Here is a 72,089-nt window from a genome sequence, read left to right as displayed (position 1 = left end):
GATCTCTACTTGGAACGCTAACGGCGTTTCGCGGCATAAACTTGAGTTAGCTCAATTCCTACTCGACAATCAAATCGACGTAATGCTGCTCTCAGAAACACACCTTACAAACAAATACAATTTTCAACTACGAGGATATACTTTGTACGGAACAAATCATCCAGACGGTAAAGCACATGGTAGGACTGGAATTCTAATCAGAAGCCGTTAAGCACCACCATCATAACAAATTTGTTAAAAACTACCTACAGGCCACATCTATAAATATAAAATTAAATACTGGCAACCAACTTACACTAGCCGCCGTATACTGCCCCCTCGCTTCACTATAGCTGAAGATGAGTTTATGCAGTTTTTCAACTCACTAGGAGACCACTTCATAGCAGCAGGAGACTACAATGCCAAGCACACACACTGGGGATCTCGTCTCGTGACTCCAAAAGGAAAGCAGCTCTACAATGCCATTATCAACGCCAAGAACAAGCTCGACTATTTTTCTCCTGGAACACCTACATACTGGCCGGCAGACCCAAAGAAACTGACCGATTTAATAGACTTTGCGATTACCAAAAACATTCCAAAAATCTGATAAGCGCCGAATGTCTTTCGGATCTTTCATCTGATCACTCGCATATACTGTTTATTCTACTCCGGCATCCAGGAACATTTGAACAATTATTAAAATTGACCTCACAGAAAACCAATTGATTAAGTACAGAAAGTATATTAGCTCACACATTGAGCTAAGTCCCCATCTCAACAATGAAGCCGACGTAGACAGCTTTAATTCACTGGAGTCTGTACTTGTCTCAAACCACAAATACACAAAGCAATCGAAAGAAGACAAATCTACAAATCGAGCAGCTCGTCCTCGAAAAGCGACGCTTACGTTGAGAGTGGTAATTCCACAGATCGCCATCTGCTAAGCAAAGTTTAAGATATGCCTCACGTGAACTTACTAAAGTTCTACAACAAGAAGAAGCATATGTCCAACGCCACTACATAGAGCAACTGTGTACTTCTAGTACAAAAACTCACTATGGAGAGCTCTCCCAACTCTAAGCTCACCGAAAGAAACCGAGATGCCTATTAGAAATCCCACAGGAGGCTGGGCGAGCAGTGATGCAGACAGAGCCAGCACGTTTGCCAACCACCTCAAAAATTTATTCCAACCAAATCCTGCCACAAGTGAGTTTACTTTGCCGACTATCCCATATGAGCCTCAGCTTCAACATGAGCACTTGAATTTCGCCCAAATGAAATCTTTAGCATCATCAAAAATCAACTGAATCCGAAAAATCTCCGGTCTGCGATCACATTACTTCCAAAATGATCATCGAACACCCATATTGCGCCATTTGCACTATCACCCAGCTTTTCAATGCCATCGCGAAACTTAGCTACTATCCAGTGAAATGGAAAAAGTCAATTATAATAATGATAGCAAAGCCGGGAAAAGACCACACAATCCCCACGTCGTATAGACCTATAAGCCTATTTTCATGCTTATCTAAACTCTTTGAAAAATGCGTTTTGACTCGGATAAACACATACCTAAGACTCCAGGAAGGAATCCCGTCATATCAATTTGGGTTTCGTGAAAAGCACGGAACAATTGAGCAGGTCAACCGGATAACATCAGAAATTCGGAACGCGTTCGAAAAACGAGAGTACTGTACTGCCGTATTTTTAGATGTCTCTCAAGCATTTGATAGAGTCTGGCTAGAAGGTCTAATGTACAAGATCAAGACAATGCTCCCCAGCAACACCCATAAGCTTTTAGAGTCTTACCTTTACGACAGAAAATTTGTTGTGAGTTGCAACAGTGGTATATCTGATGATTTCACTGTTGGAGCTGGAGTTTCTCAAGGTAGTGTGCTAGGGCCAACACTATACGTCCTCTACACAGCAGACCTCCCGACAAGCACACGAATAACAACATCTACGCTTGCTGACGATACAGCTATTCTTAGCCGCTCAAAATGCCCGAGGCAAGCAACTGCGCAGCTAGCTCTTCACATGGTCGATGTTGAAAAATGGCTATCAGATTGGCGAATTAGAGTGAACGAACAAAAATGCAAGCACGTTACATTCACCCTAAACAGGCAGAACTCCCGCAAGCAAACGAAGTGACATATCTAGGAGTACACCTCGACAGAAGACTCACATGGCACCGGCACATTGAAGCGAAAAGAACACACCTAAAGCTAAAAGCCAGCAGCCTCCATTGGCTTATCAACGCTCGGTCTCCCCTAGCCTTGAATATAAAGTCCTGCTGTATAACTCGGTACTAAAACCTATATGGATGTACGACTCCCAGTTATGGGGAATGCCAGCAACAGTAATATTGACATAGTCCAGCGAGCTCAGTCGAAGATCTTGAGAACCATCACCGGGGCACCGTGGTACGTTCGCAACGAAAACATACAACGCGACTTAAACATTCTACCAGTCAAAGAAGTGATCGTAGAACAGAAGAAAAAGTACTTTACCAAGATACTGTTGCACCCTAACCACCTGGCGAGAGGTCTAACAAGGTTGAGCAACCATTCACGTCTTCGTCGCAATGACTTACCTACCCAGCGACCGACTTGAGGGACGCGCAACCAGAATGCAGACTTAATACCTGTTAGATAAATTTTCATGTTAAGATTCGTAAACTTATTGTTAGTCTCAAAATTAAGAAGAAGTTCAATAAATAAAAGCAAAGTTCTCAAAAACAAAAAGTTTCGAACTTATGCGGAGGATATTTTGACTTCTATATATAATGAGGAATCCTAAAGGCTTATATTTAAACACTGCATACTCGAACACTGCGGAAGCTAAATTATTAGGGTCAGAATAATATCGTCCGCTTGAGCAGAGACTAACATTCTCAAAAATTTGATTTTTGGCGAATATAAGAATGCCTCTCTTTGGACGAGATCCACTAGAAGTCGACTGGCAATCAAGACGAATAGCACAACGGTAGCCAGGAATATCATACGATTCATTAGAATATGTAGAAGCCTCAACGAAAAATAGAAATTGAGACTGGAGCATTAACTGATCGGAGCAAATATCAGTAATGTGGCAATGTAAACTTTGTGTATTATGGAATACAGCATTGATTTTAGAATTGTCAAAGAGACAGCTGAAATGGGAATTCAACAATTTTGTGGATCTTAAACTGGCAAGCTCTTGCTCTACCACTGACTGACGGTCAGCTTTCGGAAGCACAAATTGTCCAACAATAAAATAAGGGTTGTGCAAAGCCCTTGAGTATGAGATGTTTTGAAATCCTTTACGGATTCCAAGCATCTGGACTTAGCTTCTGAATTAAGATGTGCAGCTTTTATTGAGTCAAGAGCAGTGGAAATGAACTGCTCCGTAGGTATCGAGTTTAATTTAGCAGTGTTAAAAATATTTGTATCCTCATTACGCAAAACAAATGAATGGCATCATTAGGAATTTGGTCTAAGACCGAAACTCTAGCTCTAAGTAAATTAATGTCATTTATTGTCATTTGACCGGATCCCATGTTATTAAACGCTAGCGCAAATGCTTGATCGTCTCGTTGTCGCATAATCTCTGTGAGCTCAAAAACTTAAAAATATCCCACAAAGCAGACCCAAATATAGCACTGTATGGATCATGCGACGATGCAGTGGATTGGAAAATCCATCGATCTCCTACGGGACGTAGTTGTCTGAGATCGCCAAAAACAATTAGTGAAATTCCTTCAAATGAGGTTTCCCTGTTAGCAAATATTTGCTTAAGACGAGCATCTAAGTGAGATAACATTTTGGCACCGACCATTGAGATTTCATCAATAATTAAAAGCTTAAGGTCTGTAAACCTTGAGCGAAGTGTATTCAGTAAATCTGCACCTAAATCTTTAAAGGAGGACCCGGACTGATTCACTGGAAGTGAAAACATGGAATGCAGGGTTGAACCTCCAATTCCAAAAGCTGCTTTACCCGTGGGAGCACACAAAAGTATTTTAGCAGAGGTGGGGTCACAACCTGGCCTACTATTATATAGTTGCGAAAGGGAATGGAAAATAGCTGAAATTAATCTACTCTTGCCAACACCTGCTCCGCCTCCTACAAACTCATAAAATATTTTCTTTCTTTAACATTATGCAATACATGCGTGAAATAAGTTTTTGCTTCAGATTCAAAGATTTAACTATGCTTGCTAAATCATCACGTGATATAATTGGCGGGAGCTTAATAAGTCGGATGACATTGTCCGATTCTTCTGGAACATTAACGGCATTTAAGTTCAAAACATTTACTTGAGAATTTATTTCAGGGATCGCCAAAGCCCTAAAATGAATATCTAAACTATCTGCCTGATCCCGTTCTTCAAAATTTCCCTCAGCTTCTATGACCCTTCTAAGCACGTCTTCTAAATCTTCTAAAACATTATATGTCCTATACCTAAATCCAATAGATTCTAAGTTCGCTGCATACACGCTTTCACAATTAACACTAAGCAAATCTACCTGTTCATCCCTCCACGGAAAATATAACATTAAAAGTTTCCTAAAATAGTTCTCTGTCGGCATTCAGATTGAACTTCCTAAACCTAATAATTGCTGGTTTGGTCCGTTCCCTAATGTAGCCACTACCATCGCGAAGAGCCCGAATTGAATTTCCTAGGACCTCGTTTTCTTCATCACCACAGTCATCTGCATCTTGACGTGTTGACCGACAGGATTTCGAAAAATTATAATTTGCAGAAAAATCGGCTAAACACAGGCCTTCGAGACTATCTGCCCGCTGAATATAATGATCCAGCATTCCCAAAACATAAATATCGGTGGAATCTTCATTCATATTTTAGAGCTGTTGTCTAGATTTGAGCATTCGAACTCTGTGCTCTGGTCGTGACGTATTTATATAAACTTCTGCGTTGCTAGTTTCAGACAAACGCATTCCTAGACAACAGTAGGCGGCTTCCTGAGCAGAAATCTCAGTGCCGGAGATAAATTTGTGGCCAATATGTTGCAGCTTTTGTTTAATGCTGAAGTTGCCTCTGTGAATCTCGTTCACTGCTTCACGCATTAATTTGGAGATTCCTCTTTGGGATTTGTTGATATAATTAATTATATAACTGCAACAGGCATAGGGATCCAATATGAACTGAATATCCATATTGGCCCTTTGCATTGAAAGAATATGTTTATTGTAAGCGTTAACTTTAATGGCTGAAAATGTTCTCTTCAGAAATATTTGGGGCTTTTTCAAGCCAGATCTCAATGCATATTTATAGTCCTCGTAGCTGAGGTTCAATTGTTGATGAGATAAGAAATTCTCAAATATGCTTAATTGACTTTTTTGTCAGAATCAAAAGGAAAATTTAGGAGAGATTGAACTTTTTCAAATTTTTGTGATGAAGAGAAATGTTTTCAGAGTCTTCAGCCAATGGCTAAAGAATTTCTGTTTGTGGCATGGGAAAATATGGAATACCGAAGCGACAAATAGAGTTACCCCTCATTTCACGCATACAAGAATGTCCGTGATTGTGCTTCTGATATTCAATATACTGAGCTAACTCAGTCTCAGTTACATCTGTGGTAATGAATTGGTCAATAAATGAAATGACTGAGCCTATAGACAATTCATTTTCAAAGTCCACAGAGGGGGCATCTTTCAGCCAAAACATGCCATGAATATGAGGCGAACCTCGCTGTTGGAATTCAACACGCCAATAATACTTGAGAACGGGATGATTTTCGAAAACCCCCTCCCTCTTCATAATTGTTAAAACCTGACGATATCTATAATCAAAATACCTTGCACAAGTTACAGGATCTGACCTAATCAAACGAGCCTTTTCACTAAAACTAAAATTCGAAGTTTCTTCATATGTAACTTGCTGCCTATCTATATTCCCCTTCAATGAAACTAATAATTCCGCCCACCGTGTCTCAGCAGCTGACAGAATGATGAAAAGGTTGGTAGACCGAATTGCCGAATCATCGCCATTACCTTTTTCTTTCTGCTTCCCAGTAAGCAGGAGACGTGCGAACACCCACATCGTGGCGAATAATGCTATCTATATGCTCATCGTTGAGAGCGTTAGAGGCTGTAATGTCGCGTGAGGCGCTTTGTTTTCTTAAGCAAATTGGTTGTATACACTGGAGTGTGTCAAAAAGCAGACAAACGCGAAACGACAGAAATGTAACAAAGTACATACAACAGCGGCCAAATCGTAAAATATAAGCGAACTCTTTTAAACTGTATAGATACTTACACATACATATATACATACTCAAAGTAGAAAAATAGCGGAAAGAAAGCCGGTAGAACGCTTATGTACTTATATATATGCTGCGTCACATATATACAAGGTACAAGGAAAAAGAATATGGCGCGAACACTTGCACAAAATGTATGGAGAGAAAAGTGTATTACTTATCTTGACAACCAATTGCTTGCTGGGGTCGAGCGATATCCAAAATCCGGCTCGAAGGACCAAAATGTGTAGGGGCGTCTTCCAGATAAATAATAACACTTGAACTTTCGAATTATTAGAATTTGTAACCTTACAATTACTTTATTGCACTCTTGAAAAATGCACTTGTTGTGCCGGTCAGAATAGAAACATATGTTGTAGGAAAAACATTAAAAGACGGCAGGGTGACCAACGTGAGGATAAACTAGATCAGTGTGACTGCACAGTATACTAGCTTTGTCACTATCGATATCAATTGATCGCGACCACTCTGTCAGCTGTTTTGAGTGGTCACACCTGCCATCATCTGGCATCGACAGTGGTAATCAAATATTAAGATTCCAATTTAAACTACGAAAAGCAAATAACAAGAATTGTTTCTGCACCGACTCAATCATATCTTGATAAACCCTCTACTGGGGATTCCAGACAGGAAATCCGTATTCAATGATAGGACGAACTAGTGAGACGTACAAAGTTTTGATAATGAAGGGATCATTGAACTCTTTCGACCAGCGCTTTATAAATCCCAGTACACCCATGGCCCTATTTACAACAGACAGAATATGTTTATTTAATTTTTGTTTTGCATCAAGTAGAACCCCTAAGTCATTCACAGACTCAATCCGTTCTAGAGGACCATCAAATAAAACATAGTTTTTACCTGGGAATAGCCCCTACAGAAGATCATAAGCTTACATTTATTTCAATTGAGATGTAACAAATTTACTCTGCACAAAGATTCTAGACAATTAAGGTCACATTGCAACAGATAGCAAAGCTTAACGTTGTCAGCGTACATAAGTACACGGGAATGCTCTATAACAGAAGAAAGATTATTTATGAACAAAGTGAACAATAGAGGACCCAAGTGACTACCCTGGGGCACACCAGAAGTAACTTGGACACATTTAGATACAAAGCCATCCACTTAATTAGGCTATGAGGAACCATAAAATATTAAGTTTATACAGTAAGAGGTGATGATTTACTGAGTCAAAAGCCTTAATAAATCGGTGTAAATGACATCCGTTTGCATTTTATTCACGAATCCTTTAATTACAGTAGAGGAGAACTCCAGTAAATTAGCGGATAACTAACTAGGTCCTAGGTCCAAAAGTGGACCTAGATTTCACAAACCCATGTTGGTAATTTGAAATTATAGATTTACACAGATGTTGCAGTTGAGAAGTTATGATTTTTTCAAATGCTTTCCGAATCGCAGACAATTTAGATATACCACGATAATTTTGAACTTTAGATTTGTTCTCTTTTTTAGGATAGGTATAATGTATGACTTTTCCAGATTTTTGGAAACGAGCACGGACAATTCAAACAATTTAAAAGCGGTTTACAAATACTACTAGCACAATACCTTAGCACACAACTAGGCACTCCATCCGGACCTCCCGAAAAACAGGTTTTATAGCCAATAGTTCCGTTAAAATAGAGCTTTCAGTAATTAAAGGACCAAAAATACAATTAGTTGAATTTAACTAAGAAGAGAAATTTTGAAAACTTGGAACAGAATATGTCGTTTGGAAAAGTCCGCAAATAAATCTGCAATACCAGGACCATTAGATACTGTCATATTCTGCAAAGACATAAGTGATGGCGATGACGCAGATCTGCGCTTAAAATCGTTTTGGATCACGCTAAAATCTTATTCTGCACCTACTCAAAAATTATTATAAGACTCATTGTTATGAGTGCGAAAAGCAGCTTGAGCAACAGAATAGCGGAGAAAATCAAGAGAAGAGCCAGTTTCCTTGAATTTTTTGTAAAGTCTCGACTTACGATTTTTAAATTCGATAATTTCTTAGAAAACCATAAGGGTTTATCGGACAAATGTGTAATTCTTGATGGAACACAAGCATCAAGTAGCGAGTTCAAAGTAGAATAAAACAAGTAAGAATGCTACAGTCAAGTGAGCTCGACTGTGAGATTCCCGCTACCCATAGTAAAAAGAAATCTGGAAAATGTGCCCATTTGATTGATACTGTAAATTAAAGTCTATTTAATTCTTGTGTATTATAAGTATACTTATTTTATGATATAATATTAATGTTATTGAATATAAAATTGGTTTTTGAAATATGTCGCCGCTCGAATCAGCTTCTGCTCCAATAAAATACATTTTATTTATTAAAGCAAGACCCAGGGAATACCACGAGGAGGCCATTAAATATAATGGGGTCTTTTCCTAAATCTAATTTCGGCAGACCTAAAAATCCCCAAAAATTGTTGTATATATAAAATCATAATTAATATAAATTGAATTTATAATAATAATTAACAAAAATTTTGATTACAAAGACTAAAATTAAAATATTTAAATTATTATACTTTATAATTATTATACTTTTCAATGCTAACTAAAATACCACTATGATAGCTATAAATTGTCTCATATGTGCGTGCTGTGGTCCTGTTATCCCTAATATTTGAGCACGCCCAATCAATATGTGTATCATAATTGTTTGTGGACGTGTTCAAATCTAACAAAGACCTAAAACTATTAGCTGTCAAAAATCGAAAACCCTTCTACAACTACCAGATAGGTCCCGTAAACAAAAATTAAAATGTCCTAGCACTACACTACTGCTATCCAAAAATGGAAATCCCTGAAATAAATTTTCAAATTCAGTTTCGAACTACGCAAGCGCTTTAAAATCAGGACCGACTACCCCTGCCCCAAAAGTTCATTTCTGCAATCAGCATACCAAGAACCGAACATGGCTCAGCAGCATCAATCGCGGAGAAGCCAAAAAGCAACTTTGAAGCTATGATATGCAGCTTACAACAAAGCCTAACAGAATTTATGCCATTTATGCGCACAACTATGCAAGATTTAATGCGAAATCAAAATCTATTGATTCAAATGCTGGTTACACAACAATCCAAATAATGACTCCCCTACGGATCTCTACTTGAACGCTAACGGCGTTTCGCGGCATAAACTTGAGTTAGCTCAATTCCTACTCGACAATCAAATCGACGTAATGCTGCTCTCAGAAACACACCTTACAAACAAATACAATTTTCAACTACGAGGATATACTTTGTACGGAACAAATCATCCAGACGGTAAAGCACATGGTAGGACTGGAATTCTAATCAGAAGCCGTTAAGCACCACCATCATAACAAATTTGTTAAAACTACCTACAGGCCACATCTATAAATATAAAATTAAATACTGGCAACCAACTTACACTAGCCGCCGTATACTGCCCCCTCGCTTCACTATAGCTGAAGATGAGTTTATGCAGTTTTTCAACTCACTAGAGACCACTTCATAGCAGCAGGAGACTACAATGCCAAGCACACACACTGGGATCTCGTCTCGTGACTCCAAAAGGAAAGCAGCTCTACAATGCCATTATCAACGCCAAGAACAAGCTCGACTATTTTTCTCCTGGAACACCTACATACTGGCCGGCAGACCCAAAGAAACTGACCGATTTAATAGACTTTGCGATTACCAAAAACATTCCAAAAATCTGATAAGCGCCGAATGTCTTTCGGATCTTTCATCTGATCACTCGCATATACTGTTTATTCTACTCCGGCATCCAGGAACATTTGAACAATTATTAAAATTGACCTCACAGAAAACCAATTGATTAAGTACAGAAAGTACATTAGCTCACACATTGAGCTAAGTCCCCATCTCAACAATGAAGCCGACGTAGACAGCTTTAATTCACTGGAGTCTGTACTTGTCTCTGCAGCCCAAGCTTCAACACCTCAAACCACAAATACACAAAGCAATCGAAAGAAGACAAATCTACAAATCGAGCAGCTCGTCCTCGAAAAGCGACGCTTACGTCGAGAGTGGTAATTCCACAGATCGCCATCTGCTAAGCAAAGTTTAAGACATGCCTCACGTGAACTTACTAAAGTTCTACAACAAGAAGAAGCATATGTCCAACGCCACTACATAGAGCAACTGTGTACTTCTAGTACAAAAACTCACTATGGAGAGCTCTCCCAACTCTAAGCTCACCGAAAGAAACCGAGATGCCTATTAGAAATCCCACAGGAGGCTGGGCGCGCAGTGATGCAGACAGAGCCAGCACGTTTGCCAACCACCTCAAAAATTTATTCCAACCAAATCCTGCCACAAGTGAGTTTACTTTGCCGACTATCCCATATGAGCCTCAGCTTCAACATGAGCACTTGAATTTCGCCCAAATGAAATCTTTAGCATCATCAAAAATCAACTGAATCCGAAAAATCTCCGGTCTGCGATCACATTACTTCCAAAATGATCATCGAACTCCCATATTGCGCCATTTGCACTATCACCCAGCTTTTCAATGCCATCGCGAAACTTAGCTACTATCCAGTGAGATGGAAAAAGTCAATTATAATAATGATAGCAAAGCCGGGAAAAGACCACACAATCCCCACGTCGTATAGACCTATAAGCCTATTTTCATGCTTATCTAAACTCTTTGAAAAATGCGTTTTGACTCGGATAAACACATACCTAAGACTCCAGGAAGGAATCCCGTCATATCAATTTGGGTTTCGTGAAAAGCACGGAACAATTGAGCAGGTCAACCGGATAACATCAGAAATTCGGAACGCGTTCGAAAAACGAGAGTACTGTACTGCCGTATTTTTAGATGTCTCTCAAGCATTTGATAGAGTCTAGCTAGAAGGTCTAATGTACAAGATCAAGACAATGCTCCCCAGCAACACCCATAAGCTTTTAGAGTCTTACCTTTACGACAGAAAATTTGTTGTGAGTTGCAACAGTGGTATATCTGATGATTTCACTGTTGGAGCTGGAGTTTCTCAAGGTAGTGTGCTAGGGCCAACACTATACGTCCTCTACACAGCAGACCTCCCGACAAGCACACGAATAACAACATCTACGTTTGCTGACGATACAGCTATTCTTAGCCGCTCAAAATGCCCGAGGCAAGCAACTGCGCAGCTAGCTCTTCACATGGTTGATGTTGAAAAATGGCTATCAGATTGGCGAATTAGAGTGAACGAACAAAAATGCAAGCACGTTACATTCACCCTAAACAGGCAGAACTCCCGCAAGCAAACGAAGTGACATATCTAGGAGTACACCTCGACAGAAGACTCACATGGCACCGGCACATTGAAGCGAAAAGAACACACCTAAAGCTAAAAGCCAGCAGCCTCCATTGGCTTATCAACGCTCGGTCTCCCCTAGCCTTGAATATAAAGTCCTGCTGTATAACTCGGTACTAAAACCTATATGGATGTACGACTCCCAGTTATGGGGAATGCCAGCAACAGTAATATTGACATAGTCCAGCGAGCTCAGTCGAAGATCTTGAGAACCATCACCGGGGCACCGTGGTACGTTCGCAACGAAAACATACAACGCGACTTAAACATTCTACCAGTCAAAGAAGTGATCGTAGAACAGAAGAAAAAGTACTTTACCAAGATACTGTTGCACCCTAACCACCTGGCGAGAGGTCTAACAAGGTTGAGCAACCATTCACGTCTTCGTCGCAATGACTTACCTACCCAGCGACCGACTTGAGGGACGCGCAACCAGAATGCAGACTTAACACCTGTTAGATAAATTTTCATGTTAAGATTCGTAAACTTATTGTTAGTCTCAAAATTAAGAAGAAGTTCAATAAATAAAAGCAAAGTTCTCAAAAAAAAAGTTTCGAACTTATGCGGAGGATATTTTGGACTTCTATATAGAATGAGGAATCCTAAAGGCTTATATTTAAACACTGCATACTCGAACACTGCGGAAGCTAAATTATTAGGGTCAGAATAATATCGTCCGCTTGAGCAGAGACTAACATTCTCAAAAATTTGATTTTTGGCGAATATAAGAATGCCTCTCTTTGGACGAGATCCACTAGAAGTCGACTGGCAATCAAGACGAATAGCACAACGGTAGCCAGGAATATCATACGATTCATTAGAATATGTAGAAGCCTCAACGAAAAATAGAAATTGAGACTGGAGCATTAACTGATCGGAGCAAATATCAGTAATGTGGCAATGTAAACTTTGTGTATTATGGAATACAGCATTGATTTTAGAATTGTCAAAGAGACAGCTGAAATGGGAATTCAACAATTTTGTGGATCTTAAACTGGCAAGCTCTTGCTCTACCACTGACTGACGGTCAGCTTTCGGAAGCACAAATTGTCCAACAATAAAATAAGGGTTGTGCAAAGCCCTTGAGTATGAGATGTTTTGAAATCCTTTACGGATTCCAAGCATCTGGACTTAGCTTCTGAATTAAGATGTGCAGCTTTTATTGAGTCAAGAGCAGTGGAAATGAACTGCTCCGTAGGTATCGAGTTTAATTTAGCAGTGTTAAAAATATTTGTATCCTCATTACGCAAAACAAATGAATGGCATCATTAGGAATTTGGTCTAAGACCGAAACTCTAGCTCTAAGTAAATTAATGTCATTTATTGTCATTTGACCGGATCCCATGTTATTAAACGCTAGCGCAAATGCTTGATCGTCTCGTTGTCGCATAATCTCTGTGAGCTCAAAAACTTAAAAATATCCCACAAAGCAGACCCAAATATAGCACTGTATGGATCATGCGACGATGCAGTGGATTGGAAAATCCATCGATCTCCTACGGGACGTAGTTGTCTGAGATCGCCAAAACAATTAGTGAAATTCCTTCAAATGAGGTTTCCCTGTTAGCAAATATTTGCTTAAGACGAGCATCTAAGTGAGATAACATTTTGGCACCGACCATTGAGATTTCATCAATAATTAAAAGCTTAAGGTCTGTAAACCTTGAGCGAAGTGTATTCAGTAAATCTGCACCTAAATCTTTAAAGGAGGACCCGGACTGATTCACTGGAAGTGAAAACATGGAATGCAGGGTTGAACCTCCAATTCCAAAAGCTGCTTTACCCGTGGAGCACACAAAAGTATTTTAGCAGAGGTGGGGTCACAACCTGGCCTACTATTATATAGTTGCGAAAGGGAATGGAAAATAGCTGAAATTAATCTACTCTTGCCAACACCTGCTCCGCCTCCTACAAACTCATAAAATATTTTCTTTTCTTTAACATTATGCAATACATGCGTGAAATAAGTTTTTGCTTCAGATTCAAAGATTTAACTATGCTTGCTAAATCATCACGTGATATAATTGGCGGGAGCTTAATAAGTCGGATGACATTGTCCGATTCTTCTGGAACATTAACGGCATTTAAGTTCAAAACATTTACTTGAGAATTTATTTCAGGGATCGCCAAAGCCCTAAAATGAATATCTAAACTATCTGCCTGATCCCGTTCTTCAAAATTTCCCTCAGCTTCTATGACCCTTCTAAGCACGTCTTCTAAATCTTCTAAAACATTATATGTCCTATACCTAAATCCAATAGATTCTAAGTTCGCTGCATACACGCTTTCACAATTAACACTAAGCAAATCTACCTGTTCATCCCTCCTCGGAAAATATAACATTAAAAGTTTCCTAAAATAGTTCTCTCTGTCGGCATTCAGATTGAACTTCCTAAACCTAATAATTGCTGGTTTGGTCCGTTCCCTAATGTAGCCACTACCATCGCGAAGAGCCCGAATTGAATTTCCTAGGACCTCGTTTTCTTCATCACCACAGTCATCTGCATCTTGACGTGTTGACCGACAGGATTTCGAAAAATTATAATTTGCAGAAAAATCGGCTAAACACAGGCCTTCGAGACTATCTGCCCGCTGAATATAATGATCCAGCATTCCCAAAACATAAATATCGGTGGAATCTTCATTCATATTTTAGAGCTGTTGTCTAGATTTGAGCATTCGAACTCTGTGCTCTGGTCGTGACGTATTTATATAAACTTCTGCGTTGCTAGTTTCAGACAAACGCATTCCTAGACAACAGTAGGCGGCTTCCTGAGCAGAAATCTCAGTGCCGGAGATAAATTTGTGGCCAATATGTTGCAGCTTTTGTTTAATGCTGAAGTTGCCTCTGTGAATCTCGTTCACTGCTTCACGCATTAATTTGGAGATTCCTCTTTGGGATTTGTTGATATAATTAATTATATAACTGCAACAGGCATAGGGATCCAATATGAACTGAATATCCATATTGGCCCTTTGCATTGAAAGAATATGTTTATTGTAAGCGTTAACTTTAATGGCTGAAAATGTTCTCTTCAGAAATATTTGGGGCTTTTTCAAGCCAGATCTCAATGCATATTTATAGTCCTCGTAGCTGAGGTTCAATTGTTGATGAGATAAGAAATTCTCAAATATGCTTAATTGACTTTTTGTCAGAATCAAAAGGAAAATTTAGGAGAGATTGAACTTTTTCAAATTTTTGTGATGAAGAGAAATGTTTTCAGAGTCTTCAGCCAATGGCTAAAGAATTTCTGTTTGTGGCATGGGAAAATATGAAATACCGAAGCGACAAATAGAGTTACCCCTCACTTCACGCATACAAGAATGTCCGTGATTGTGCTTCTGATATTCAATATACTGAGCTAACTCAGTCTCAGTTACATCTGTGGTAATGAATTGGTCAATAAATGAAATGACTGAGGCTATAGACAATTCATTTTCAAAGTCCACAGAGGGGCATCTTTCAGCCAAAACATGCCATGAATATGAGGCGAACCTCGCTGTTGGAATTCAACACGCCAATAATACTTGAGAACGGGATGATTTTCGAAAACCCTCCCTCTTCATAATTGTTAAGACCTGACGATATCTATAATCAAAATACCTTGCACAAGTTACAGGATCTGACCTAATCAAACGAGCCTTTTCACTAAAACTAAAATTCGAAGTTTCTTCATATGTAACTTGCTGCCTATCTATATTCCCCTTCAATGAAACTAATAATTCCGCCCACCGTGTCTCAGCAGCTGTAAGCAGGAGACGTGCGAACACCACATCGTGGCGAATAATGCTATCTATATGCTCATCGTTGAGAGCGTTAGAGGCTGTAATGTCGCGTGAGGCGCTTTGTTTTCTTAAGCAAATTGTAATATTACTGCGAATTTGGATCAGCTCTAACTTTTTATAATTGAATAATAATTTGTCAATTCGACAACCCGTTCTATCTACGTTTCGAAGCTCAGATTTTATAATTGCGGAAAAGCTAAGGGGACAAGTTCTTTTATGCTAGCATAAATTGTAGGAATTCCAACTCTTCCGAGTCAGCATCGAGAATCATATATAGGGGTCGTTGGCCTTCGCCTGGAGCCAGGGTGATTCTCTGCATGGCAGCGGTGTCTATTTGGTTATTCTCAAGCAGTGTTTCTTGACCCCAGGATTGAGCTCCCTATCTCAGCATCATCCTGATGTGCTGGATTTTCAATTCTTTGCTCTAATCCTCCACAAATTCTGCGTCTGCTTGAGATGCTGCGAATGGAAAAGTTTCAGTTGTATAAGTTCATTTAAAACTACACTATGTTTTCTATAAAGTTCTGTATTAACTAAATACCTAATGGCGTCAGCTATTCTTAAGGGTCTTATGGTATCGGCCATGAAATCATGGCTATATTCCATTCTACGCTTGAGGTGGAGCTGTACGACCTCGGCTTCATGAAAAGCCCGAGGGAGGGATGTAACGATGTTACCTATTGTTATGGGAACATTAACTACAGCTCCTAAAGACTTTTATAATCATAAAAGGAAGTCGAGGAGAAATTAGGCGTTCCTCTAATGGAGTGAGGCCTTTAAGGCAATCAGGTAATTGGGGAAATCTAGTCCAATTGAAATGGAAGTTTTTGGTTTGCGGCAACATGTTTTGAAAAAGTTAAGCAACCGTCAGATGAAGGGAACTGACGCTCAACATCGAAAATCTCCGCAGAAAACTCATAATTGTCTTCAATTATGGTTCTAGGTATCCTACTTACTTGATGAGGAAACCAGAGACCTTTACAAGAAAGGCAAATTTTGTTGGGGCCCAGCTTGACAAGTCTATTAAAATTCTCAATAAGAGCTTCGATTCTAGTGGGTCTGGGTGGATTCTCTTCCTGAAGACTATTCGCACGTTCCTCTCTATTATGGGCAGCATTTCGACGGTTTTCTGCTAATCTATTTTCAATATTTTCTCTATATTGGCTAACTCTTTGACTAAGTCGTCTTGAGGCGTCAAATGCTGCTTGTCGCGCTAATAACCGGCACTTCGACGCGCACCGGTATTGCGCATCTGTAATAATCCTCCTAGTAAGATTATTTCTAGCCTGTGACCTATTAACCCGATCTAGTTCATTGTTCGTTGGTCCTGTACATTGTATCCTGTCTACGTATACGTCTTCGTAATCTGTAACTGTACGTTACGCCTACGTATCGATCTTCGTAAAGTGTCAGCCTGCTGTTCAGGCTCTCTAAAAGCTACGTCCGCCCGTCGCTCTCTTCTAGATTCAGAGTTGTGAATCTGCTCTACTGTCCTGTATTGTATGTTCTGCCTACGTCTCGATCTTCGTAAAGTGTCAGCTTGCTGTTCAGGCTCTCTAAAAGTTACGTCCGCCCGTCGCTCTCTCTAGATTCAGAGTTCTAAATCTGCTCTACTGTCCTGTATTGTACGTTCTGCCTACGTCTGAATCTGCTCAAAGTATCAGCCTGCTGTTCAGGCTCTCTAAAAGCTACGTCCGCCCGTCGCTCTCTCATAGATTCAGAGTTTTGAATCCGTTCTACTGTCCTGTACTCTACATTCTGCCTACGTCTCGATCTTCGTAAAGTGTCAGCCTGCTGTTCAGGCTCTCTAAAAGCAACTGTTGTCCGTCGTTGTCTTCTATTTTCTGTATTGTCTGATTGTCTGTTTTGTCGATAGTCGGCGTCTGTGCGTCTCAATCTTCTATGGTCTGTATCTGTCGTTTGCTCATGCTGCCTAATTCGCGCTGATCGTCTCCTTACTAAACGTCGCTGACTATTTATAATTTTTTCGCTTTCCTATACTCCTGATCAGCTCTACGATTCCTCTGCGAACTTGCATTACTTTCCCTCTCTTCTACAACATAATCGTTATTTTCCCTATTTCTTCTATTTCTTAACTGCCTAGAGCGTGCTCTTTGTGATGCAGACTGTCTACTAACGCGTGGCATTTCTACAAAATATCTGCACTTAAATATTATAATTAATAACTATTAGTAATTGTTATATGCTAATTATATATATCAATTAAATCAAATTAGACAAAAATTGAAAATTTTACAAATTATTAATTATGAATTTTACATACGGTGTTTCTCCTAGGGAGGGCACGATGCACAAGAGATAGCATCGATACACGATACACAATGAACGATTATTTCCCTAAAATTATCGATTTTATGTATATCGGTATTTGCAAAATAAAACATCGATGTATTCCTTAGCATCGGTGTCAATAAGATTATCAGAAAATGTCGCCCAAAAAATCAATGCTGGGTGCATCATTGAGTTTTGTAATAAATTGTAATAAATTTAAAAATGGAATAAAACGTTTCTAGTTACTATATTTTCAAACAAAGAGATAATTATTTATTTTCATATCCGATATATATTCTTGGTTTGACATTCCAATACAATCTGTATAATATAACACAAATAATACTAAATACACATACAATATTGCAGTATTGTAAAATTATGTGACTGATCAAGCATCGATATATCGCGCAAAATCGATATCGATAAGACCATCGTAAAATATACCTACAAAAATCGATGTATCGGTGCCCAATCTATCGATGCTTTCAGCAGCATTATTGCGTGCACAGTGGCGACACAAAACAAGTAAGAAAGCTACAGTCGAGTGTACTCGACTGTGAGATACCCGCTACCCAGTTTGAATAAAAGAAATATATTTTGCGGTATTTTTCCAAAATATACCAAATATACTGCAAAATACTAAAAGTATACCAAATGGTATATGTGGTATATCGATATAGTACCGTGTTCAAAATATACCATAGACGGCACAATATACCAGATTGTCAGCCAAAGCAACTAAGACCCCTAGTAAGTAGGCGTTTTTGCCCATACAAAAGTATTTCTTTAATAACTTCGACAATTTTATCTGATCCCAACCAAATTTTTAGGAATCATAACTACTATAGTTATTATTATATATACCAAAATTCGCAACTCTAGGTTTAAAATTACGCTTGTTATTCGATTTTTTGATTTGCGAGGGCGGAAACTTGATCTCCGTGCAAACATAACAAATGCTGTCGAAAAAATTATAGCTCTATCTCTTATAGTCTCTGAGATCTAGGTGTTCATACGGACAGACACACAGACGGACAGACGGACACGCCTAGAACGACTCGGCTGTTGACGCTGATCAAGAATATATATACTTTTATAGGGTCGGAGATGCCTCCTTCTACCTGTTACATACATTTCCTGCCGGCACAAAGTTATAATACCCTTCTACCCTATGGGTAGCGGGTATAAAAGCACGCGGCGAAGCCGTCGATGCCGGCAGCGAAGCTGCTGCATAGCTATGTATGTATTACGTTTTACATTACATACTTTAAGAATATGCGACAAAGCATATTAGCGAGAGAGAGATTCTTATGTGCATATATGCATGCACTCGAGTCGGAATATAAATCGACAAAGTATTGCAGTTTAACTGTAACGAAGTGCCGCTGCTTAACTGTTTATATTTGGAACAGTGTTCCTCGAGATGTGCATATACTATATAAAGCAACAAAGTGTTGTTGTTTGCATTGCAGCAACGAAGTGTTGCTGCTTAACTGTTTATGTTCGGTATAATGTTCTCTCAATATATGCACATCCTTTGAAAATAGCGTAAAAATGTGGAGCTATTTTACTTAAATTTATTGATTTACCTTTCTATTTTAAAGTATATATATATTTATATTTACACATCTTGTATAATGTCTTCAAAAATGGTTTTATTTTTTTTATATTAGTTTTTTTTCTTTTTATGAATTAAAAATTGTTAGCCTATCTTTATGGACTATTTATTTTTACTAGCTTTCCCGGGAATTACTATATTATTATTATTTTCTATATTTTCTCTTTTATAGGGTCCTAAATAAGTTGGATTTAACTTATGTCCTGTTTCATTCTTAAGTAGGACTATCTCCTACCAATATATCTACTTTTATTACTTTTTATCATATAATTCCTTATTTTTTCTCTTAGTTTCTTCTAACATAATTCTAGCTCTTTTATATGCTATTTCTAATCTATATTTACTTTCCTTAGCATTATCATCTATATTATATGAAGGTTCTATATTGTCTGTGCTGTGTGTTTTAGTAAACTGTTGTTTTACCGAAAACAAGGTCATATGGACAATAGTTATGTGCCATAGATGGGATTGTGTTGAAACAGTAAACGAAATATTGGATCCATACGTCCCAATCAGTTATATCAATCGAGGTTATGTTATTTATTTTAAAATACTTGCACAAATCATTTATTATAGAATTTTTGTATTCTGTTCCCATGTCCGTAATGAACGTCTTCATTAGACCGTACTTTAAAATAAAATTCTCAAAATTGCTTTTGCTACTGCGTTAGCATTTTTGTTTAGAATTGGAATCGCGACTAGATATTTAGTCAGATCACAAATTAATGTGACTGCGAATTCATTTCCATTTTCAGACCCGGGTAGTGGACCGATCGTATCCACTATCACTCTGTGGAAAGCATGTATTGGCGTATCAGTTATTGTTAAAGGAGTTTTATTTTTCTTGTCACTTTTGATTGTTGGCATTTTGGACATTTTCGTATGTACTCAGTAATATCTCGAGTGTTCAAAGATATTTTCCCACGGTGCCAATTTGAGTTGGCTGATTTTATTTATACCGGCTTGCGTTTCAAGCCTTTGGAAAAATTGACATAAGTCAAGAGTTCCATTGGTATATAAATCGCTAACATCATATCTTGCAGTTATTTTCTTACCATGTTTAAAAAACATAGCATATTTTTTACATGCAAGGTCACTACTTTACGTACTTCGTCATTGTTAATGACTTCATATACTTTGGGCTTTAAAGTTTTTCCTATAGATTGCCTTGGCAATTCTATTTTTCCTGTCCTGCGCAGGAATTTTGTCTACTTTTGTTGCCTGGATTTTATTTTGTTTGTTTTTAGTTCTGTTATTGTTATCCGTGACAATGCATCGGCTACAAAATTACCTTTGCCTCTTACTCGTACTGTTATATTCCTCTAATTCAAGTCTCATACGCGTTAATTTAGAACTTGGATTTGTCATTGAAAACAAAATGTTAATGGTCTATGGTCTGTTTTACTATGAAATGATTTCCGTAGATATAGGGTCTAAATATGGTGATTGCCCAATGAATAGCTGTTAACTCTTGTTCCGTCATGCTCTTGTTACTTTCTCCTTTGGTAAATGCTTTCGATGCGTATGCTACTGGAAGTTGAGTTCCATTGTGGGCTTGTGCTAGCACTAGCATCTGTGATTATACAAAATTCTTTTGTAAAATCTGGATATTGTAACAGAGTTGGCTTTATTAATTGAGCTTTAAGATATTTTTTTTCGCTCGCTCTCGCAGTCGCAGTCAGACCTGTTTTTTCCCTCTTAAACATTGTGATTTTTATACAATTTCATATATACTTATATTACTTGTGCTTAACCATTTACTTCTGTTTAATATAACAACAAACTGTGTGGTCAAGCCTAGCTTTGCTTTGTTAGCAAAACAATTCTGTTTTCGTTGCCGCTGCACTTTGTTTTTGTATTTTTAGTTGCTTTCGCGCTCTTTGTTTTCATTTGATATTCTTTGCGCTCAACGCTGTTACAATAGTTAACTCTCCCTCTCTTGGTGTTGTTGTTGACTATCGTCTATCTTGCGTCTCGCTCGACCCGCGCTTTACTCTCTGTGTTTGTGCTTTGTGCTCTCAATATCGTGCTCTCAACCAGTGTTGCCAGAATCTCTGTAGCTAAAATTGCAGGATTTCAGAAAAAAATTGCTAAAATTGCTAAAATTATACAAAAAATAGCCAACAAAATTGCTAAATATTTTAAATAACATTATTCATCAAGTTTGTACATTTTAATTCATTTAAGAATAAAATCTTGAAATTAAAAATAAAAAACAGGATTTCGTATTTTTATGATTTTGTTAACACTTAGGGGCAAATATTACTCTTTAAATGCAGTTAACTTTTCAAGTCAGTGAACTCAAGTAGCTCATATAATCGAACCACATGGTTAAATATCGTACAAGCCCCGATTTTATTGCAAACTATTAATCGTAATTTTTGCAGTGAATGACAGAAGGAATATATAATAAAAGGACTTAAGTAAAATAGCTAAAATTGCCAAATTTTTAGCTAAAGCATTTTTAAAAAAGTTGCAAATTAACTAAAGCAACTAAATTGCTAAACTGGCAGCACTGCTTCACAGTTTCACAATTTCACATTTGTATTTAGCTAATGAGCCAACGAACTAAGTTCGCACATGAACTATAAACAGAATCGAACTATAATGCATATTTTATGAGTAAGCCTCAAAATACATCCTATCGGTAAAAGAGCTATCGGAACTTTTTAAAAGTGCCAAAAGTAGCCGAAGCATTAAAAAGAATTGCTAGATTTCTAGCTAATAGCATTTCACAAAATCTTATAGCTTTTGCAGTTTCAAAATAGCTAGATCTAGCAATAAATTAGCTAAAATGGCAACACTGCTCTCAACGCTCTTTAGAATACTAACTCTCCCTCTCTTGGTGTCGTAGTTGGCTTAGCGAGACGCAAGATAGAATGATAGCCAACTTGGCTATCATTCTATCTTGCGTCTCGCTCGACCTGTGCATACTCTCTGTGTTTTGTGCTCTTCGTTAGTACAGATCATATTAGTTTGCAATTAATTTATCTATTTTGATTATATATATTTTTTTTAATTTTTTGATTGGTTTAATAATCTTTGTTTTAGCAAATGCACATGAGAAATGCGCTGGCTTTAACGGCCGTATTATTGATTTAATTTCAGCCAAGTCAGGATTGAGATGGACTTGTGAACACTGTAGGGACTCTGAACGTGATATTGCTGGGTTTATACGGCAGACGCGAAATGGTTTTAAAGATGTATTGGCGGGCTTTAAAAACACTCCGATAGCTTCTGCGCCTTGGATTCTGGGTTTAAGAGTATGAAGCGCCTGACGGAGTCTCCGAAGCGCAAAAAGGCCAATACGCGTCTGTCGATTGCCCCGATTGAGCCCCTGTTGATGTCCCAAGCTTATCCGTACCACCTGCTGGCGAATTAATGTCATTAAGCTCTCCGTCCGCTCAACCCTCGGTAGCTCTGGAAGTTCCACACCATGACATTACGTCATTAAGTATGGAATCTATTGCTACTACGTCGATTTTGGTGTCGGCTGAGGTGGAGATGGTTGAAGAAATTCCACCACTACAATCTTCAGTCGATATCAGCAGCGCTGTAACGATTGAAGAATCGCCTCCAGTTCCTGCATTAATTGTCCGCAACACGTTAGTTGCAGTGCCACCGCTTAAACAGATTTTTGTCTCAAGGCTTGCCCCTGATACGGCATCTGATGATGTCCGGCTTATATTAAGTCCAAATCTCAAGCCAGTATTAAGGTGGACAAATTTAATTTTTCGTACGAACGGGAGATTTCATATTTTAAAATAAGTGTTACCGCTGAACAACTTAGCATGATGTGCAGTAAAGAGTTTTGGCCGGAACACCTATTAGTCAAAGAATTTGTTGCTAAAAAGAAAAATCGGTCTCCGATTTCGCTTCCTAATAATAGCAAGAATTCTACTTCAAAGCCTTCTTCAATGCCTGTCAGTTCAAAAACTAACATCCTCTTTACTTCTTTGCTATCAGAATGTAAGATGCATTTGCAGTAAACTTATATTTATATATATATATTTCCCTTTCAGTTTCATTGCCTTTACTGAAACATGGTTAAGGAATGACATTCTTGATACGGAAATCTTTTCTAGTAGATTTCCTTATACAGACGTGATCGCAAGGTTTGTCGTGGTGGTGAAGTTTTAATTGCAGTAGATGCTCAATTTGCTTCAGAATTGATTGACCACACTTCTTATATTGAGCTAGTGGCTGTAAAATTATCCTTTGGTAGTTTTAACATTTTTATTTCTTGCTTGTATATCCCCTGCTTCAGATGATGCTTTGTATTTAGCACATTTTTCTATAATTAATAACATTTCTAACATGCTTTCGGATCGTGATCACTTTATAGCCCTTGGTGATTCAATATTGCTGGTATATCATGGCATTCTGCCAAGAATCTAAATGGACTTAGCCCCTCTGTATCCCATGTTTTTATTGATAGTCTTTTCGGGGTATCATTGTCTCAGATCAATGGTATTCCAAATTGTTTAAACAGGTCTCTAGACCTTATTTTTGTTTTAGACCCAGATTTGTGTTCTCTATCGAGAACATCTTTCATATCTTCGCCCGAAGACCCTTACCATCCCACTTTAGAAATTTCGTTGGAGCTCCCATATATTGCGTCAGAGTCTAGTGTACGTTGTGGTGAGCGTTCTCGTTGTTTTCGAAAACCGATTTTGAAAAACTTGCCTTGCTTATATCTCAAACTGACTGGTCGCAACTTTCTTTGTCTACGAACTTGGATATAGGGGTTGAATTTTTTATTCTACTTTGAACTCGCTACTTGATGCTTGTGTTCAAGTATTCCACATTTGTCTGATAAACCCTTATGGTTTACTAAGAAATTATCGAAACTGGCTTGAATCACTTTTTTCTCCGCTATTCTGTTGCTCAAGCTGCTTTTCGCACATGAGTGTGAAACAATGAGTATAATAATTATTTGAGTAGGTGCAGAATAAGATTTCACCGTGATCCAAAACGATTTTAAGCGCAGATCCGCGTCATCGCCATCACTTATGTCTTTGGAGAATATGACAGTATCTAATGGTCCTGGTATTGCAGATTTATTTGCGGACTTTTTTCAAACGACATATTCTGTTCCAATTCAACTAATTGTATTTTTGGTCCTTTAATTACTGAAAGCTCTATTTTAACGGAACTATTGGCTATAAAACCTGTTTTTCGGGAGGTCCGGATGGAGTGCCTAGTTGTGTGCTAAGGTATTGTGCTAGTAGTATCTGTAAACCGCTTTTAAATTGTTTGAATTGTCCGTAAACTCGTGCTCTTTCCAAAAATCTGGAAAAAGTCATACATTATACCTATCCTAAAAAAAAGAGAACAAATCTAAAGTTCAAAATAATCGCGGTATATGTAAATTGTCTGTGATTCCGAAAGTATTTGAAATAATCATAACTTCTCAACTGCAACACCTATGTAAATCTATAATTTCACCTTACCAGCATGGGTTTTGTAAAATCTAGGTCCACTTCTACTAACTTATTGGAGTTCTCTTCTATCATAATTAAAGGATTTGAGAATAAAATGAAAACAGATGTCATTTACACCGATTTTAGTAAGGCTTTCGACTCACCTCTTATTGTATAAACTTAATCTTTTAGGGTTTCCTCATAGCCTAATTGAGTGTATCTCCTCATACCTTCCAACAGAATTCAGAATGTTTATTATAATGGCTTTGTATCTAAATGTGTCCAAGTTACTTCTGGTGTGCCCCAGGGTAGTCATTTGGGTCCTCTATTGTTCACTTTATTTATAAATGTTCTTCCTTCTGTTATTGAGCATTCCGTGTACTTATGTACACTGATGACATCAAGCTTTGCCTGACATTTACTGATAGTCTTGCGAGCTCACTGTTGCAATATGACCTTAATCGTCTTGAATCTTGGTGCAGAGTAAATATGTTACATCTCAATTGCAATAAATGTAAGTTTATGACCTTTTGTAGGGGTTCCTCCCAGGTAAATAACTATGTTTTATATGATACTTCTTTAGAGCGAATTGAAGTTGTGAATGACTTGGGGTTCTGCTTGATGCAAAGCTAAAATTTGATAAGCATATTCTGTCTGCTGTAAATAGTGTCATGGGTGTTCTAGGATTTATAAAACGCTGGTCGATAGAGTTCAACGATCCCTTCTTTACCAAAACTTTGTACGTCTCACTGGTTCGTCCTTTCCTTGAGTACGGATCTCTTGTCTTGAATCCCAGTATAGGGTTTATCAAGATATGATTGAGTCGGTGCAGAAACAATTCTTGTTATTTGCTTTTCGTAGTTTAAATTGGAATCTTAATATTTGATTACCACCTTATCGTAGTAGACTTTTTTATTACTAAACCTTCCTTCTCTTTCTGATCGTAAAACTATGCAAGGTGCTGTTTTCATACAGAGACTAATTAATGGTGAAATAGACTCCTTTGGAGCTGTTAAGTCAAATTAGTTTTGCAGATCAGGACAGGATCACTAGGAATTTTCTTCCTCTTCTCATCTCTTTAGAACTACTAACTTTTCATGCCATAATCCCTTCCGTATTCTTTTGTGTGAATTATAATAATCTTAATAAGGTAGTTTGCTCTAGTAAATCTATTCCTCTGCTCAAAACCTTATTATTAGCATATTTATCGAGTAATTAATTGTTTTTCATCTTCTTATACATATATCCTAACATATTTTAAGTTAACTTAATTAGCTGTCCAGCGTCTTTTAATTATTCGCGGTTTTTGATTAATGCATGCTGTTTACAAATTTATTTTGTTTTGTCCGCGCGTCGACATGTCCGTGCTTGGTATCGCTGGGTCACTTGATGGTAGTGCCGTTAGTACGTCAACGTCCAAATAACTAAATTTTATGTCCTTTCTTCACGTGAAGCTGTAGGCTTAAGCTCACAAGCTTATAATTTCGATTTTATTGTGGCAGTGTACTCTGATTTTGTAGGGGCGCTGAAAATCCAAAAAGAAAGTAAAATGAAACACTCGCGTTTTTCACTAATAAATAATAAATTTTCGAATTGTACAAAATCGCACAGTTGGGGGTGATTAGACCGTGACTTAAGAGGCCATAAGTAAAATGCCGACGGCATTTCACCAATCTAGTGCCGAGCCGCGCTCAGCGGTGGAGAGTTGTGGGATAGAGAGATGTTGAGAGCACTGGAGCTTGAGTGCTTTCTTACGCGTGAGCGCATTTTGGTGAGCGAAAAGCATTGAGTGCTTTTCGGTCGACGGAGAGGCGGATGCGCTCGCATCAACATTCTCCCCTTGCAATATTGGGATTGCAAAACCAATCAGTAGCACGTGCCTGACAGAATCCAGCCCAGGGTAGAGTTCTGTGCCATAGGCAGTCCGCCTTGGCTGGGGAGGATACCCGGAAGCACTACATCCGGGTACACGTCAGCCCCAAGACTGCAGAGACCGATGCCGAGCGGGCCCAGTTTTTCAGCAACTTGTGTTGGCTGACAAGGACTGGTGTGACAGTCCTGGTGGGCATCGTTGTTTGCAGCTGCGGATCCGTTTTGAAGACGACCTCCCTGCGTCTACGTCTTGGTGCGCAACGTCGCCTTGCAAACTCCTTCTGCGCCCACGCGAGTGATCGAGAGGCCCATGGCCGCTGCCATCGACTCGCTGATGCGGCTTACTGGACAGCACGGATCCAAGAGCACTCGCGCTTCGAAGGCCGTCTTCCCGTGTCTAGCCAGACCGCCGCGGTGGGGAGAATGCTCACCCCTTGCACTGGAGTAGTGCCGTCAACGTCAAAGCGGGGTAGGCACTGGCCTGGTGTGTGGGGCAGTGAGCCAGTTAATCCAGGATGAGCCTGATGGTCCTCCTCTCCCTCAGTTGTCGCGCCAACCGCTGCTTGAAACTCAGCTCCCGAATGTGCAGCATGGTGTGGTGGTCCTCGCCACAATGCCTGCACCGTCCACCGCTGCGGCAAGTGCCCCGGAGTGCTGATGAGCCAAGCAGTTGGGACAGTACTTATTGACAAGTACTGCCCGGAGCCGCTTTTCTGGCGTCAGCTGGGCAAAACGCGAACACTTGCGCAGTGCGTGGACACCGCGGCACACCCTACAGCGGAACGAGTTTGTGCCGGGACGCACATACCCACCCCGCTGGGGGTGACCCGGCGAGGCACGGAAACCCCACGCGGAGTAACCGGTGCCACCGGTACAGGAGAGGCTCCGTCTCCATCGGGGCGACTTGTCTCGGCGGTGAGAAGAGCCTTCTCAAGCACACCTCGTCAGAGAGGGAGCAGGACCAGCTTCTGGAGGACGCCATGGTGAACTGTAAAGGACTGAAAAGAAGAACAAGAAAAAAAACAAATGGAAGAGAAAAACAAAAGAAACAATGGATTAAATGAAAAATGACGCGATATGAATTGCATAAGCTGGATGAGAAACCACAGGATAGTGGATGGCAGTAGAGAGAAGAGTGGGAGATTCAGAGCGTGGGTCTCGTTGGAAGCAGCACCAGCTTTGCAACTGGTCGGCGGAAAACACCACGGCACGTCTGGATGTCCACCACGCGGACCCTTTCATCTGCGCCCGGGCAAGTGGTCAGCACACGCCCAAGGCGCCATTCTTGTGGTGGGATATTCTCCTCTCTGATCCGATCTGGATGTCGCGTGAGGGTGACTGCCACCGGGAGTAAGGGCCACCAAGTCGCTCACATCCTCTGACATAGGAGACAGAGGCCGCGAATTGAGGCACGCTTCGATCTTCGCCAGAAGGGTGGAAAGTTCCTCGTACGTATATTTAACGGAGGAAACCGGTTTGTAGAAATGCGTCTTGAAATTCTTGACGCCTGCTTCCCAGAGACCCTCCATGTGAGGGCCACCAGGTGGGTTGAAATGCCATGCAAGGCCTTGATGGCTGTGAGTGGTGAGGATCAGATTGCGGGTGCTCTCCACAAGATCTTTGGACAGAATTGAGGAGGCTTCGACGAACGTTTTCCCGTTGTCAGAGTACATGTGAAGAGGGCACCCACGCAGGTCTTGCATGCACCGATTACTGTCTTCACCAAGTTCCTTAGCTTGGGAATCTAGACCTTAGTTCGGACCAGCCGCATCACCAATTGATTGCCTCCATGGAGGGAGACTTGATGCGTGAACGAAACCAGGAGGTGTGAAAACACGCAGTTGAACGGGAGTATTACTGGATGCCGTTTGTCGTAAGATAAGAAGGTGGACGCTCTTACGCATCCACAGGAACGCAGGACCCTTGCTTGTCAAGAAACGGATTCAAGCTTAGAATATCACTTCACCCGTTTAAACGGTTATGGCACCGGAGGGAAGCACACTCTTTCGTGTATACCCGATTCTGAGCCTGTACTATCAGCTTTTCCTGAGCTTCTGCAAGCTCTTGAGACCTGAGCGTCTCTGGAAACGAGACCTTGGGATGGCGGCAACGCTGGTAATCCTCCGCACGTACGCAAGCACTCTGAGCGCTCGATCGAACCTGGAGAAAGGTCGAGGAAGTCCTCACACAGGACTTGTGCTGCATGAACCTTCACGGCTCGACACTCCAATTTAGTATCCAGCCCAATGACTGGTGAAGGCCACTGCGCTGGTAAGTGTGTTAGCCATTCAGGCCCCTGCCACCAAAGGCGACTGGCCAATAGCTCTTGCGGCTCGCCAGAACGGCTGGATTATGTTCTGCTTTGAGAGGTGTCGCAAAAACCGTGGAATTGGATTTTGCGCCGGGTGTGAAACTTGGTCCATCTAGGAATGTGGATGTCCTGCAAGGATGCATAATTTTGCAAGAAACTGGTCCGCTGCTCTGTGAGATCCGCCGGTAAGCAGTTGTCCCAGCCGATTTCTTACTTCCAGATTTCCTGCATGAAAATCTTGGCCCAAATGACCACGGGAGCAAGCCAACCTGCTGGGTCAAACAACTTGGCGATCTGCGACAGCACTCTGTTGGTGAAACATGGTTTGGACACCATCTCGGCGGTGACGAAAAGAACTCGTCGGACGTGGCCGCCATCGAATACCTAGCGTATTCGACACTAGTTTCGTCGATCTCGAGGAAGTCTGCACAGAGCAAGTGTTCCTTAGGGATTCTCTTCAGCACAGTTCGAGGTCCACTTACGCAAAGGGAACCCAGCACTCTCGAGCGCTGTTCGAAGCTCATCTATAGCAGACACCGCCGCCTGCTTAGTGTGAGCTCCTGCTAGAATGTCATTGGCGATGATGTCACTAGCTAGGGGCACCGGTCTCAAACATCACTCGCAAGCTGATGCAGAACGCGGATAGCCAGGTACGGAGCACAGTTCACTCCAAAGGTGACTGTGTTGAGTTCAAAGTCGCACAACTTCTCGTCTCGAGTACGGAAGAGCAACCTTTGAAACTGGGTGTGTTTGGGATCCACAAGGATTTGCCGATACTTCTTGGTGATGTCGGCGTTGAAAACGAATTGGAAAAACCTCCATTTCAGGATTTGAATGGTTAGGTGAGATTGAAGGATCGGCCCAGTGTGGAGGATGTCGTTCAGACTCTTCCCGTTTGAAGTCGGGCTGGAGGCGTTGAATACAACGCGAAGCTTTGTGGTGGAGCTGTCGGTCTTGAGAACAACGTGATGCGGCAAATAATAGTTGCCGGAACTAGATGGGGACTTGAGTCATATGACCCAAATCCAGATACTCCTGAATAACGGAGTCATATTCTCTTTAAATGGCTATCGTTTCTCAGGAACTGAGCGAGAGCGGTAGCCCTCGAGTGACCCAGGTCGACGTGACCAGGATCGCGGAATGGGAGCGTGACCATGTAGCGACCAGTTGAGGTTCGCACGGTCGTGGCGTTGAAATTAGACTCACAGACAAGGTCAGACTCTTTCGCTGGGCTAGCTGGAAGGTCCTCCACCTCCCAAAATTTGGAGAGGAGTTCCTCCAATGGTAGAGTTCGCTCGACGGACAGTCGAGCCGAAATGGACTTAGATGTGGATCCCGACACAGGGCCAGTCAGGATCCAACCGAAAATGGTCTCTTGACCAAGGAGGGTCCCACAAATGTTAGGGTGAGAGCCGCCGAGCAGAATTTACGGGAGGATATCAGCGCCTAGTAGCACAACAATCTGGAACTCTCAAAGAACTTGGGGTCTGCCAACTGGATGCTTGGCAGATTTTCGAGGAGTGTTTGTGGGACTGTGCATGAGGGCAGATTCCCCGCTAACTGGGAAGGACGTACGCCGACGCCTCAAACTGCAAATCTGGTGTGACAGGGAGCCAATTAAGAATTGGCAGTCCTTTTGGGGCTGGGCTGCCACAGCTTGAGTCAGCCCAGAGACGTGGGCTTGCACGGATGTATATGGCATCCTCAAGCGTTTGAACAATTTCTCTCAAAGGAAGGTGGCTTCTGATCCGGAATCGATCAGAGCCCGAGCTGTATAGCGGACGCCGAGATGGCAGAGGTGAATAACAGCTGTGCGCAGCAAAACATCTTGTGTGTTAACTGCCAGGAATGACTGGACGTTGCAAAAGTGTATGATGACGACCCTTGCAAGCAAAGCAGCTGTGCACTTTTCCGTCGGAGCTTCTAGGGTGCGATGGCGCTCTAGAAGAAAAGCGTTCATGTCAACCCACGTTGGAATGTCGCTCTTATTCTGTATCGACTGTTCCCAAAGAGAAAGGGTCAACTTGAGGAGCCTCGAAGAACACAAGATAACCAGGACGCAATCCCAATTCTCTGTGTTGATTTTTGAGTGCTCTAAGGCCGTCAGGCACCCTTGAATGGTGCTCTGCAACTCCTGAATAGCTGCACCCGACTCTTGCCCAATGACGGGCAAATTGAACAGATTCAGCTGACTGTTTACGAGCAACCGTATATTCTCGAATCGCTCAGTCAAGCTGGAACACGCCGACTGAAACCTGAAACATTGGTCAAAGGAGACTTTGACACAATGGCATGGGCTTCACCGCTGGTCTTGGAGTTGAGATGGAAAAGTTTCTCAACTTCCGACAGTCTCGGGTTTCTGATATAGATAGCCGTGAACAAGTCCCGGAAGGTGGGCCAGCGAGTGTAATCGCCTCCGAAAACTTCGGTGTCGCACGGAGGTAAGCGACACCCTGTGGACATGAACTGTACGGCTTGCGGTTGTACGGGTGGGGAGTGAGTGCCTGGGATGCATCAGCTATCTGCTCACTTAATTGAGCTGAACACTGCGCGTAGAGAACATAGCAGTAATCGCACTTTACCTGAATAGTAGGCAACTCTTCTGTCGTCATCTCATCCGAGGCAAGAGCAAGCCTCGTACTCCTTCTCGACCTTTTCCCACAAGGCACGCATCTGGTCCCTTCGGACCTGGTACGTGTACAGCGATGGGCTGTCAGTAGAAGTCTTGTTGACTCGCGCCGCAAAGTACGATCAGTCGCGGTGATGAACTTTGTCAACGCTGAGTCTACTACATTGAGTGCCATTTTTCTTTGCGAACGATTTACAATTGGCAGCCGAGGGATTGGGACGGAAGCAACCTTGGTCTTAGGATCAGACGGAGGTTTCATAACTAGGATCAGAGGCTTGGTACCGGAAGTCGGCGAAACACTAGCTGACCGTGCGGGGACCTCCCTTTTCGTGTGAACCGGCGATGTGCTGGATGCACGAAGAGCCGACTTCTTCTTGGATCTAGGCAAAGGGTGGTTAATTGAAGTTCTAGCGGCGCTAGTAGAGCACGGACAATTTAGCTTTAGTCATATGGGGTGTGCCTTATGACATGCTACGCACTGAAGCTGGGAAAGTAACTGGCCGTTCTCACAGTCCAAAAAGGACACGGACTGAACCAGAAAATCACAAAAAATATACCAAAAATACCAAATGGAACTTGGTTTTTAGCAGGAAAACGACCTAGATGGTAGAAACGAGACGGAAGGAACGTAGCAACCAATAAATAAAAATACCAAAAATACTAGAAAAATAATAGAAAAATACCACAGGCAGTGCTGAGGTAACTTACACCCAAATGGGTACGGGTAACAGACGACGAAAGCAAATGAACGGGGCGGGGAAATTTCCTGCGACAATCAAAACAAATGTTCGTTGAAAAAGGCAAGAACAAAAAAAGAGTGCACAGAAAAAATACCAAAAACAAGATGCTGGAAAAACACAAATGTAGGTAAATGTGCTAGATAGAAAAACAATAAATAAATTATCACAATAACAATTACTTATATTATATATTTATAATTTATGGATGTATAAAAGCGTGTGTGTATGTCTGTGTATGTGGAACACTGGCTGGAGTAAAACCCATACACAGACAATTGAGCTGAGCGTTGCTATTAAATACACACACAGAATATATCACTTGGAGAAAAAATCAAAATGGGTAGGGTATGTCGAGTGCGACTACCGCTGCCCTGCCAATCTGTTACTTAACTCTCAGAAGTACTTATAGTATGCACGCTGCATAACAGTGTGTACAGTGGCGTGCAAGTCTGAGTACATGTTTGCAACTACTGTTTTGGGCTCGCATAAAAAGTTATTAGTAAAGTAAATGAACCAACATTTTTGTGTTTATTCTATGAATATTTATTAACAAAATCGTATTCAAAATATAACAAAAAACTAATTTGTTTATTTAAGAAATAAAAAAAAAACTCGCATGTACTCAGTTATGCTCATTTTGAATTTTTTAATAAACTCTTATTTTTTTGTACTTGGTCTATAGACCCTTATTTCTAATTACGCTGTCTATGCGATCTGGCATACTTTGTACCAAATTTTCAATGATTTCTTTGGAGATAGCTCTCCATTCCTGCTGGACTCGTTGAAACAACTCGTGCTGGTTTGCTGGTACCGATTCGTAGAGTCCCAATCGTTTTTCACTATCAACCGCAAATTTTCGATAGGATTGAGATCAGGACTCTGTGCTGGCCACTCCATTAGCCTGAAACGCTGTTTTGCGATCCATTCTTTAACGATTTTGGACGTATGCTTTGGGTCCCCATCTTGTTGAAATCTGATTTCACTCTCCCTATATGCACATTTGTCAACAAAATCGCAAAGATGGGTCTGCAGAATATCGCTCCACCAAGTATAACAGCTCCAGACCATCACATTTCCTCCTCCATGTTTCACTGTTTCTTGTACGTGGCGTCTCTGCAGCGACTCTTTAGGCTTCTTCCAACAATATTGCTTTCCATCCGACTGGATTCATCAGACCATATAACTTTCTTCCAGTCGTCCAGATTCCAATTTTTGATGTGCCCTCGCAAATTTTAATCGCGCTTTTATATTTTTGTCGGACAAGGCCGGTTTCTTCTTTTTACTTCTGAGATGTATCCAATGCGCCTAAGTGCTCGACACGCTGTCCACTGGCTGACGGGCTTACCTATGGCTGCAGATGCATCCTTAAGTCTAATTTTTCTCTTTTTTAATTTTTTGCATCATAAGCCTTGCATCTGCATCAGTCAAAATTCGACGTGGTCCACTTCTTTGCACCTTGGGTACAGCGTTACGCCTTTTTGCACACGAATGACAACTGATTCATATTTTCGGAGATCATTCGTGTCGAACATCCATTTTCAGTTAAGTTAACAACTGAATGTTCAACGACTCTAGGCAATTTCTTCATTTTTAGTTTTCATACAAAAGAGCAAAAACACGTGAGATTTCGTATGTTTTAGTTAAAAGCTATCATAAAGCACTTCAAAACGAAATCTTCTTAAAACAAACGGTAAAATTCTTTAATTAAGCTTTCAATTGCATCAGCTGTGCAAAATTTGTTAAAAATTCAAAATGAGCATAACTGAGTACATGCGAGTTTTTTTGTTTTTATTTCTTAAATAAACAAATTAGTTTTTGGAAAAAATTGCAACAAATGAGTCGAAACCTCAGCAGCATTTATTGTGTATGCATGTATGTGCGTCACATATATGTGTAGCGTGCACATCATAATAACAGTGTTTATTAATCTCAACTACATACATAGATAAATGTTTCATATTTTTGCTTAATTTCAGGTCCAGTCTTTGGAATATTATCAAACTGCTAAATTCTTTTAGGTGAGCTTGCAATAACCAATCGTAGAGTCTTGAAGTAGTACTCAAATGGTTGTTTGACGCATTGTCAGCGTATGTAAAACGGACCGAGCCGTTTTAACAACATTGTGAGATTTTCGTTATGCGACCTTCACCAACAAATTTATCAACACAAACGGAAATTTCAAGAAACATGCAGCCCCAAAATATGGTAAGTGAATTCTTAATAATGCTTGGCAATGTATCAAAAGTAAGTTATATATATATCGTAAGCCCGCAACCCAGTGGGGTAATTGTATGTAGTAGAAATGTACATATATTACAATTCAGCGTTTTCATTCGAGATGATACACCATATACATATGTCTGAGTAGTTGGAATATCACGTTTCCATACAAATCAAGTTTCTGTGCAAGGAAGTGCTAATTAGGTCACATCTCATTAATGTCAATTTAGGAGTAATAAAGATGCAATTTAATTAGGGTCACCTATTGAAATGTCAAGTGTGAGGTAATAAAGATGCAATTTAATTAGGGTTAGCTGTGGAAATGACAAGTGTGGGATTTGTGTGACGAATCGTACGCGACCCGAGACGAGCGATGAAAGATCCCGATGGGGTCGGGGGCGTTTCGTCAACAAGTCCTTCGAGTCGACTGTCGGGGTCGAGGTCGCTTGTCCCGAGACGCCCTCGGGGAATCGGGGTCGAGATCGCTTGTCCCGACACGCTCTCGAGGTCGGGGTCGCATTCGGTCTCGCACTCGGGGTCGCAATCGAAAACGATTCGTAGATCGAGGGCGAAAACGTATGACGAACACGTGCTACGATACGCTCTCGAGGTCGTGTGTCCCGAGACGAGACGGTGAGGGGTCGGGGTCGCAGTCGAAAACGATTCGTAGATCGAAGGCGCCTTGCATGACACATCGCTAGCTGTAAAACGATCGTAGGCGCCACGCTACCTATAAAACGAACGAAGGCACTGACGCCCACTTGTCTCGTCAATTCGAATGTATTCGAAATCGGAACGGAGGAAGGAAGATGTGATGAACATTAAAAGGATGGGAACGTGATGTAATTCAGACGAGAGTACAACACCATTTCTCGACACTTGAAGATAAAATAGAAAATCTAAAAGAAAAGCCGAATATTATAACCAAGATGCAATGAGGGTAGCACACCACGAATACCCATAGATATTCGCCCACTATTCAATTTTCCTCGGTTTTCATCCAAAACCTAAAATCCTTATAATCCCTTCTAGTTTGTGACTCGAAGATACACATCGACTCCGCGATTCTCCAAAGTTAACAATATTTAAAATTGTTAAGTGAATAATTGTGCAGTGAAAATTGTTTAAACCTTCAATATTAACAATAAAACCCTCTGTTCGTGGGGGCGCTGAAAAGTTCCAAGAGTTTTTCCTTCCCGAAATAAAAACACTCGCGGTTTTTCTTATAATATATATATAGATTTATTATGAACTTTTCGGGTTGTTGAAAACGCACAATTGGGGGTAATTATACCGATTTAAGTGAGGCGAGGTTTAGAACTAACAATAGAGAAAATGCCGACGGCATTTCGTCGATCTATTGCGCTGAGCCGCGCTCAGCGGTGGTGAGTTGTGGGAGAGAGAAGCTGAGAGCACTGGAGCTTGAGTGCATTCTTACGCATTGAGCGCATTGCTAGTGAGTGAAAAAGCTTTGAGTGCTTTTCGGTCGGCGGAGCGGAGGTGTGCCTCTCACTTAGCAATGCGCTCGCATCAACATTCTCCCCCCCTTGCAATATTGGGATTGCAAAAATAACAAATTTGGGAGGATACCCGGCAGGACAATATCAGGATAGATAGAGTGGGTGTGTCTTGGAGCGCAACGACGCCGTGCAGACTCCTTTAGCGCCCATGCGAGTGATGGAGAGGCCCAAGGCCCCTGGCAACGACTCGCTGATGCGGCTTACTGGACAGCACGGATCCAACTCGCCGCGGTGGGGAGTATGCTCACTCCTTTGCACTGGAAAGTGCCGTCTGCGGGAGCTAGGCACGGGCCGGGTGCGTGGGTGAGTGGGCCTGTGGATGCCGGCCGGGTGGATGCCGGCCTGGGAAACGTGGACACGGGACGTCCTTGGTGGTTCTTCTCTGAGGGTGCCGGGTGGTCGCGTCGGCTCCTGGGCTGGCGCGAGGTTGTGACGGAGGCACGGAGACCCCACGCGAGTGACCGGTGCCATCGGTGCAGAGGAAGACTGCGTCTCCGTCCGGGATCGTTCGACGGACAGTCGAGCTGAAAAAGGTTCTAAGGGAGGTCCTGTCACAGGATCAAGCGTATAGGTTCGGGCGACGGACAGTCGAGCCGTAGGTGTTGGAACCGATTTTGAATGGGGGCCTAACAAAGGCTTGCGTTTAGAGGATCGTTCGACAGACAGTCGAACCGAAGAAGGATCAGAGTGGGGTCCTATCACAGGACCAATCTTAGGGTTCGTTCGACGGACAGTCGAGCCGAAAAACTGAAATAGATTTGGAGGGGGGTCCTGTCACAGGACCGATCGTAGGAGTTCGATCGACGGACAGTCGAGTCGAAAGGGACGAGATGGAGTTAGAAGTGGATCCCGACACTGGGCCGGTCAGGATCCAACCGAAAATGGTCTCTTGACCAATGAGGGTCCCACAAACGTTCGGGCGAGAGCCGCCGAGAAGAACGGATGGGAGGATATCCGCGCCTAAAAGCACGTCTATCTGCGAACTCTCATAGAACTTGGGGTCGGCCAGCGGGATGCTTGGCAGATTGTCGAGGATGGTTTGTGGGACAGAGCTAGAGGGCAGTTTTCCTGCTAATTGAGGAAGGACGAAAGCCGATGCCTCAATCTGCAGATCTGGTCGCAACGGGGAGCCAATTAGGAATTGGCAATGCTTTCGGGGCTGGGCTGCTACAACTTGAGTCAGCCCAGAGACGTAGGCTTGAACGGATGTGTATGGCATCCTCAAGCGCTTGAACAATCGTTCAGAAATGAAGGTAGCCTCTGATCCGGAATCGATCAGAGCCCGTGCTGTGTGCCGAACGCCGTGATGGCAAATGTGTACAACAGCTGTACTCAGCAGAACACCTTGTGTGTTAACTGCCAGGAATGATTGCACATTAGCTGACTGGGAAGGAGTGGACTGTATATTAGGAGTGGGATTAGTGACTGTCGGCGTCGGGTTGACTCGATGCAAGAGTGTATGATGACGACCCTTGCACGTAAAACAGCTGTGCGCACTTGTGCAGTCGGCCAGGACATGGCCTCGTGCGAAACAGTTCAAGCAAAGCTTCTGTCGCTTGATATGGTTGACCCTTTCATTGACACCCATCTGGAGAAATCGAGGGCACAATCGAATCGGATGGTTCTCCCGGGAACAGAAATTGCAGGTCTGGGTCTTAATGGTGTCCCTACTCTCAAAAGAGTTGACCTGCCTGGAGACGGGGGCCTTCTTGGGTGAGGCTCTTGGAACCGTCGGAGCGTTCGTGCCGGATGACACCTCCGCTATCGCTTCTAGGGTGCGATACCGCTCTAGAAGAAAAGCGTTCATATCAACCCACGTTGGAATATCGCTCTTGTTTTGGATTGACTGTTCCCAAAGAGAAAGGGTCAACTTGGGGAGCCTCGAAGAACACAAGAAAACCAGGATGCAATCCCAATTCTCTGTGTCGATTTTCGAGTGCTCTACGGCTGTCAGGCACTCTTGAATGGTGCTCTGCATCTCCTGAATAGAGAAACCCGACTCTTGCCCAATGGCGGGCAAATTTAACAAGATTCTCAGCTGACTGTTTACGAGCAACCGTTTGTTCTCGAAACGCTGTGTCAAGCTGGACCACGCTGACTGAAACCCTTCATTTGTTAAAGGAGACTTTGAAACAATTGAATGGGCTTCTCCGCTGGTCTTGGAGTTGAGATAGAAAAGTTTCTCAACTGCCGACAGTCTCGGGTTCTTGATGTAGAGGGCTGTGAATAAATCCCGGAAGGTGGGCCAGCGAGTGTAATCGCCTCCGAACACTTCGGTGTCGCACGGAGGTAATCGACACCCTGTGGGCATGGATTGCACAGCTTGTGGTTGTACGGGTGTACGGGGGGTGAGCGCCTGGGATGCGTTGGCTATTTGCTCACCTAACAGAGCTGCACACTGCTCGTAGGCAGCATAGCAGTACTCGTACTTGGCCTGAACAGTAGGGAGCTCTTCTGTGGTCATCTCCTCAGACATGACGCAAGAGCAAGCCTCATACTCATTCTCGACCTTTTCCCATAAGGAACGCATCTGGTCCCTTCGGACTTGGCACGTATATAGGGATGGGCTATCAGCCGAAAGATTGTTGACTCTCGTCGCAAAGTGACTGATACGATCAGTCGCGGCGATGAATTTCGTCAACGCTGTGTCTACTTTGTTTTGTGCCATCTTGTGGATCGGGACGGAAGGAATCGTAGCAACTAGTAGAAAATATACCAAAATATACTAGAAAAAATACCACAGACTGCGCTGAGGTATTTTACACCCAAATGGGTACGGACTGCGGACACAGGCAACGAACGCAAAGGGGGCGGGGGAAGTTTCCCGCGACAATCAAGCAAATGATTGTCGAAAACAAGAACAAAAAAGGCACGTAAAAATACCAAAAAACACAATATGCTGGAAAAAACACAAATGTGGTTAAAGATGCGCTGGATGGAACAAATAATAAATAAATTGTCACGAAAAAACAAAAGATTATTTATATATTTGTATATGGATATGTGTTGGAAGGAGAAGTGTATTTATACGTAGGTGTGTATATGTGTGTGTGTATGTCTACACTGGCTGGAAGTAAAGCCTATACACCGACACTTGAGCTGGGAGTTGCTCTCAAATACACACACACCAAATATATCACTTGGCAAAAAAATCAAGGAAAGGGTAGGGTATGTCGAGTGCGACTACCGCTGCCCTGCCAATCTATTACTTCACTCGCAGAAGTACTTGCAGTATGTACATATGTATGTATGTATGTATGTATGCTTGCACTGCGCTGTCAAACGTTTGAGCAGACGAAGTGCACGTATGTTTGTATTCGGAGAGAGAGCAAGTGCTGCTGCAAGCCGGTGCGCTTGCGAACAAGAGCGCAGTGTACAAGAGAATGTGCGCGTGTGAAGAGAGAGCGAGAGCAAGCGCGGCTGCAAGCCGGAGCGCCTGCGGACAAGAGAGAGTGCACAAAGTATGTATGTATGTATGTATGTCGGCGATTATCGCGACATACAAAACATAAAACGGACAAGAATTAAAAGCAATACGAAATGCTGGTACACACAGCTTGAATTTTAGTTATTATGTATGTTTATATATGTATGGAATATACAATATATAATATTTGCACTTTAGTAGCTCTCTTAATAATTTACACTTTTCACTAATATGCACTTGCATTTACAAAAAATAAACACACATGCATACTTACGCGATTGGCGGAACAAAAAGATAATAATATTTTATTATAAATGAATGTATATAGGATAAACGCAGGAAAAGGTCGTCCGAAGCAAAAAGGAAAGCAACTTGGCAAAAGATGTTGGAATTTTTGCACAATATCTCGGAAATGAGGGCGGACGACCGTGGGAGAAGGATAGGACAAATAGAAAAAACTTGTGATACTTATCAGCGTAGTATGCTGGAATGCCGATGATAATGAGATCCGGCTCGAAGGACCAAATGTTCGTGGGGGCGCTGAAAAGTTCCAAGAGTTTTTCCTTTTCGAAATGAAAAACACTCGCGGTTTTTCTTATAATATATATAGATTTATTATGAACTTTTCGGGTTGTTGAAAACGCACAATTGGGGGTAATTATACCGATTTAAGTGAGGCGTTGGTTTAGAACTAACAATAGAGAAAATGCCGACGGCATTTCGTCGATCTATTGCGCTGAGCCGCGCTCAGCGGTGGTGAGTTGTGGGAGAGAGAAGCTGAGAGCACTGGAGCTTGAGTGCATTCTTACGCATTGAGCGCATTGCTAGTGAGTGAAAAGCTTTGAGTGCTTTTCGGTCGGCGGAGCGGAGGTGTGCCCCTCACCTAAATGCGCTCGCATCAACACCCTCATCGAAAACAAATTATAATTGTGCAGTGAAAATTGATAATAACTTTCGAAAGTTTGTTTAAACAAATTGTAAAATTCAAAATTATTGTTAATCAACATTATAAAAATCAATTATACAATACATAATCAAATACTTTAAAACAATACTACAAATAAAATAAACTTTTTAAATTCAACCAATAAAATAAAAAATAAACAAAAACATCAACATGAATCCCGAGAACACCAACAACTTCAACAACACCACCAACACCATCAATGGGGAGTATTGCTATTCCTGCCAGCATTACCTACCTGCAGGTATGCAATGGCATTTCCACGCTCGCACCGAGATACATAAATACAAGTCTATCCGTCCGGTGGACGGAAGAATCAAGCAGATTGTGAATGGATACAAGGGACGTATTCTCCAATACATGTTTGAGAACGAGGGAGCGGATGTAAGGATGCCTATTGAATTCTAAATGAGGCTGGATTAGCACTGATCCCTCTTTGGAATGCGTGAGTTGTTTGCTGAGTACATGCTAATAAAAAGAGTATGATATTCAACAAGAAATAAAATCGTTCCAGAGCACAATGTCTCAGGTTACGACTGATCCGACTTCACCCGCTTCTTTGAATCGCATAAAAATGTGATAGACGCAAAAATGAGTGAGTTTCAGGAAAAGGATAGTGGATGGAACTTGACACGAATTATTAGGCTGGAGCTTAATGTTTACAAATGTGATCCGACAAAAGGATCTAATCATTTTGAGCTTCCGCTTAAATTAAAAATAGAAAGGCAGTTGTTAATGTACATAACAAAGATGCCTTCTGTTTTAAGTGGGCAATTATATCGGCCCTCAAACCAATAAGTAGATCATACCATTGTAATAGTTATGGTGTTGACATCACGTCCCCAATAATTGAGGTGAACAATATAAAGATTGACTTCAATGGATTAGCATTCCCGATGGAAATTCGAAAAATAAAAGAGTTCACTCAACGAAACCCTCACATAAGTTTAAATGTTTTCGGGTATGATGAGGAATCTGACAAAATAATTGACCGCTTTACTGCGATGGAGTGGAAATGAGAATCCACATTAATTTATTATTCGTCGACGGACCAACGGGGGTATTCATGGGCACTATGTGTGGATTAAAAATATTTCATCGTAAGTACATTCATTAAATTTGAAAATATCACAATCACCTTACAATTTCAATTTTCATACACAGTCTACTTGCCAAACAACTGGGTAAACATCGAGTTAAGCGTTGGTTCTGTAATCAATGCTTACAATACTCAACGAGTGAGGAGAGGGTGGCTCAACATACATTGAGATGTAGTCGGGTGGTTACCGAGGGACCAAGGAAGGATCAGAAGATTACCTTTAAAACCATCACCGTCAGTTGGAGGTTCCGTTCGTCGTGTATGCAGACTTTGAATGCATATTGGAACCAGTAACATTAGATGTAAGTGCAAACACAAAAATTATTAATAAGCATGTGCCAGTAGCATTTGCATACTACATAAAGTGTGCATTTGACTCTGGCTTAGATAAGTTTGTTTCGAAAACAGGAGGTGATGTCGCTCGCACTTTCATTAAAAATTTAACGTCAGATTTGTCCGATTTGTATGAGAACCATATGAAAATAGTGGTTCCAATGCACATGAGTCATAATGAGTTAGATAATTTTAGGAAAGCAACCATTTGCAACATATGTAAGGGTATTTTAAATAATGATAGAGTGAAAGATCACTGTCATTTTACAGGTAGGTTGTTAAAGAACTTGGAGAAATTGAGGGGAAATAAAAGTTATTCCTTTGAATAAGGAATTATATATTTCAATTTCTAAATAACTCCCTCTAAGGAAAAATACGCTAGAAATCAGGTTTTTGGATACTATCAGATTCATGCCCTCTAGTCTAGACACACACTCGCGGGGAATTTGAGTGAGGAGAATTTCAATGTGCTGAAATCACAGTACAAAAACAAGTCAGATTTTGAACTACTTCGCAGGAAAGGTGTTTTCCCTACGAATATTTAGATTCTGTTGAAAAACTAGATGAAACTTCTCTCCCACCAAGATCCAAGTTCTATAGTAATTTAACAGAGTCAGAATGTTCAGAAGAGGATTACGCTCATGCCATCCAAGTATGGTATCATTTTAATTGTCGTTCATTGAAAGAATACTTAGAATTGTATTTGAAAACTTGTTTTATTGTTAACAGACGTTTTCAAAATTTTAGGGCAATTTGTTCTTCAATTTACAATCTTGACCCCGCCCTTTATTACACTACACCAGGATTGTCGTGGGATGCTATGTTAAAACCACAGAGATTGAACTCGATTTACTCACTGACATTGAAATGATTACATATTTTAAGAGTGGAATTCGGGGTGGGTTGGTGCAACGTAGTCATAGGCATACAAAAGCAAACCACAAATACTTAAAAAGATTTCGATCCTACTAAAGAATCGGAATTTTTAATGTATGTAGATGCAAACAATTTGTATGGATGGGCTATGTCTGAACCACTACCTTACGGGAATTCAAATGGTTAGACACGAATCAGGTTAAGAGTTTTAATCTAGAAAATATTCATGAAAATAGTGAGTATGGGTATATTCTAGAGGTTGATCTAGATTACCCTTACTCAATCCATGATGAACATAATGATCTACCATTCTGTCCGGATAACAAGCTACCATCAAGCAGTTGTAAAACTCCAAAGTTAATAGCCGATCTCGCTGAAAAGAAGAATTATATCATATACTATAAGACTTTAAAACAGTGTATGAGACATGGCTTGGAATTAAAAAATTCACTCCATCCTTCAATTTAGGCAGAAAGCCTGGCTCAAGAAATATATTGATATAAACACTGAGCATAGGACCAGAGCCAAAAATAATTTTGAAAAAGATTTTTTCAAATTATTGAACAATGCTTTTATGGAAAACCATGGAAAACAGTGAAAAAAGGGTGGATGTACGGATAATAACGAGTGGGAGTATCCAATTGAAAATAGGAAGTCAGGACGACCCAAATTATGTGCCAGGGATTTAATATCAAAATCTAATTTTCATAGTGCATCAAGGTTCAGTGAAACTATGTATGCAATTCAAATGAAGAGGTTACACAACATTTGTGATAAACCAATTTATTTAGGATTTGTAGTGTTGGAGATGTCAAAATACAAAATGTATGACTTCCATTATGACTGCCTAAGTTTGTAAACCTAAGTTTGGGAAAGCATTCAATTTAAATTATATGGATACGGATTCATTTATTTACAGCATAAAACAAATGATTTTTATGCAGATATTCGGGATGATGTGGAGTTAAAGTTTGATACGTCCGAATATCCAGATGAATTGGCCGAGTTGTATAAGTTTAAGAAATGTAATAAGAAACGATTAGGTTTCTTTAAGGATGAGTTGCATGGTAAACCAATGACTGAGTTTGTTGGTTTACGCTCAAAAATGTATGCGTACACTTATGAAAATTTCGATAACTCTGGTGAAATATGCATAAAAAAAATAAGGGGTAAAGGCATGTTGTTTGATGAGCATTTCATTATCAAATTATTCAAATACTTTGTATACAGGAAAGCAAGAATGTTCTAGTATGCAGATGTTTAGGTCTAGAGGGCATGAAATCACTACAGTCGAAGTAACAAAACTACATTAGATAGTGAGGATGATAAGCGAATAATAGAAGAAGATAAGATTTCAACTATAGCAAGAGCACATTATTTAGTAATTCCCTTTGAAATTGAGAGTTCCATATCAATTCTAGAAGCGGAGTCAAAGAGTTTGGCGCAGCCAAATGTTTGCGCTAGAGAACTCACACAGTAATCAAACTAGAGTGAACAAAATAAATAATCTTAAAAGAAAGTTGGATAATAATGAAAGTGCGATCAACATTTACGAAGGACAATTAGTATTACATTTCATGTTAATGGATAGATTGAAAACAAGTAAAGAAAGCTACAGTCGAGTGTACTCGACTGTGAGATACCGCTACCCATTTGGAATAAAAAGAAATATATTTTGCCGTATTTTCTCTAAATATACCAAATATACTGCAAAATACTAAAAAAATATACCGAATGGTATATTTGGTATATAGACATAGTACCGTATTCAAAATATACCATAGACGGCACAATATACCAGATTGTCAGCCAAAGCAACTCAGACCCCTAGTAAGTAGGCGCTTTTGCCCATACAAAAGTATTTCTTTAATAACTTCGACAATTTTTATCTGATTGCAACCAAATTTTCAGAAATCATAACTACTATAGTTATTATTGTATATACCAAAATTCGGAACTCTAGCTTTAAAATTACGGCGGTTTTTTTGATTTGCGGGGGCGGAAGTGGGCGTGGCAAAATTTGAAACAAACTTGATCTGCGTGCAAACATAACAAATGCTGTCGAAAAAATTATAGCTCTATCTCTTATAGTCTCTGAGATCCAGTGTTTCATACGGACAGACGGACAGACGGACAGACACACAGACGGACAGACGGACATGGCTATATCGTCTCGGCTGTTGACGCTGATCAAGAATATATATACTTTATAGGGTCGGAGATGCCTCCTTCTACCTGTTACATACATTTCCTGCCGGCACAAAGTTATAATACCCTTCTAACCTATGGGTAGCGGGTATAAAAAGAAAACTAGATGTTTAGATTAATAAAACAATACTTTATTGAAAATTAAAATGTATAAATTAAAAAATAAAAATGTTTAAAATTAAGTGTACATATTAGTAAATTAAGAAAAATAAAGAATTATAAATAACTTGAAGATAAAATAAAAAAAAAAAAAAAATACAAAGCACAAAATTGTTTTCAATCTTATATTATTACAAAATTTCATTCTTATGAATCCAGCTGTCTTCGGTTTTGGGGAAACCCAACCAGCGCACTAGAGCTCTATTGCCTTTCTTTTTAACACTTTTCAACCAGATATGTGTTAGGAAAACTTGTTTTTCAGTTCCTCTTTGTAGAAACCACCTTGAATTGGATTCCCATTAAAGTCTTGTAGTAAGTATGTTGTTGGGTAAGTATTTTTGTACTTTGCTTATTTTAAAATTTCAGTTGTCCAATTAGAGTATAGCCTTTTTCAAATACGTTTTTGTACTTGCTGATGCGTACATAATCACCCATTTTTAATTTGCTACCCGCAAACATTTTAATGTTGTTGTAGACAGTTTTCAAAATATGTTTCTCATTTTTAGTGTTTACATTAACGGGTGGCATTCGTATAGTTCTATGATGTCTATTGTTGTACACGGAAATTAGTGATTTGAATATATCAACCCACTTGTATGTCCCATTGAAACTGAATTCACGCCACATTAGGTCTTTTAATGATCTATTAAATCGTTCAACAATTGACGCCTTTAGACTACTAAATGTTGAATAGTGGTTGATTCCATATCGTTTCATTAATATCTTAAATTGGGTGTTAAAGAACTCTTTTCCATCGACTGTTTGAAGATTTTTGGGGAATCCTCTCCCTGATTGAAATATTTTCTCCATGGCCTCAGCAACGTCTTTTGCATTTTAGACTTTATTGCTTCCCTTCATCCAAATTTTGAGAATGTGTCTATCACTGTTAGCATGTAACGATACCCATTGTTTGAGTGTGCATACTTCCCCATTTCAACCAAGTCAGCTTGCCATAATTCGTTTATCCCTTTTGTTATGACTCTACGTCTAAGAAAATGCTTACTTGAAGGAGCATGTATTTCATTAATTATTCCCCGTCTAGACATATTTATTACTTTCGAATATGAGAGCGTATAATTTTATCAAGAATATCTGATGTAGTTTTCTCAGTCTTGATTATTCGCTGATCAACTGTAGTCAATTTATCGGATAATAATCTCTCATTCCTTTCTTGATGACTTGAAATCATTGATGTTAGAAAATTTCTCAAATCGTTTACAACTTGGTCCACATATTCTTTTATCGCCAAGTCGGCATTCTCAATTGGTAAGCGACCATTTTTAAACGTCTTCCTTGTATATTGTAACTTCCATCATTATCAATGTAGAGTCCTGGTATTTTCTCACGTCGTTTTAAATGAATAGAGATCTGCTTATCATTTACATAACGTCCAAACTTGTCAACAGACATGATGATTATAAGCTCATTTCAATATTATCAATCAATTATATATGAATTTAGTGTATAATTTGAGCCTCTCTCAATTCTTCAATTATTGATGTAATTTCATTAGTATGATTCGTATTTCCAGCTGTTTGAGAGGCAATTAAGAGTTGTAATCGTTCAACCAACTCATTTGGATCGTCCCAATATACATAATTGGGTTTTTCGTCGCGAGTGACATGAAACCAGTCCCAGAAACAATTGATTTTGAGAATTTAGGTGTAGACTCAGCAGTACGTGATTTTTGTTAAGAGTGGTTTAATAATTTTGTATATTTCTTTGCCCTTGTTCCTCTGATCTGTCCATCGGAATTAAAATTTCTCCGGTGCACATTAGTTATCAATAATATTTCATTATATATTTCTAGATCATTTGAATTATAATTTTGAGGTAGGCGGTGGAATATTAATGAATATAATCCACTTATAAGACGCCAGTTTTTCCATCATCCAATTCAATTTTTGTGAGTCACATTAATGTGTGAATTCCCCAACATTAATTGTCCACTTCCGTTTTTGTATGGACCATATGTCTTATCCAAAAGATCTTCCCGTGCCAGTTCACTGATATTCAAATTTTTTGAGTTGTCTTCATGTTGGATTGATTGACTCGTTATCGAAGACGTTGAATGTATAGCTGTTTCATTTGATAACACGTTCGATGAATGAGAGGGCTCTTGACTCGTTAACGGCAATGATGAATGGGGTGAGTCTTGAACCGGTAATGGAAGCGAAGTGTGGGGGATATTTGTTTCATAAACTTAGTTGATGGATAAGGAGATCCTTCTCTCGCTAACGATTTCGAGGTATGAGATAAGCCTTCAAACGATGTGTCTTCTATAGCTGGTTGAGAATAGAACTGATCATCATCATTATCATCATCATCATCATCATCATCTTGAGTATTAACACTATCCATTCCCCAATTCAATGCCTTCTCAATATCATATTTAGGTTTTGAGAATTGACTCTTAGCACTGTGAAATGTGAGTTTCCTTTTCTTGTTAGGTGGTGTGTTTCTCTCTCGGTCCAGTCTCAACATTATTAAACTCTGATGGTATCAATGTCTGAAATTTTTGTTATCATTCACAAGTTCATGTAGTGGTTCAGTTATAGGTTTAAATGTTTCCTCCAGACCAATACTGTTCTGACTTTTGAGTTGTTTAAGATCAGAAAAATTTTTTTTTAGAGCATTTCGGCTTTTAGTTACTTGAGTTAAAACTTTTGATTCATTTTCTTCCAAATTTATCTCATTCAACTGTTAGTGGATTAATGATTATTTCAGTCTTGTGGTCATTAGTGTACTGTGATGTATTTTACGAAACATAATAATATATAACCAATAAACAGATACATTAGCATGTTTTATGAAGAGAGTTGGTTGTACAGATCAGCTATCAGACTGTTAAATAGATCAGCTAGCTATTCTTTTAAACAGACCTGGTTGTATCGAACAGCTAGCTGTTCTTTTAAACAGACCTGGTTGTACAGATCAGGTATCCGGTTCTGATAACGAACCTGTTTCTGTTAACAGATCTCTTTCAATTTCCCATATCTCCATTTAAAATTATGAAATTAAATTTTCAATTACATTTATTCACACAATGTAAAAGGAGAAAAGTGGCTGAAAACGAAATCTGAAAATTCCCCAATTTCCCATTCCCTAATGAAAATTTCGAATTTATATTTCAATAACATTTATTTGTGATAAGTATCAGAACTAATAAAGCTGGAAAAGAAAGCTGAAAAAGAAGGCTGAAATTCCCCAAATTTACCACTCCCCATTTAAAAATTTTTTTTATTTTATTTGTTAATATAATTTATTGTTTTGCATATATTTTATTACATTTTCAATTTGAATAGAATTTCTCCATCATCCTGTTTTGTTATGGTATAATTACCAGTATTTAATTCTTTAATGTATACAGATTTAACTTCATCATACCATTTCGGGAGGTAAATTAAATACTTTTCCAATGTTAATTTTAGCGAATTGCTATTAAATTTACTAGGAACCTTAGACGCTCCATATATTCTGAATTCCGTATTCCTTGGTAGAGCGCGGAAAGGGAGTTTCTGTTTCTTCTTGATTGCATTCAAATATTTCACTGTTGATTCAATCTCCATGTCATTGGCGAGGAATTGAATGTCCTTAGCAAGAAGAGTAATAAGAGGAAGATTAACTTCGGTGAAGTCAATTCTCCGTTGCTAGCCTCAAACGATGGATTCATCCTGATTATTTGGTGTCTGTGTGTGTGTGTGTGTTATTTTTAACATGGACGTTGACGCACCGCAGTACGTTCAAGTGGTCCTGCGAAACCAGGCTAACGCCTGTTTCTCCGCATTTAACGCACTCCCCGGAACTGCCGTGAGGTAATACTTCAGGGGAAGGGTTCGGCCTTTATCGGCCCTCTTCTGAGTTGGCTGGGATTCGTGCTCTCTCTTCTCTTCTTAGCTGCTTCATTACAGCCACTGCCATCGTGTTCACCGCCACCCATTTCTCCCTCGAGCTTATCATGTGCTCGACTACGGACTCCGTCTCGACACGCCCCTCAAGGCGGGCTTCTAGTTCTTCTCTAGCACCTGCGAAGCGTCCGCAGTGCAGAAAGACGTGCTCTGCATCCTCCACCACTTGCGGCTCGCAGTGGGCGCAGTAAGGATCTGATGCATGGCCGAAACGGTGCAGGTATGCTTTGAAACACCCGTGACCACTTAGTAATTGTGTTAGGTAAAGTTCATCTCTCCGTGACCTCTGTCTAACCACCTTGAAATGTCCGGTACCAGGCGATGTGTCCACCTTGCCTGCCACTCCTGGATGATACTGGCTCTATCCCTGGCCTTCGCGCGCTCTGCTGCCTGTAGATCGAATGGCGCTGTTCCCGCAAGGACCATTGCAGCTTCTCCCGATACCGTCCGGAATGCGCAGCACATTCTGAGCGCGCAGATCCGGTGCACCGAGTTCATCTGCCTCAGGAAGGTGCCGCTCTCCGTTCCCCTTTAGCCAGATCGGGGCTGCGTAAAGGCTGATGGACCTGACCACGTTCGTGAGCAGTAACCTTCTTTTCTGCCTAGGGCCACCTGTGTTCGGCATTATTCGGGCTAAGGCCGTGGATGCGGTTGCTGCCTTACTCGCCGCGTACATGAGGTGTGCTCGAAAGTTGAGTCTGTTGTCCACCTTGACTCCGAGATAGGTCATAGTGGCCTGCGGCGTATCGTTGTATCCCCAACTACGATGTTAACAAACTCCACCTTTTCCTTGAAGTAACTAACACGGCCTCGGTTTTATGCTCCGCCAGTCGGAGCCCTACTTCTTCCAGCCAATCCCGTACTGCTTTGACTGCAGTATTCGTCTTTGCCTCTATATCCGTCAGGTGCTTCGCGACCGTCACGATCGCTATGTCGTCCGCAAATCCGACAATATTCACACTGTCCGGCATCCTTAGGCGGAGGACTCCGTCGTACATAGCGTTCCACAAGGTGGGGCCGAGCACTGATCCCTGGGGACGCCTCCAGTGACCTCGTAGCTCTCAGTGCCTGTACTGGTCGTGTACCAGAGCTTCCTGTCGCTAAGGTAACTTGCAATTATCCGGGTGAGGTAGCTCGGGATAGCTCGGGATATTGAAGTGCTTGTGTGTGTGTGTGTGTGTGTGTGTGTGTGTGTGTGTGTGTGTGTTTTTTTATTCGTAGTATAGGTTTGAAAGGGTTTACAGAGTGGAGTTATAGGAAATTATATCTAGAGAAAAGGAAGAAGAAAAACAGAGTTAGCGGAGCCTGGCTCTTGTGGGACGGCCGCGAAGCAATGCTTCACAAGGGCGTCGGCGCCACTTACTCCCTCGTTCTTTGTCTTGCCTTCTCGGCCCTCCTTTGCTCGTTCATGACCGCAGCCACAAATTGGCTGATCAGTGTCCAGTTAGTGGACGATACCAGCATCAGCGGAACCAATGTCGACACAGTTAACCTCTCACCAATTGCATCTGCCAGTTCTTGTCTGAGGGTTGCGTATCTACCGCACTGGAAAATTACGTGCTCGGCGTCCTCCACCGCAGTCGGGAAACAGGCGGGGCACTCTTCGGCTGTGTCGTGTCCGAACCGGAACAAGTAGCTCCTGAAGCAGCCGTGGCCACTGATGACCTGGGTCAAGTGAAAGTTCAACTGACCGTGACTCTTGTCGTCCATTCCTTAATGAGAGGGATAAGCCGGTGAGTCCACCGCCCTTTGGACGCCTCGTTCCACCGGGTCTGCCACCTTTCGAGGCATTCCCTCTGTGCCCTTTGTTTAATGGATCTTTTCTCGGCGTTGCAAGGGAGCCAGTCTGGAGTTGCCGGAAGACACTTACTCTCCTGACCATTTCCTCAAAGGGGGTATGCCGGCAATGACATGTGCAGCCTCGTCGGAAACGGTCCTGAAACCGCTTATGACTCTGATTGCGCTCAGCCGGAAGGTTGACGCCAAACCGCCGATGTACGAGCTTTTGATAACTGCGTCTGCCCAGATAGGAGCAGCATATAGGGCTATGGACTTTGTCACGCTCGAAATTAATGCTCGACGACACTGTTTGGGGCCCCTGGTGTTGGGCATCAGGCGAGATAACGCCCTGTTGGTGACAGCAGCCTTGCGGCCAACCTCCTGCAGGTGTTCCCGAAAACTCAGCCTCGAGTCGATCGTCACTCCCAGGTACTTAAGTGTACGCTTGAGGTAATATGGGCGGCTCCGACCTTGACTACCGCTGTTTCAACTTTCTTCCTGCTACTGATCAGCACTGCTTCCGTTTTGTGGGAGCCAACTCCAGTCCAACGGAGAGCAGCCAAGTCCCAATGCAATCGATAGCTCTGTTGCAATTTGATTCGGCGACCTCCAGCTCCTTGGCGACCACAAGTAGCGCAATGTCGTCGGCGAAACCAATTAGGTTTGCTCCTGTCGGCAGGTCCAGTCGAAGGATTCCGTCGTACATCGCGTTCCACAAAAGCGGGCCAAGCACAGACCCCTGAGGAACGCCTCCAGTCACGATGTACTCTTCTGTTCGATCGCTGGTATCATATTTGAGTACTCTCGACGAGAAGTAACTCCTGATAATCTTCAACAACTGCCGTGGGACTTTGAATGCGTCTATCGCCCGTAAGATGCAGTTCCACCGGGCCGAGTTGAAGGCATTTCTGATGTCCAGTGTCACCATCAGACAGTACTCTTCTGGCCCCTTTCCAGCGAGTGCCAGCAATTGCATTGGAAGCAATGCCAACTACCTTCTCGATTGCATCTACTGTCGACCTGGCCTTCCGGAATCCATATTGGTTGGGGGAAAGGTTTCCGTTCACCAATATAGCTTCCTCCAAGCGAGTGCAGATCACCTTCTCCAGCAGTTTCCCCGCCACGTCGATGAGGCAGATAGGCCTAAACGAGGATGAATTTCCAAAATGTTAAAGTCAACAATTGAGCCGGTACCGGCCCTGCTAAATGTCCATTTCGAGCCTTGATTGAGGAGAGTTAGGTCCAGTGAAGCAAAGGCTTCGACCACCAATCGCCCTCTTTGGTTGGTGACCATGCTTCCCCAATCGACTGCCCAAACGTTGAAGTCGCCTGCGACGAATGCTGGTGAGTGGTCTCTCGTCCGCAGCTAATCTGTCCAGTGTGTTAGCAAAGTCCGAAATTGGCAAGCTGGGGGCTAAGTATACGCTGTACACCCAAACACTGCCCACTAGCGCCCTGACGAAGCCGCCGTCAGCCTGTTGGTGGCAAACTGGTGTGGGTTTCTGCCACAAACCCATATAGCCGCCTTGCCGGTGTGGTCGCACGTCCAATCAGCTCCAAAACCAGGTCTGAAGGGTTCACTAAGAACGCATACATCCAACTCATTCTCCCCTGACCGACTCCAGTAGGAGGTCCTGAGCCGCTGCACAATGGTTCAGGTTCAGCTGCATAATCTTCATAGTGTGTGTTTTGTACTTCGCCCATTTGCCGAAGGGCAGAGTCTGCTACTCGCTGCGTGGTTGACCTCACTGATGCCTTTGGTTACGCAAAGAAAGCATCTCGCTGGTCTGTTGCATGACGCCGCTTTTATGGTTTTGCTCGCCACATTTGAAGCAGTTGTTTGCTCTATCCACCGTGCTTTGGCACTTGCTCGCAATGTGCCCAAAGTCAAGCATTTAAAACACCAAGTCCTCGGCTCCTGCTCGGCTACTCTGCATCGCGTCCAGCCGATTTTCAGCTTGCCCAGCTGTCCAATTTTTGGCCCAGATTGGAGGCACCAGGACCGTCGCCGCCTGAGTGTTGGCGTAAGCAGGCCTTATGCTCTTTACCTGGTACAGATTTGCCGGCATGCCAACTTGCTCCGCCATCGCTTTGACAATCTCCTCTTTTGCTTGCAAGTTCGTCCAGGTCTCTGACAACCAGCTGCGTGAGTTGAGACAGAGTGCGCACCTCTGCACAGTCTCCCAACACTTTCTCGATCTCCTCTCGTAGTTTGTCTGTGTTGTCCAGACCTGTTCCTCCAAGTTCTAGCAGCAGATCGCCCTTGGCAGTTCTGCGCGCAGTTGTTACTCTGTCTGAAACGTCTTTGAGTCTGCCGTCCTGCCGTCTCGTGACTAGAGAGAGCACATCGCTGTAGCTCATCTCACCTTTCGCGCTCACAACCAGCGCGTCCGGGCGTATTTTGTTGGCCTTCTTCTTAGCACCGGTGGTGGTGATGTTGCTGCTGTTGCTCCTCCTCGGCTCTACGGTTATCCACTCGCCGCCTTGCACCTGGTTGTGAACATTTTTGTTGCGCTTTGGGGGAGGAGTTTTCCTCGGCCCGCTCTCTATGTCACGCGGTCTTTTGGGTGTGGCCGCTGCCTTACTCCCGGTTGTCGCCAACTTAATTTCGCTTGGAGCTGCCTGAGCTGGTGCTACTTCTGCGTTGGCGGGATGCTCTTCCGCTGGCTCGTGGCATAATTGCTCCGCTGCCGCTCGTTGCAGCTTCATCAGCCTCATGAGCTTGCTCCTCATTTTCTCGTTAATGTGCCTGTGTGAGAGGCGAACTGCTCCGAGAGGCCGTCCAGTTCTGCGCCCATCCGCTCCAGAAGGTCTTTGACTGACCGCCGCTTCTCGTTGGCTGGGCCAGCAACAGGCACGATGCGTGTGACCACCATGTCGGGATCGGACCCAGCGACCGCCGACGAGCTTGCTGGTTCCTCGCTCCTGCTCCTGCTGTCGCCCGTTTGGTTATGGCATGCGTTTCTTCTATGCTGCTGCCACACGGGAACTTAGGCCTCCTGTTAACTGCTGCTGCTGGTGGTGGTGGTGGTGGTGTGCGCTGCATCGCCGACCCACTCTTTTTCGGCCAGACCACTTAATAAATTAAGTGTTGGACTTTTCCGATCTTGGTGGATTCGAACCGTGGATCGCTGAAGAGTCCGCGCCTCTATGCACTGCGCCACTGCAGCTGCACTCTTTCAGCGGAGCTTATTGCGTATATTAATTATCAGCTCCTGAAAGTATGCAGATATTTTTTGCACTTTTGAGCTTTGCGCTGTGCTTTTAAGCTTTGCGCTGGGCTTCAGTTTGGCCGACTGGCAACGCCAGAACGCCCAGTCTGGCTGAGCAGCTGATGATAGCACAGCCCTCGTCGTCAGCTGATTGTGGGTGTACGATTGTTATTGTTTGCCAGTAGTTGTGGTCAATTGTACTGGAACCAACAACAATTCCCTCGCTGCCGTCAATTCTGCCAATGCGTCTCCTGGTGACACGGCTGCCTCCGACGTCCAGCAGCAGGTGCCCCGACCGACCGTGAGTACACAAGGATTGAGCGCAGCTCGAACTCACTCGTAGTCACTTTTTTAGGTTTTTCGACTTATTTTGGTGATTTCCCGAGCGATCGAAAGGAGCGTCTCCAAAACGCGACCGGCTTGCGGAAAATTCAACTCGACTCCTCCTCTGTGTGTGTGTGTGTGTGTGTGTGTGTGTGTGTGTGTTTTTTTTTTTTAATACATATATATAGTTGTGTGTTTTTAAATTTAGACTAAGTATGTTATTGCGCCATTCTACTGTCCCCTGGGACTACCAATAAAAGTATTACTTCAGGAGGGAGTAGAGCCTTAACGGCTCGCATCAGAGTTACGCACTTTTCTTGGCGTCTGAGCTCCTTCATGACAGTGCTTGCCATTTTTTCCACCGCATCCCAATTATCGGCGTTTGCCAACATTAGTGGCACCATCCTATCTGGAGATAGGGACTCGCCCAGCACCTCTTCGGCTTCTCTTTTTCCCTTTCAAACCTGGGGCAGGCGAAGATGATGTGTCCCGCGTCTTCCGTGACGCCTACTCCACACCTTGGGCATGATGGATCGTCAGCGTGCCCAAAGCGATGAAGATATGCTCGGAAACACCCGTGTCCACTAAGGAACTGCGTCAGATAGAAGTTTGTTTGGCCGTGTCTTCTATCTACCCACGCTTCGACCGATGGAATCAGTTTCCATGTCCATCTTCCCTTGGGAGCTTCGGTCCACCGTTGTTGCCACTCGATCAGCATGATCTGACGGCTTGTGAGGTGATTTCCTGTGCAGTATTTTCTGCTGATCTCGGTGACCAGCAGATCGAACGGAGTGATGCCCGCTATCACGTGCGCTGCTTCCCCAGAGACTGTGCGAAACGCACTGGCAACTCTAATAGCGCAGAGTCTGTAGAGTGCTCCCACTTCTTTAATGAATGTCTTTTTAGTCGTAGCCGCAGCCCATATGGGTGCTGCGTACGTTGTGATCGACCTCACCACTCCAGTCAGTAGTCGTCTCCGTAGTTGCTTCGGTCCTCTGGTGTTAGGCATTATGCGAGCAAGCGCAATACACGCCACTGAGGCTTTTTGGCCTATGTAGCTCAAGTGGTCCTTAAACGAGAGCCTCCTGTCTAGCATAACTCCCAGGTACTTAAGTGCAGGCCTTGAGCAAATACTTGTGCTTCCCACAATTATGCTAGCGGTCTCCACCATTTTCCTGGAGCTTATCAGGACTGCCTCCGTTTTGTGCTCGGCTAGGCTAAGGCCTGCGTCTGCTAGCCATCTCTCCGCCGTTTTATTGCTGTATTAGCGCTGTTTTCAACTTCGTGCTTATGCTTGGCGACTGCCACTATCGCGATGTCATCAGCGAAGCCTACAATCTTAACCCCTTCCGGCAGATCAAGTCTCAGTATTCCGTCGTACATTAAGTTCCACAGCGTCGGACCAAGAACTGAGCCTTGTGGAACCCTCCAGTAACTACTTGGTTGACGCTTCCGTGGTTGGTCCGGTAGCGTAGTGACCTTCCTTCGAGGTAACTGCCTATTATGCGGACGATGTGCGGCTCAATGTTCCTTTGGATCAGGCATTGCATGATTCTCCCCCAGTTGGCGGAGTTAAAAGCGTTCTTGACATCTAGAGTGACCACTAGGCAATACTGCTTGGTACCCCAGAGCCACCGCTTACCCTCTATTGCTGTGGCTGCTATGTGTGAGACCACCTGTACCGCTTGTTGTGTGGAGTGTGCCTTTCTGAAACCAAATTGATATGGTGAAAGACCCCCTTTGATGTCAACCTCGGCTTCCAGTCGCGTGCAAATAACGCGTTCGAGTACCTTGCCTACGATGTCCAGCAGACAGATTGGCCGGTAGGCTGAAGGGTCATCCGGTGGTTTGCCTCCTTTTGGAATAAGGACCAGGTCCTGTTTTTTCCATCGAATGGGAAATCTCCCCTCCCTGAAGCACGAGTTGAACACCGTACTGAAATATGCCGGTTTCAGCTCCATTGCTCTTTTGACAATGGCACTCGGGATGCCATCTGGTCCAGGGATTTACCAGGTTTTATACTGTGCGCTGCTGCTAGGACCTCTATCCGAGACTTCGTCAAACTGAATACTGTTCCAGTCAGCAAGTCCTGCAACCTCATTGTTGTCGTTTCGGGCTGGTTGCTGTGGGAACAGATGAGACACTATTTTCCTCAAGAGTTCTGGGCACTTCGGGCTTGGCGATGAGAAGGCATTCAACTTCCTCATCGTAATCTTGTAGGCCGATCCCCAAGGGTCCTGTTCGGCTTGGTCACACAGCTCCAGGAAGAGTCGCTTCTTGCTTGCTTTAATTAGACCTTTCAGTGTTCGCCTTTTTGTCTTTAGCTCGAGCAATAGCGAAGACGCGTCTGGATTTCCGCGTTTGAGGGTTCTCTGAAGAGATCTTCGTGCCTGACAGCATTCTCTCCGAGCCACTGCAATTTCGTTAGTCCACCAGTACACCGGCTGATGCTTTGCTCCGTTCCCGACCTTCTTCATTGAGGCATTGCATGCTCGTGTCAACTGAGACATGATCTGCTTGGTCATGTCAGTCGCCGTGCCGCTAAGTTGCAACCCTTGCATCATATGCTCGAACATGTCGATGTCAAGAGTGTTCTCTCGGTACCTGGTTACTCTCGGAACTGCCGCAACTTCGGGTCGTTTCCTTATATCAGTAATGATGGCTTGGTGATCGCTGTAGGTGAAGTCCCTACAGACCTTCCAGGAGGCTCTTGGAGCCAGGCTACTGCTAAGAAAGGTCAGGTCGATAATGGATCCTGCGTTCCTCTGCTAAATGTGTGCTCACCGCCCCTATTTAAAAGGACAACGTCCAAAGCCGCAAATGCCTCTAAAACCGCACGTCCTCTCTGGTTTGTGACTAAGCTGCCCCACCTGTTGCCCAAGCATTGAAGTCACCCCCAATGAGGCATGGGCATTTATCTCTGGCATCCATTACCAGCTTGTCCAAAATGGACAGATAGTCCTCCATGCTAAGCGATGGGGCAAGGTAGCAACTATAAACGTATAGTGTATCTATCTTTGCCCTGACAAACCCTGACTCCATCTTGGTTTCCATCAGGTGTAGCGGGCGCTGCTCTGCAGGTCCACACTACTGCCTTGCGCAACTTGGTGCAACTCCCACGTATTGGGAGATTTTATGCGATATGGTTCGCTCAGAATGGCAACAGTGTGTGTGTGTGTGTGTGTGTGTGTGTGTGTGTGTGTGTGTGTGTGTGTGTGTGTGTGTGTGTGTGTGTGTGTGTGTGTGTGTGTGTGTGTGTGTGTGTGTGTGTGTGTGTGTGTGTGTGTGTGTGTGTGTGTGTGTGTGTGTGTGTGTGTGTGTGTGTGTGTGTGTGTGTGTGTGTGTGTGTGTGTGTGTGTGTTGTGTGTGTGTTTTTTTTTATTCGTAGTATAGGTTAGAAAAAGTTTACAGAGTGGAGTTATAGGAAATTATGTCTAGAGACAAGGAAGAAGAAAACCGAGTTAGCGGAGCCTGGCTCTTGTGGGACGGCCGCGAAGCAATGCTTCACAAGTGCGTCGGCGCCACTTACTCCCTCGTTCGTTGTCTTGCCTTCTCGGCCCTCCTTTGCTCGTTCATGACCGCAGCCACAAATTGGCTGATCAGTGTCCAGTTAGTGGACGATACCAGCATCAGCGGAACCAATGTCGACACGGTTAACCTCTCACCAATTGCAACTGCCAGCTCTTGTCTGAGGGTTGCGTATCTACCGCACTGGAAGATTACGTGCTCGGCGTCCTCCACCGCAGTCGGGAAACAAGCGGGGCACTCTTCGGCTGTGTCGTGTCCGAACCGGAACAAGTAGCTCCTGAAGCAGCCGTGGCCACTGATGACCTGGGTCAAGTGAAAATTCAACTGGCCGTGACTCCTTGTCGTCCATTCCTTAATGAGAGGGATAAGCCGGTGAGTCCACCGCCCTTTGGACGCCTCGTTCCACCGGGTCTGCCACCTTCGAGGCATTCCCTCTGTGCCCTTTGTTTAATGGATCTCTTCTCGGCGTTGGGTAAGGAGCCAGTCTGGAGTTGCCGGAAGACACTTACCCTCTCCCTGACCATTTCCTCGAAGGGGGGTATGCCGGCAATGACGTGTGCAGCCTCGTCGGAAACGGTCCTGAAACCGCTTATGACTCTGATGGCGCTCAGCCGGAAGGTTGACGCCAAGCCGCCGATGTACGAGCTTTTGATAACGGCGTCTGCCCAGATAGGAGCAGCATAAAGGGCTATGGACCTTGTTACGCTCGAAATTAATGCTCGACGACACTGTTTGGGGCCCTGGTGTTGGGCATCAGGCGAGATAACGCCCTGTTGGTGACAGCAGCCTTACGGCCAACCTCCTGCAGGTGTTCCCGAAAACTCAGCCTCGAGTCGATCGTCACTCCCAGGTACTTAAGTGTACGCTTGGAGGTAATATGGGCGGCTCCGACCTTGACTACCGCTGTTTCCACTTTCTTCCTGCTACTGATCAGCACTGCTTCCGTTTTTTGGGGAGCCAACTCCAGTCCGACGGAGAGCAGCCAAGTCCCAATGCAATCGATAGCTCTGTTGCAATTTGATTCGGCGACCTCCAGCTCCTTAGCGACCACAAGTAGCGCAATGTCGTCGGCGAAACCAATTAGGTTTGCTCCTGTCGGCAGGTCCAGTCGAAGGATTCCGTCGTACATCGCGTTCCACAATAGCGGGCCAAGCACAGACCCTGAGGAACGCCTCCAGTCACGATGTACTCTTCTGTTCGAACACTGGTATCATATTTGAGTACTCTCGACGAGAAGTAACTCCTGATAATCTTTAGCAACTGCCGTGGGACTTTGAATGCGTCTAGCGCCCGTAAGATGCAGTTCCACCGGGCCGAGTTGAAGGCGTTTCTGATGTCCAATGTCACCATCAGACAGTACTTCTTCTGGCCCCCTTTCCAGCGAGTGCCAGCAATTGCATTGGAAGCAATGCCAACTACCTTCTCGATTGCATCTACTGTCGACCTGGCCTTCCGGAATCCATATTGGTTGGGGGAAAGGTTTCCGTTCACCAATATAGCTTCCTCCAAGCGAGTGCAGATCACCTTCTCCAGCAGTTTCCCCGCCACGTCGATGAGGCAGATAGGCCTAAACGAGGATGAATTGCCAGGCGGTTTCCGGGCTTCGGAATTAGGACCAGCTTTTGAGTTTTCCACCTATCCGGGACTACAGCTTCTTCCAGGCACTTATTCAGCATTGCTGAAAAAGCTTCTGGATGGAGGGAGCAGGCGAGCATTAGTGCCCTTGCGGGTATGCCATCCGGACCTGGAGCGCCGGTTTGTTTCATACTCCTAACGCATTTTAACACCTCCTCGCTGGTGACCAACTTCAGCGGCAGACCATCGTTGGATGCTGTATCTGGCAGCCATGCGTTGTCTTCCTCCACGCTGGGAAACAGATCCATGACAATCCCACGCAACAGATCATCCGGTGGTGGTGGCGATCTCCGTGCCCCGATTCTCTTTATAACGATCTGGTATGCCTTGCCCCATGGGTCGTCATCCAGTGTGTCACACAGGGCCAGGAAACACCGTTTTTTGCTCTCCTTGATCGCATTTTTGAGAGTTTTGCGACTCTCTCTAAAGAGTGTTTGCCAATATAGGAAAGAGGGTCTTCCCCGCGCTCTCTGATAGCGCCTCCTCGCGTGGTTGCAGACACGTCTTGCAGCGGCAATGGTTTCGTTCCACCAGTAAACTGGTGTATGGCGTAGCGAGGGGTTTACTCGACTCGGCATGGAGCCTACGCAAGCCGACTCTAGCCTTTCCATGACAGTCTCGACCATCTGCTCTGCGCTGCCTGAGACCTCCAGCTCTCTCAGCGAGCTTGTAAAGCGCTCGACGTTTAGCTTGCTGGCTGAGAAATTCCTACAACGAGGTGCGGCAGAGATGCACCTGAGGCTCCGAGCTCCAATTTTGCAAAAAATGGCCATATGGTCGCTCCCTGTATAGGAGTCACTGACTCCCCACTCCGCTGAATGAGCGAGCGAACTGCTGCAAAATGTTAAGTCAACAATTGAGCCGGTACCGGCCCTGCTAAATGTCCATTTCGAGCCTTGATTGAGGAGAGTTAGGTCCAGTGAAGCAAAGGCTTCGACCACCAATCGCCCTCTTTGGTTGGTGACCATGCTACCCCAATCGACTGCCCAAGCGTTGAAGTCGCCTGCGACGAATGCTGGTGAGTGGTCTCTCACGTCCGCAGCTAATCTGTCCAGTGTGTTAGCAAAGTCCGAAATTGACAAGCTGGGGCTAAGTATACGCTGTACACCCAAACACTGCCCACTAGCGCCCTGACGAAGCCGCCGTCAGCCTGTTGGTGGCCAAACTGGTGTGGGTTTCTGCCACAAACCCATATAGCCGCCTTGCCGGTGTGGTCGCACGTCCAATCAGCTCCAAAACCAGGTCTGAAGGGTTCACTAAGAACGCATACATCCACCTCATTCTCCCTGATCGACTCCAGTAGGAGGTCCTGAGCCGCTGCACAATGGTTCAGGTTCAGCTGCATAATCTTCATAGTGTGTGTTTTATACTTCGCCCATTTGCCGAAGGGCAGAGTCTGCTACCCGCTGCGTGGTTGACCTCACTGATGCCTTTGGTTACGCAAAGAAAGCATCTCGCTGGTCTGTTGCATGACGCCGCTTTATGGTTTTGCTCGCCACATTTGAAGCAGCTGTTTGCTCTATCCACCGCGCTTTGGCACTTGCTCGCAATGTGCCCAAAGTCCAAGCATTTAAAACACCGAGTCCTCGGCTCCTGCTCGGCTACTCTGCATCGCGTCCAGCCGATTTTCAGCTTGCCCAGCTGTCCAATTTTTGGCCCAGATTGGAGGCACCAGGACCGTCGCCGCCTGAGTGTTGGCGTAAGCAGGTCTTATGCTCTTTACCTGGCACAGATTTGCCGGCATGCCAACTTGCTCCGCCATCGCTTTGACAATCTCCTCTTTGCTTGCAAGTTCGTCCAGGTCTCTGACAACCAGCTGCGTGAGTTGAGACAGAGTGCGCACCTCTGCACAGTCTCCCAACACTTTCTCGATCTCCTCTCGTAGTTTGTCTGTGTTGTCCAGACCTGTTCCTCCAAGTTCTAGCAGCAGATCGCCCTTGGCAGTTCTGCGCGCAGTTGTTACTCTGTCTGATACGTCTTTGAGTCTGCCGTCCTGCCGTCTCGTGACTAGAGAGAGCACATCGCTGTAGCTCATCTCGCCTTTCGCGCTCACTACCAGCGCGTCCGGGCGTATTTTGTTGGCCTTCTTCTTAGGACCGGTGGCGGTGATGTTGCTCCTCCTCGGCTCTACGGTTGTCCACTCGCCGCCTTGCACCTGGTTGTGAACATTTTTGTTGCGCTTTGGGGGAGGAGTTTTCCTCGACCCGCTCTCTATGTCTCGCGGTCTTTTGGGTGTGGCCGCTGCCTTACTTCCGGTTGTCGCCAGCTTAACTTCGCTTGGAGCTGCCTGATCTGGTGGTACTGCTTCTGCGTTGGCGGGATCTTCCGCTGGCTCGTGGCATAGTTGCTCCGCTGCCGCTCGTTGCAGCTTCATCAGCCTCATGAGCTTGCTCCTCATTTTCTCGTTAATATGCCTCTGAGAGGCGAACTGCTCCGAGAGGCCGTCCAGTTCTGTGCCCATCCGCTCCAGAAGGTCTTTGACTGACCGCCGCTTCTCGTTGGCTGGGCCAGCAACAGGCACGATGATGCGTGTGACCGCCATGTCGGGATCAGACCCAGCGACCGCCGACGAGCTTGCTTGTTCCTGCTCCTGCTCCTGTTGTCGCCCGTTTGGTTATGGCATGCACTTTCTTCTATGCTGCTGCCACACGGGAACTTGGGCCTGTTAACTACTGCTGCTGGTGGTGGTGGTGGTGGTGGTGTGCGCTGCATCCCGACCCACTCTTTTCGGCCAGACCACCTAATAAATTAAGTGTTGGACTTTTTCCGATCTTGGTGGATTCGAACCGTGGATCGCTGAGAAGTCCGCGCCTCTATGCACTGCGCCACTGCAGCTGCACTCTTTAAGCGGAGCTTAATGCGTATACTAATTAGCTGCTCCTGAAAGTATGCAGATATTTTTTGCACTTTTTGAGCTTTGCGCTGTGCTTTTTAAAGCTTTGCGCTGAGCTTCTGATTGGCCGACTGGCAACGCCAGAGCGCCCAGTCTGGCTACGCAGCTGATGGTAGTGCAGCCCTCGTCGTCAGCTGATCGTGGGAGTGCAGTTGCGATTGTTTACAAGTAGTTGTGGCCAATTGTACTGGAACCAACAACAATTTCCCTCGCAGCCGTCAACTCCGCCAATGCGTCTCCTGGCAACGCGGCTGTCTACGACGTCCAGCAGCAGGTGCCCCGACCGACCGTGAGTACACAGTGTTGAACACTGCTCGAGCTAACTCGCAGTCACTTTTTTTAGGTTTTTACGACTTATTTTGGTGATTTCCCGAGCGATCGAAAGGAGCGTCTCCAAAACGCGACCGGCTTGCGGAAAATTCAACTCTGTGTGTGTGTGTGTGTGTGTGTGTGTGTGTGTGTGTGTGTGTGTGTGTGTGTGTGTGTGTGTGTGTGTGTGTGTGTGTGTGTGTGTGTGTGTGTGTGTGTGTGTGTGTGTGTGTGTGTGTGTGTGTGTGTGTGTGTGTGTGTGTGTGTGTGTGTGTGTGTGTGTGTGTGTGTGTGTGTGTGTGTGTGTGTGTGTGTGTGTGTGTGTGTGTGTGTGTGTGTGTGTGTGTGTGTGTGTGTGTGTGTGTGTGTGTGTGTGTGTGTGTGTGTGTGTCTAGTACTGCTGCTGCTAGTGCTCCTGCTCTTCAGTGTTGATCGTGTGTGCTCCTGGCGGTGATGATACTGCTGCTGGTGTTGTTGAGTGATGAGTGGTGATGACCGAATGATATTTTCCTTCGAGTGGCTAGCTGGTTTTATACTTGACACTTTCCCCTTCCACTGTTGTTTTCAAAGGTTTTCATTACCTAAGGACGCTTTCCTTTGATTGGTTGACTTTATAGCTGTTGATAGCTGTAGGACTTCTCAAGTGCTAGAGAAGGACAACCATCCCACTGATAAGTGTCTCCCTACCCTTCAACCGACATACACCACATTAAAATTCTAAACACAAATGTCCACAGTTTACAGTCCCAAAATTTTGAAAACGTTCATAATTGTACTTAATATTTTTCCTAAATATCTGACTACTTCTAATGGTGGCTGTAAATTCCCAAAACTATCGAAATAATAAGAATCTGATCCTCTCTTGTAATATGCTACCCAATGCGTTCCATTCGATATTGAGTCTGCTAAATTTATTATTCCACACTCGAAATGATGTGGAAATTTGGGTAATTGATCCTTCATATAAACACCTCGAAAATGAGGAATCTTTCTAAAAGCAAACTTCATTATATCAAAGTTTGATAATGCTCTCTTGGGTAGCTTACCTATTAGTTTTTTGAATGCGTTTTTGACTTTGATTATTTCTAACAAATGATATACCATATCCATTTTTGTATGGTTGTAAATACAAGCCAGCTCCCAATGCAACCGTCTCCATTTTTTATTGTGCCTCTTGTTTTCCTCTAGATGTTGTTTAGCCATCTTTGCATTGTTAATAGATTTTACTATTGCTGCACTACCTGACGCCAAACTACCCACAGCGCTCAGAGCTGTTAAAATTGGGACAAGTGGTAAGAACCCACCTATCTTGGGTACATTTATAATACGTGGAATAACAACATTTTTCCTACATCCCATCGAGTTCGATACTGCTTTTCGTGCAACTTTTATTGCACTCAAGATATCAAGCGGTTTATTCTTTTCCAATTCCTTTGATTATTGTAGTCAATGATGTTTTCACTCTTTTCTTTCTCTCCTGATCTGATCCCATTCCAAATTTTTTCTTCGTCTTCATCATGTTTGTTACAAAGTATGCTGCTGCTCTCTCTCACTACTACTGTCTAACGCTTTTACACGATTCCAAGCCTTTTCAATTAACGCTGAGTCAGCTTTATGGCGTTCACTCAACTTTTTACTGTTTAAATATGCAATATCATGCTCTCTACGCGCTTCATCCAAACCATTAATTCCACGATCACCACGTGCTAATCGTTTCTCTAACTTTGTTCCAGGTCCACAGTAATTGTATCCAGGTATATGAGCCTCAAAAGGTAGAGAGTCTATTATATTGTTTACAAGACCACTACCCTGTTTGAATTTTGATTTTGAACTAATTAAATTATAAAACGTTTGGCCATTTTATAGCAACCTCAATCAACAAACGTTTCCCATTGAATGAAGTACTTCTCTCACTAACATGCGTTTTTTAAGACATAAGAAAAGCATACTAGTACGAAACATTGAGGGTGGTGGACATGGAGAGAATAATCAACAACCTCGACATAGTGTTTTGCTACCAATTAGAGCATTAATTGTTGGACCATCAAATTGTGGAAAAACCAATGTGATGCTTAGCTTATAGAGAGTCCCAATGGTCTCAAATTTGAAAATATTTATATATTTTCAAAGAGTTTATACCAACCCAAATATGAATATTTGGAAAAACTTATCAAACCAATTCAAGGAATGGGATATTTTACATTCTCCGGAAACGATGCAGTGTTATCACCGCACGAAGCTAAAAATAATTCCATTATGATATTCGATGATGTGGCATGTGAAAAGCAGGATAATATCCGAAACTATTTTTGTATGGGAAGACATAAGAATATTGATTCATTCTATTTATGTCAAACATACACAGATATACCGAAGCATTTAATACGTGACAATGCTAATTTTATTATAATGTTTAAACAAGATGATTTGAACATGCGTCGTATATATCGAGATCACGTAAACAGTGACATGGACTATGAATCATTTATGGAAATTTCACGAAAATGCTGGGAGGAGAAATTTGATTTCTACTAATCTCTAAAGATGATGATATGAAAAATGGGCGATACAGAAAAGGCTTTGATCAATTTATTATACTTTAAAAATATGAATATAAAACTAATGATATGATGATTAAACAACAGTCCAAACTCAGACTTCAAAATGTCTACATCACTAACATTTGCATTAAATGGAAACACATCAGTTATAACCGAAAATTTTTCCCACAAATTGAATTAAATAGAAATTATGAGTGTGCTCTCATTGACTTTCACACATACAATTCTATACCAAACGTAGATAGAGGGAACAATCTATTTCATATTGGAAATAAATGTATAGAAATACCTGTTGGATCGTATGAACTCGAAGAAATTGCAACATATATTATTGATGTCCTAAAGGGGTATGGTTCTTATGATGTGCTAAAAATAGAAACCAACGATAATGCTGAAAGTTCAATTTACCACTAAAAAGAAACAGTATATTTTAATTGTGAACGAAGTATTGGAAAGCTCTTTGGATTTGATGCACGTATTCTAAAACCGCACAATACTGAAATTTATGTCTCAGATAATCCTGTGAATATTTTAAAAGTAAATACAATTAGATTGGAATGCAACATTATCAGTGGCTCATATGTAGGTAATAGACCAAATCATGTGCTTCATCATGAATTTGGAATCAATGTTCCTCCGGGATATAAAATGAGTATTACACCACGAAACTTGATTTATTTACCTATCAACACTAGAGAAATAAGCACGCTCGAAGTACGGATAACTGATCAGGAGGGGAATTAATCAATTTTCGAAAGGAAACTATATCAATTCGTCTTCATTTACGAGCAACAGAATGATTATTTATAATAAAGGTCGTTACATCACCTCACAACTCCCATTAGTAAATGTAAAGGTGAAGTGAAAACACCATCATCATTATAATCTCGAGGACCATCATATCCACGACCTGCGGTATCATTAAAAATAAACTGATCTTAAAATCACTTGGATTTAATATTCAGTAAAATTACTACCTTCATTTCAAATGAATGAAATTTTTTGTGCAAGATAAACCTCACAATGATGAGAGTATCTCGAAAAAGAATATCACACTTACCCATATCAGCAGAACTTCAAAACAAATGATGAAGTTCGTATTACAATACAAAACCAAGATTTGTATGTGTTGCCGTCTGAAAGTTTCCTCCACTTTGAAGGACACTTAGTAAAATTACTAACCAAAATTCGGGCACAAGTACAACAAATGATGTTGCCGGCTTGCTTAAAATAATTGCATGGCCTATTTTTGGATGAAATAAGATATGAGTTGAACGGATGCGAACCGGATAGAACACGGTTTACTGGAATCACATCTACTCTGAAAAACTTTCTTTCCATTGGTCGACAGTGTATGTTATCGTAATGCCGGGTGGAGTGGAGGAGAGAGTATATCTTCCGGAGGTCATTTCAGCTTTTCAATACCACTAAAAATGCTAATGGGATTCGCTGAAGATCATAAAAAGTTATATTAAATTGTAAACATGAACTCATTCTCTTGCTAGCTAAAAATATGAATGATATGTTTGAAAAAACGGTCGGAGGTGTTGAATATAAAATTGCTATACAGAACATTAGTTGGAAAGTACCCCACATTGTTCCAAGCGATACTACTAAAATTAAAATGTTCAATGTAGTCAAAAGTGGAGCTACACTTCCACTTTCATTCCGCAGCTGGGATTGTTATATAAATCCCTCGTTGGTACAAGGGACTCATCATGTATGGAACGTTAAGCAAGCTGCAAATAGAGAACGTCCACGGTTTGCAGTCATTGCGTTTACATTAAATGGCAATCTAATTACAAACAATTTGAGAAATGCAAAAGTGTATTTAAATTCTGAAGTCTATCCATATGAAGATTTAAATGTAAAATTCAAGGAAAATCGGTTTGCTGCCTTGTATGATATGTATGTGAAATTCCAAGAGAGTTACTACAACCGTGATCCTCGTCCACTTTTATCACCACTAGACTTCAAGTCAAAGGCTCCTATTGTTGTTGTTGATCTTTCATATCAAAACGAGTCGGTCAAATCAGGGCCAATTGATGTTAAAATTTCAACTGAATTAAGAGTACCAAGTGAGTTGAATACAAAGGTATATTGTCTTCTCATTCACGTTCGTCTAGTTGAATATATCCCACTGACCGGATTAGTTCAACGTATCGTATAATTTTTCTCAAAATATTTCTTCATTCACCTTTTGGAAATCATTACGAGTAGACGTCAACGGATCGAAAGAAATTTAAAATGATATTGATTGAAAACAAGACCAACTCCACAACTCATATTTCGATAGAACAACTTATAACTGGAATAAATAATTTTATGAAAATGTTTAACGATAAAATTTTTCCTGAACACATGGAATATTTATCAGAATCATTGAAATATTTTAATAATAGAATATGTGATGGACCATTGGTTTCTAATGTTCATGGTCAACATTTGGCATCCTGCTGTTGGGCTCATAACGATGTGGAGGATGGAGTCGATACATGTGCCTGTCATTTCTATACTGTTCGCTCACAAAAATCAAAAAATTATAAAAATGTATGTTAGTTTAGAGAATCGATTTTAAACAATGTATTTGGAAATAAAATTATGTTACATACAGAACATGAAAAGAAGAATAGTATATCTTTAAGGAAATGGAATTTTTACAACATTATTGGGTTTTTCTTTCAGATTTTCTATTTATCTTCAAGTGTCTTGAAATGGTGTTGTACTCTCGTCTGAATTACATCACGTTCCCATCCTTTTTAACGTTCATCACATCTTCCTTCCTCCGCTCCGATTTCGAATACATTCGAATTGATGAGAGAAGTGGGCGTCACACCTTCGTTCGTTTTACAGGTAGCGTGGCGCCTACGATCGTTTTACAGGTAGTGATGCGTCACGTGCAAGGCGCCTTCGATAGTTTTCAGGTAGCGTTGGGCTTCCGATATTTCGTCACGTTTCGTAACGTTGATTCGTGTTAGACGTTCACGTATTCGATCGTCTTGGATGTGGCGCTGCGTCACGTTTCCGTCCATTCGTTTCGTAACGTTTCGATCTAGTATGATGCGTTGCCCCACGACCTACGATTTCGAGGTGGGTGTTCGCGCGTTCGTACGCTACGTTCGTTAAAGAGCGTATCACGTTTTCGTAGGACGACTTCGTCTCACGTTTTCGTGTACGATCTACGAATCGACTGCGACCCCGATCCCTCACCGTCTCGTCTCGGGACACACAACCTCGAGAGCGTATCGTAGCACGTGTTCGTTGCACGTTTTCGCCCTCGATCTACAAATCGTTTTCGACTGCGACCCCGACCCCGATCCTCACCGTCTCGTCTCGACCTCGAGAGCGTATCGTAGCACGTGTTCGTCATACGTTTTCGCCCTCGATCTACGAATCGTTTTCGATTGCGATCTCGAGTGCGAGACCGAATGCGACCCCGACCTCGAGGGCGTGTCGGGACAAGCGATCTCGACTCCGACCCCGAGGGCGTCTCGGGACAAGCGACCTCGACCCCGACCCCGACTCCGAAGGACTTGTCTGACGAAACGCCCCCCCCGATCCCGATCCTTTCATCGCCCGTCTCGGGTCGCGTACGATTCGTCACACAAATCCCACACTTGTCATTTCCACAGCTAACCCTAATTAAATTGCATCTTTATTACCTCACACTTGACATTTCAATAGGTGACCCTAATGAAATTGCATCTTTATTACCCCTAAATTGACATAAATGAGATGTGACCCTAATTAGCACTTCCTTGCACAGAAACTTGATTTGTATAGAAACGTGATATTCCAACTACTTGTCTGTATGAGCATCAAAGTCACATAAAACATAAGATCAAGAGCTACCATTATTTGTCTTATTACCTTGCTGACATTGCAGTAAGACCAAGTTTGTTTCAAATTGTTAACACTCACAAAACCTATCATAATCTTAAAATATATTATTTAGTAATATAAATTACACTTAGCTTCTAGACTTAAATGGGTGCCGGGTATCTTACAGTCGGACACAATCGACTTTTTCTTGGCTTTTTATGAACTTTAAATTTTTTTTTTTTGTTTGAAATTTTAACTTTGTTTTTATTATTGGTACCACTTTGATGTTAAGAGTTGTATTTAAAATTCATTGATTTTGATACTGTAATAGGCGTTATTTGTGAAAATACAGGTTTCTGTAATACTAAAAAAATTTTACTTTTAGAATAGTTGAGTCATAATATTTGAATATGAGTATTTGCTTTGAAAAATTTCAATATTATGTTGATTTTGATTCGAACTAAATTTCTTTTCAATTTCAAAGGTTTTCCATATTGTGATATACGTAATCTTATTTTAATCCACTTAAAATTGTTGAAGTTCTATGTTCCAGTGAGTTGGAAACATGTTTGTTATCGAAAAGTTGGCTTTTCGCGGTTTTCAATGAAGAAAATGTTATTATTTCTTTTTGTTTAAGTTTTTAACTAACTGTATTCGAAGTTTTAATCTTCAGAAATAATTTCTGTCTATTTACCAGCCTTTTGATAATCGCAAAGAGTTAAATTAGAGAATGAAGAATAAATCTATAAAAGAGGTTTTACAAGATGATTAACTTCAATGGTTCACTCATTTTCGATTCGTAGATGCCTTTTATTCCCAAATTTCTCAATTTTGTTGCTTTTTTTTTGTTTACGCCGCCGGTTTTATTTATTTTTGGTTTGTATTTCAATTTGAGTTCCGTTATATTTATTGTTGCATTTACTATATGTTTTTCATGTAGCGACGACAATATGAAATATTTTCAATCTGTTGTAGATTTTGCCGATAAATAAAAACCAACAAAAATATGCCTCAACAATGCAACCGGTTGCTGCAGGTTCAAAGCAGCCATGTCTACCACAACACAGTACAACACAGCCGCAATTTCAGATAAACAAGGCATACAATGTTGTATCAATATTAAAACAACAACAACCATATGCCTTAATCACATCAGGCACAATCACATCAACAAAATCAGTCACAGTCTCAGCAAAGCTACGCAAATGTGCTAAACCATCGACCGTCGATGGCTCCAACACTCACAGTTGGATCTCAACAACCGCCGTCGTCAGTGATCTGTAGTGGCGGCAACATAATGAGTGTTAACAGTTGCCAAATCAACACCAGCGAGATGAGTTCAACTGCAATCTACAATCTTTCCGGTCCGCATAGGGCATCACAATTGACTGGCGGTAACAGCGGAATCATCGACTCGAAATGTCGCTTTGTGGGAAGCGTTACAGCGTTATCTGTATCAGATATGACGAAAAGCTGCGCCGGTAACAATACCACAAGCAACAATGCTATAGTCTCTAATTGTACTACGCACTGTGTCAACTCTAACGGTACTGCTAACGGGAGTAATCACAATCAAAGCATTATAACATTGGCCAATTCGCATGGGCTCGCTGTTGGCACTTCTAGTGCCCAACCTTGTGCTTTACATGACAAGGGTCTTCTAGGCGTTGTAAATGGTGTTATCGTCAGTTGTATCGATAATAGGAAATTCGACTTTAAAACAGTAATCTACTATCAAATAGTAGTTTCCAACCAACACAAGAGGTAAAATACATGACTTAAACAAATCAGCGAAAATTTATACAACATTATCTGTTTTATTTCACAAGTTTGTATGATATTATTATATCTCCACATAACTGGTACAATTTAATTACAATTAAAATTTTTATATTAATTATTTCCTTTTGTGGTAGCAATCGATTTGACCATGAACTCTTATTCATATTAAGGTCCAGTATATACTTGTTCACTTTTAAAAATAACCTTGAAGGGTTATTGCGATGTCAGTCTATTCATCCGTCACCTACCTTTTAGGAACTATGTAAGCTCCAGACAAATGGCTACAAACGTCCTTCTTGGCGTGTATTTTGATATCTTTAACACAAAGTATTTATGTTTTTACTTGTTCTTTCTTAGTATGTTTTACGTTCAAATTTATGTCCGCTCATTCCGACTAGCAACAATGGAGTGAAAAAATTTGTTACTTTTGTCGAATCTCCATAGTTTATTTGATTGGTAGGTCCATATGGTATAAAGAAGTTTCTTATAGTAAATTATGCTTTTCAACTAAAAATAAGAGTAAAAAACCTACAACCAAAACTTTTCCTATATAAGCTCATTTGATTTTATAACTTTGTGCCGGCGGAAAATGTATGTAACAGTCAGAAGTGGGCATCTCCGACCCGATTAACTATAGATCAGCATCAACAGCCGAGACGACAGAGCCATGTCCTTCTGTCCGTAAGAACACCTAAATCTCAGAGACTATTTTTTCATTTTGATTTTTGGTACATATAATGATACCTATGTATATCACTAGCCATGTAATACATATGTAGGGCTTTAACTCTTGAAAGAGTCGAGCGCTGCGATTAGAATCCCATAGCGTTTTCGGCTCATTTCGAAATTCGATGTTCAAATGCAGTGCCCAGAATACGTCACACACTCAGTTCATTCGCAGATCGAATTCGTAACGATGAGTACGAGCGTATGCGTTTATTTGGAGTTCTACAAACTTGTGGGCGATCGTCTGAGACCACAATTGAGGCGTATAGATGACATGCCCGCTTCCAAGTTGACGCTGCTTGAGCAGAATTTCGATCAGGTGAAAGTCGAAGGCTTAATAACAACAAATGCAATGCTGCCATCGGCGTTGCGCAGCTCAATGGCAACGGCATGGATGAGGCGGACAACATTGGGGTGCGTGAGCGTCCCACAAAGATTGTGAAGCAGCTCTGCACTAGGCGCTAATGCACCCGAAGCCAAGTCAAAACGAGGTCGCTGCTGGCGATGCGGGCGCTTTGACTATGGAGATCTTTGAGGCCAGCTTCGAGCAGGTGCCACAATTGAGCATATTC

General features: G+C 42.3%; 3 protein-coding genes across 3 annotated transcripts; all 3 read right to left on the bottom strand.

Moving 5' to 3' along the window:
- Positions 1–36,056: 36,056 nt before the first annotated feature.
- On the bottom strand, positions 36,057–38,448 carry LOC132797712 (uncharacterized). The gene is made up of 3 exons (XM_060809464.1): positions 38,355–38,448; positions 36,756–38,273; positions 36,057–36,496 (listed from the first exon to the last, which is right to left on the bottom strand). Exons 1-3 carry the CDS (start codon positions 38,446–38,448, stop codon positions 36,057–36,059), a joined length of 2,052 nt encoding a protein of 683 aa, XP_060665447.1.
- An 11,471-nt stretch (positions 38,449–49,919) lies between these two features.
- LOC132797711 (uncharacterized) lies at positions 49,920–50,656 on the bottom strand. Its single transcript, XM_060809463.1, has 2 exons — positions 50,310–50,656; positions 49,920–50,055 (listed from the first exon to the last, which is right to left on the bottom strand). Exons 1-2 carry the CDS (start codon positions 50,654–50,656, stop codon positions 49,920–49,922), a joined length of 483 nt encoding a protein of 160 aa, XP_060665446.1.
- A 5,611-nt stretch (positions 50,657–56,267) lies between these two features.
- On the bottom strand, positions 56,268–57,228 carry LOC132797710 (uncharacterized). The gene is made up of 2 exons (XM_060809462.1): positions 57,196–57,228; positions 56,268–57,026 (listed from the first exon to the last, which is right to left on the bottom strand). The coding sequence occupies exons 1-2, from the start codon at positions 57,226–57,228 to the stop codon at positions 56,268–56,270; spliced, it is 792 nt and encodes a 263-aa protein (XP_060665445.1).
- Positions 57,229–72,089: the final 14,861 nt, after the last annotated feature.

This window comes from Drosophila nasuta, unplaced genomic scaffold (assembly GCF_023558535.2).
Source record: "Drosophila nasuta strain 15112-1781.00 unplaced genomic scaffold, ASM2355853v1 ctg17_pilon, whole genome shotgun sequence".
Lineage (NCBI taxonomy): Eukaryota > Metazoa > Arthropoda > Insecta > Diptera > Drosophilidae > Drosophila > Drosophila nasuta.
Note: the sequence above shows the minus strand (reverse complement) of the source record. Positions and strands in the feature narration are given on the sequence as shown.

Excerpts from the sequence above, each read along its gene's own strand:
- LOC132797711 (XM_060809463.1), bottom strand. The coding sequence starts at position 50,656 with ATGGACGACAAGAGTCACGGTCAGTTGAACTTTCACTTGACCCAGGTC. Across the intron at positions 50,056-50,309 it reads GCAAGACAAAGAACGAGGGA|TTACCTTAGCGACAGGAAGC; the intron begins GTAAGTGGCGCC and ends GATAATTGCAAG.
- LOC132797710 (XM_060809462.1), bottom strand. The coding sequence starts at position 57,228 with ATGGAGGACTATCTGTCCATTTTGGACAAGCTG. Across the intron at positions 57,027-57,195 it reads TGTCCATTTTGGACAAGCTG|AGGAACGCAGGATCCATTAT; the intron begins GTAATGGATGCC and ends CACATTTAGCAG.
- LOC132797712 (XM_060809464.1), bottom strand. The coding sequence starts at position 38,448 with ATGTCTGAGGAGATGACCACAGAAGAGCTCCCTACTGTTCAGGCCAAG. Across the intron at positions 38,274-38,354 it reads GCAGTGTGCAGCTCTGTTAG|GGTGTCGATTACCTCCGTGC; the intron begins GTGAGCAAATAG and ends CCATGCCCACAG. Across the intron at positions 36,497-36,755 it reads CGATCGAACTCCTACGATCG|CTCGACTGTCCGTCGAACGA; the intron begins GTCCTGTGACAG and ends AACCTTTTTCAG.